General features: G+C 36.4%; 2 protein-coding genes across 5 annotated transcripts; one reads left to right on the forward strand and one right to left on the reverse strand.

Moving 5' to 3' along the window:
- Positions 1-3,692: 3,692 nt before the first annotated feature.
- Positions 3,693-9,772, reverse strand: LOC127851846 (uncharacterized). The gene is made up of 6 exons (XM_052385793.1): positions 9,572-9,772; positions 8,083-8,279; positions 6,532-6,676; positions 5,170-5,311; positions 4,455-4,606; positions 3,693-4,146 (listed from the first exon to the last, which is right to left on the reverse strand). Exons 2-6 carry the CDS (start codon positions 8,267-8,269, stop codon positions 4,101-4,103), a joined length of 672 nt encoding a protein of 223 aa, XP_052241753.1. The 5' UTR covers positions 8,270-8,279; positions 9,572-9,772; the 3' UTR covers positions 3,693-4,100.
- A 5,554-nt stretch (positions 9,773-15,326) lies between these two features.
- Positions 15,327-58,295, forward strand: LOC127851830 (feline leukemia virus subgroup C receptor-related protein 2-like). 4 transcript variants are annotated; one of them, XM_052385761.1, is made up of 11 exons: positions 15,327-15,837; positions 38,024-38,625; positions 39,158-39,299; positions 41,623-41,760; positions 44,534-44,601; positions 44,974-45,077; positions 45,999-46,109; positions 51,803-51,908; positions 53,426-53,537; positions 54,087-54,130; positions 55,377-58,295. In XM_052385761.1, the coding sequence occupies exons 1-11, from the start codon at positions 15,834-15,836 to the stop codon at positions 55,446-55,448; spliced, it is 1,503 nt and encodes a 500-aa protein (XP_052241721.1). In that variant the 5' UTR covers positions 15,327-15,833; the 3' UTR covers positions 55,449-58,295. The 4 variants fall into 4 exon arrangements, with proteins under 4 accessions (XP_052241721.1, XP_052241720.1, XP_052241722.1 ...); XM_052385760.1 differs by lacking the exon at positions 15,327-15,837 and adding an exon at positions 21,434-21,920; XM_052385762.1 differs by lacking the exon at positions 15,327-15,837 and adding an exon at positions 31,004-31,208.
- Positions 58,296-72,089: the final 13,794 nt, after the last annotated feature.

The raw sequence follows: 72,089 nt of genomic DNA on the forward strand, positions 1-72,089 counted from the left end.
AGGCGCTACAGATGACCCTTCTAATTATAGAGGTATATGTATATCACTAATTAATGTAATGTATAAAATATTCTCCAATATCGTATACAACAGACTATGCAAATGGGCAGATTTAAACAATAAAATAGCAGAATCACAAGCCGGTTTTCGCAAGGGATATTCAACCATTGATAATTTATTTACTCTTCAAAGCATGGTTAAAAAATATACGTGCAAACCTGGTTGTAGGTTGTATGTGCTTTACGTCGATTTTTAAAAAGCATTTGATAGTTTGATTATTCATAGACTATTTACAACTATGTGTAAAAATGGTGTTAGAGGGAAGCTTTTTCAAGTATTAAAGTCCATGTATTCAAACTACGCGGATGTGTACGGATAAATGATAAAAAATGTCACGCAAAACTTCAATTGTAACATCGGTACTAGGCAAGGGGACGTAGCCAGTACAATAATTTTTAATTTATACATGAACGAGTTGTCTACCCTTCTTAAATATAAAGGTCATAGGGGTATTTTTATCACCGAAGACATTTCCGATATAATTTGCATTTTTTGCCGATGACTTTGCGAGCTGCGCTGATACCGCGATCGAGCTACAATCACAATTAAACTCTATATCGGAATTTTGTGAAAATACTGGTATGACAATTAACCAACAAAAGACGGAAATCATTGTTTTTAGAAACGGAGGTCCGCTAAGATCATACGAACATTGGGTCTTTAAAAATAATCCCGTAAATGTCACATCTGTATATAAATACATGGGTATATGTCACATCTGTATATAAATGTTGGGTCTTCTTTTTACACCCAAAATATCATGGAGAAAAGCGAAAGAAAAACTTGCAGCTCAAGCCCGAAAATCTATTTTTGCTATTAAATCATACCAAAGAAACTTTGGATATTTTTCATACACTGAATATTTTAAATTGTTTGATTCAATGGTAAAACCTACACTTAAATATGGCTCTGAGATTTATGGAATAGAATTCTCAGACATTCTCGAACAAGTACAAATCGAGTATTGTAAATATTTTCTTGGTGTAAATAAATCTGTAAATGATAGCATTGTACTAGGAGAATGTGGTAGATTACCTCTGTGTATAGAGCATCATGTAAAATGCGTTAAATACTGGTGTAAATTGATGAGTATGACAGATGATCGATATCCTAGAAAGTGTTATAGTATGTTAAAGCGACATGACGAAATCGGAAGAACTAATTGGGTGTCATCTGTTAAAAATATTTTGTACCGATATGGATTTGGTTTTGTTTGGATTAGTCAAGAGATAGGAAACGTGGAATTATTCTTGATGTCATTTAAACAAAGATTGATTGATTGTAATTCACAGAACTGGATTAAAACTATAGGAAATTCATCAAGATGTGATACTTACAAACAATTCAAATCTATGCTCAACCCAGAAAAATATTTGTTTATCGACATACGATTTTATGTTCGAAAGTCAGTTGCTAGATTCCGTTGTTCAAGCCATAAATTAGCAATTGAAACTGGTCGGCATTTAGGAATTTCAAGAGAACACCGAATATGTACAAATTGTTCCGTCTATTTTAATAATGTATGTATTGAAGATGAGTTTCGTGTATTTTTTAAATGTCCCAGATTCAACCAAGAAAGGCAAATGTATATCTTTTCATGGTACAATTGTGAACAAAATTTCCTAAATTTTTGCAATCTTATGCAAATTTCTGATGAAAGTAAATTAAAAAGCATAGCCTTTTTTGTAACTGAAATAATGAAAAAAAAGATGTAGAACAAAATTGATGTTCAGACTTGATGTAATCACAACTCAAAAATAATAACATGTTGTTACTTATATATGCTGTATTTTGGGCCGGTTGCCTTTATTTACAAAATAAACTTTTGTCTTTGTCTTTGATACGCGGTGGGAGGAAAAACATTTGCCTGTCCGGCAATCAGTAACTAGATAGGTGCAGCTGTAACGTCGAAACTTAAGAAACATTGCATACATCAGTATAATGTTGTTTTTTGTTTATATTGGCAAATTTATTGTTCTTTTTGGCAATAATTAATATCTTTCAACTTGTGACAGTGTTATTAAAAATAAAATATATATAAATAAAAATGTGAACTTTTACGCATTTGTATGTTTATGCATTTATGTGCACATCTGGTTTCCAATTGAGCCGAATGAATGCCTTTTTGCTAAATAATGGCTTATTTATCCACCCGATTGGGTGGCATTTAGCAATCATTGTCCGGCATTACGTTTCCGGATGTTTCATTAACGCTTCGAGATATTGACCTGATTTTGGTATGTGAGTCTACCTGCATGAGTAACAGATCAAGTTTTAGACAATTATTTTTTTAGAAGGTTTGGGCCGTGGACTCCGCAATTTCCTTTACAATAACTATACCAGTTTTCTGGATTTTTTGCTAAACGCTTGACGATATTTACCGTATTGTTTGTGTGAGTCTATCATTTTGACTTGCAGATAAAGTTTGAGTTTCGTTCCGCTTCATTGATTTTGACGAAGTTATGGACCTTGTACCGGTCATTATGAATTTTCTTAAAGAGAATACTTTTCCGAATTGTTTGTCCAAATCGCTTTCATATATTGACCCTTTTTTTGTATGTGAGTCTACCTATATGTGTCTTGTTCTGAGAAAGCTGGTCATAATGCATGTGCGTAAAGTGTCGTCCCAGATTAGTCTGTGCAGTCCGCACAGGCTAATCAGGGACGACACTTTCCGCTTAAACTAGATTTTCGGTAAAAAGGGACTTCCTTTAAACGGAAAATACCATTTAAGCGGAAAGTGTCGTCCCTGATTAGCCTATGCGGACTGCACAGGCTAATCTGGGACGACACTTTACGCACATGCATTAAGCCCAATTTTCTCAAAACAAGACACATATGATCTACAAATCAAGTTCTTTTTTGTCCCGTCCATTGATTTTTGACGAAGTAGTATAAAAAGCTCTTTTAGATGTGTGCTTTCTAAACGCTGTAGATATTTACCAGATATTTGGGCGTGAGAGTCTACATTCATGACTTTCAGTTCAAGAATATTTTTTTCCTTTTGGAGTATTGAGACAAAATTGTAATGAGGGGGAATTTGTACCCTATGGACACATATCTATTTCACATGTGTCGCGTGCAACTTATAAGCTGAAATCGCGTTAAGAAACTTTGTAATCATTCTATGTAATAATTTTATTCTAATAATCATATGAACTTGTGTAATTTGGCAGTTTGCTGCAGTTATTTCCCGACATGCGCGGAGTAAAGGATTTTTTATGAGAGAAGTACTTCTTGGCATTGTATCGTACCTACCTCAACCAATATTAACCTTAACGTGATGAAACTAAATACTCCTATAAAGCAACATGTTAATTTGTGAACTTCGTTATGTCGAGTCATGTTTGAAATTAGCAGAGTTTTGAGTTATTTTCAAATTATGATGCATTAGTGCCAAACAGAGGACAAATATCTAGTTGCTATCATTTCCTCCAAAACATTTGAATAATTTTATGTTAACAACACACATTTTTTCAATTGTAATGATCATTTTGCTTATTTTCTTTTAATAAATATTACTATAACCAAGTTTGCGTCAAACGAGAGAACCAAACCTAATTCATACAGAAGATTGATGCTTTCATTAAATTACATTAATTCGGTTATGGATAAATTAATATTATAAATCATTTCTACGACATCCGTTTATTTCTAATAAGCAGGGCTCGTACATTTATAAACGCACTAAAATCAATTTCAGATATTGTACTATCAATGATAACTACGTGTTTTCATCCTTTAAAATCCTATCAGACATCAACACACATGATCAGATTGCAAAACAAAACAACGCAACTACGTGTTCACTTAATTAAAATACAAATGAGACTTTAACACCCATCATTTGAAGCAATACAATCCTAAAATAAAGTTATATTATACACTGGCTTTATGGGTGCAGTCAATACGAATAAATAAGTTCGTAACAAACGCTAACTTTGTGTACACACTCGAGTCGTTTCATTCACATTGTTTGTTTGTGTCTCTTAATAAGCATATTTACTTTATTGCAATGGTTATTTATGTTGCTGCTGTTTTTATTTTTGTTGTTGGGCGGGATTGACCTCCTCCCGTAGAACGTCTCTGAAACAGAAACGACAAAACGCAGTCAGGCAACACAGTTACTGCCTCAACGTAAATAAATGAACTTGTTTTTTATAGTTAATGTTATGAAGTATCTAGCGATGTGTCTCGGGGGTGGGGGGTCTTTAAGCGAGTATTCATTTGGATTCCAAGAGTACTCATTTGGATTCCTATCAACTCTGTTTTAAACCATGATCTACAGCTCGATCAGAATTAGCGATAGTTATCGGAATTGCAGAAAGTTAACCAAAAAAGCAAACTCGATGCCATTCTGGTGATGTATATTGTCCCGCATTGTCCATGCTTACCCGTATCGCCGTGCTATGTAAGTGATGGCGTCCGCTAGATTGCCTTTGTTGCGCGTAAACGGGTAGTACATAGGCATGGCGTCCATGTTAACCGTACGAACTACGTCATCTGTGAGCAGACGACGCGCGGTGGACTGTGTTGACGTGTACAACTGAAATGCAAATTGGATCCAAATGATGCTTGTTGGTGATTGACATATTCTCAGAGCTCCATTAGTAGATTTCGGCTAAGGCAATACTTTAAAGTAACCCATGTACTCTTTATGTATACTACAATGTACTCCGGGTACGGCTAATACGATTAGAGGAACCCTTCAATAGTCCGGGTACTGTTTTCTGTATCCCTGGTACTTTGTATTATACTTAAGAGAACATGTACCTCTGAGAACTTTTTTGAAGTACCAGACCAAAACGACCTTTTGGGCCATACCAGTTGCACGTGTGACTTTAACCTCGAGAACAAGGTCAATATAGTCTTCAAGCGTTTGTCCTGTTAAGCAAAACTTTAAGTTTAAAGAAATAACCAATTGTTAACCGAAAGTTGTATGAAAACATAACCAAATGAATTTCAAAATTTACATATGTATTACTAGTATATCATTGTTTTGCTGTGTGTATGTAATTTCGGATGGCGCAATATTTAAACAATTGGAGTACGTTAAATCAGTGTCTGTTTAGATGAATGCTTATCAATCGGTATACAAAAGGCGCTTACAACTCCGTCCTGCTGCGAGTAGAAGATGATGACCATTTCGTTGCACTGCGAGGAGTGCTTGCCCCACTTGAGTTGGTTACCAAGGTAATAGGAGAAGAATTGGGCCTCGTGGTAGCGCACATTAATCGTGTAGTTGGGGTTGCTACAACAAAATGTGATGGGAGATGATTATACGAACTTTTAACTACAATATATTGGAGTAAAGGGAATAATAATATGTAATGATATACCTCAATACAATTTTCTAGTTAAAAGAATAATTTAACATGAAATGACCTTCATGAAAATTGCACAAGATTACCTCTCAAGTAAACATTTCGTATGTTTTTAACATTCAGCTTCATTTAAATTTAAAACAATCACTTTATTAAATTTGCTAGTATTGGTCTGACTGATGTTTGAAAGCATGCCAGAAACTACGCATTTTTGTAGAACGAATTTCTAGTTAATTGATCAACATGTGTTATGCAAATGCGGATATCACTTTAAATTAATTCTTCGAAGTATTCGCAAACTGCTAGTATTATCATATCTGCATTGGTCGGATGATAAAGTTCGCTCTGTTAAAGGTGTATGACTCATGTATAACCTCATGTGAGTACTGTATGTTAAGTTATTTCATTGTTATTTATCTATGTACATAGCAGTAAAGTGATACTTGACAACCAAAATATGTCACTGTCCACTCTGTATATTACACATGTATCACTTGTTTACTGAGACGCATTAAATAGCAACTTTAAACCACTATCCATTTCAATGTGATTGCAGTGACATTTACAAATGTAAATGTTAATGTCACTGACCTTTAAAATCGTTACACTCTTATAAGATGTATATGTGATACGTAAACGCTGACTTATGTAAGGCAAATGATTGTTTAAGAATCTAAGTTAAGGTATTTACTGAATTCTAAAACAGACAAACGTGTTTTGATGCCAGGTTAAAGAATAAACAGACAACGGATGCACTTACTGTGCGATACATTACTTCACATAGGTAAAGCGAGTCAAACAACAGCTATCGTTTCGTTAGGACGTTATCTATTTATCTTCCATGGTTGTGATATAATAAACCATATACTTACACTTCACAGAAACTGATTTACTTTAAAGCTTACTAAAAAATGCATTAATTAATTCTCAGAAACCTATATTTCTGCTTGTTTCTGAGATTCAAATATATAATAACATGTAAAATATTGCACTGAAGTGTTTTTTGCGACGTTCCACCAGCTGAAATCCACTGACCAAACTAATCCCGTTCAATTAATAGTCTTGCTAAAATCAACAACCATAATGCTAACTTGAAAAAAAAAGACCAATTTCAAAGACTGCTACTAAGAGCAGACAAAGTTCCCACTTGACAGTATGCAGTCGGTCCATCTCCGGCACCATGGCGACCATCACGATGTAGCCCCTCCGGCGGGAGGCCCGCGGACCGGAGGAGTAGCAGGGTACTGTCGTCTCGTTGTATATTTTCTTGAGATCGTCATCAAGTAAGTTCGCTGCGAGGTCAAGGTGAAATACAGGTTTGAGAATACGCCTTTTTTAACCCATTTATGCCAAGCGTCTAGAAAAAAGGCCTTGGCAAACAGCGTAGACCCAGATGAGACGTCGCATGATGCGGCGTCTCATCTGAGTCTGCGCTGTTTGCTAAAAGGAATTTATGTAAGAAATATTCTAAATATAGAAATAAATATACTAGACATCCTTAATGTTGGAAATAAATTGATCCAATTTAAAAGGATGGGAGAGTCCACTCGGCACAAATGGGTTAAGGCAAGTATAATAATTATATCAAATTCATTATATTTTATTGCGTTGTTATACTACCTTTTTATGTGGTATACATCACTGATTTAGAGACCAGTTTAGAAGGACTGTGAAAACTGGACATAATCAATGTGCGTAAAGTGCCGCCGAAACTTAGCCTGTGAAGTTCGCACAGGCTAATCAGGGACGAAATTTTCCGCTTTTATGGAATTTTTCGTTTAAAGGAAATCACTTCTAAACGGAAATCCGGTCTAGGCAGGAAAGGGCGTCCCATATTAGCCTGGGCGCATATGCATTTAGTCTCGTTTTGCCAGAGCGCGAGTCAATTATATTAATTTCATTTATATTGATAACGCTGTTCTTATACTTATTTGGTGGTGTACATCACTGAGTTTGGGATCATTTTATGCTCTATTTTCCAAAATGACGGCAGTATTATCTTCTTCTGTTACCCACTCCATCTCACACTACTTACACTTTCGTGTTTTCATAAATTTACAGAATAAAAACCTATGTAGACTTTTAATGATCATGTATTTAATTAGGTTTATTCGGAAATCGAAAAGGACATGACATGATTTAAACAACTGTCGTTAGTATGCATAAGTGTAGATTGGTATAAATGAATCATTAAATTTAATTGTTGCATGAGTCATTATACGAACATTGCACGGGTACATTAATATTGTACATTATACATTTAAGGATGTTTTCCCTCCAAATACACATTATTTTTTTTATTTATGCAAATGAGAAAGGCCTATAACGCGAATCCTTGCATTCTATTTTTTAGATAATACACAACGACAATGTTTGAAACAAAGTAGATTATAACTTTTAAAGTGATATATACAATAAACTATGTAAAACACGCATACAAGTACGATATGCATACACATGTGATATGATTAAGTTCAAACCACTACAGAAGAAGGCGATTCTCATAAAACAATTTAAGTTTGTAAACGTATCATGTTTTACATACATGCACATTGTAAATGTATGTTTAAAAACTTCATTTTATTTTACGATGCAAATATACTTATAAACATATAAATATAAAGTTTTACGACTAAGAAACTGAACTAAATCATGTGAAATAATTTCTTTATGAATACGAATTCCATCATCCAAGTACCTGCCACTTCCGACAGGATGTTGGTGGGGTCGCAGACGAACGACGGAAAGGGCCTCCCGCAGGCCTGGTAGCGGTCTATTGGGTCCGGGAAGGTCTTCACGTTATACTTGGAACGACCCGGGAGCTGACCCCTAACCTCTGAGGTCGTCATGGCAACGCAGGCAATAAGCAGGAATACGGTCCACATTGTTCGTTGCCTGTTGACGCGAGAAATGATATATGAGCCCCGTTCTTGGAATACTGGTCTAAACGATAGTTCGTAAAGTGTCATCACAGATTGGCCATCGAAGCCAAATTTTATGGAATTATTTGTTTATAGAATGTAGCTTCTAAACGAAAATACAGTCTAGGTGGAAAGTGTTGTCCCTGATAAGCCTGTGAGGACTGCACAGGTGAATCTGGGATGACACTTTACGCACAAGCATTCAGTCCAGTTTTCCCAGAAAGTGGGACGTTTTGTTAATTTAAGCTCGACTGGTCATTGTCGGCTCGGGCACTACCTAAATGTACCCTGGGTACTCTTAAGTATACTGAAATGTACCCCGGGTACGAAAAATATACTTTAACGCACGCGGCAAATTTAGACTGTATCCGACTTTTTTTCTCGCCCCAAATCCGATGTCGTAAAACGCTCTGCGTAATACGAAACAAAATTTTCTTTGAACAAAACAACATAACTTTTTGAGTATGAGTTCCGATAATATAGAGGCCAGTTTTGAAATGAATGAGAACCTAGGTTCTCGCTTGAAGATTGCACATGGCTTCAAGAACCCAAGTTTTCAAATGAGAACCTAGGTTTGAAAACCTAGGTTCTCATTTGAAAACCTAGGTTCTCATGGGAACCTAGGTTCTCGCTTGAAGATTGCACATGGCTTCAATAACCCAATTTTTAAAATGAGAACCTAGGTTTTCATGAGAACCTATGTTCTCATTTGAAAACCTAGGTTCTCATGATAACCTAAGTTCTCAGAATGAGAACCTAGGTTCACATGAGAAACCTTAACCTAGTTTCTTGCGGTTCGACGGTTTGAAAACCAAGGTTCTCATGAGAAACCTAGTTTCTTGGGATTATGCGTCGAACCGCTTGCCATAATGCACCTATTCACACAACAGTTATTATAACGTATTATACGTTTGTGCTAACTTGATACGAGTTTCTGTCGATATTTCTGGCTAACTGCGGACAGAAAAAATAACTTATCGGACAGAAAAATATAACTTATGTAACACATACATGTAAATGAATGAATGCATAAAGAGTTGTTTTAATTTGTACTCCATCGAGTCTTACGATCATATGTTTTTTCCAAAACCAATTTGGCCTGCGATCATGGTTTTGTTGCTAAGACTAATAAGTCGAGGTTCATTGACTTGAAGGTTGTACGTGCGCCATTTTCTAATTGTCTACCAGTGCCAACAATGTGCGTAATTAATTACCTGTTACTGAAAACGAATACAAAGAACTCACAAAAGAAGCAGAGTTACTTACTGTTAATAATAAATCCCAAACACAAACGTTAACGCTGACGTATTTCCTAAATAAATAATAAGGCAAATTCCTCTTTAATAAACGATCTTGGCATCAACAAATGCGCTTACTGTTCACTGAGAGTAATTAGTCATTTCTACGTATGTTTTTACACGGCATAGCATTCACACTACATCACAACAGCGAGCTCCGCATATCTAAGCAACGAAAGCCGTTTTACCGATAAGCCTCTGTGCATTGGCTGATAAGACGCTATAATGATATGTATGGTGTGCCAAAAGTGGCATACAGTCTAATACCAGTATCTATGCCGTGCCATTTGGGTCAAAAGTACAAATATGCCAAGAGCTAAAATATAGATATCACAACGGTGACAAAATTGTTACAATTGTGTCACCGCTGTGATATTTTTTTAGCGGTTGGCGTATATGTTCTTTTGACCCAAAGGGAATGTCTTAAGTATCAATTCTTAGACTACTGGTTAAGCGTCCACGAAACATTGCGAGATTTTAAAAGCGGACATCGTAGCTTTCGAAATATCTGCGCTTTTGCGCAGACTGGGCTTGAGCTACGCACACCGCATACACCAAAAGATCCATTTTCGCATGACACGACTCTAAACGTGTGTTTTAATGTGCGAAAAAACAACAACAACTTAATTACATTTTAACATGAGATATATGTCGAATGCGACGAAATAAATTCATAACAAGCCGTGTGAGGACACACGATGTGATCTCACGTAGTATAATTTCTATCTGCCAACACTATTTTGTGGCCTACATGCAATTTATAATCAAAGCGCTGTAGGCACTGAAGGCCTGGGGCTAGATTAAGTGTGCTTGGGAAGAAGTCTTGTCCGAATTTCTCCCTGTGTCCGAATTTATACGGATTGACCCTAGCGGTTGAGTGCAGAAGCTTAGAGGCTCTTAGAAAAGTTAAAATATTTGTGTATATACTACAGTGTACATAGACGGTGGAGGACTACACGATACTGGTGATGGGAACGATAACGTTTGGTTCAACTCTACAGATCTGGTAGAGGTTCGTCTACATAGGCGGTGAAGATATACAACAACAACATGGCCGAAAAAAAACTGTTATTGTTTGCGTCAAATAAATCACTTTCAATAGCCTAAAATAGCTTTTTATTACATAGTTAACAGATCTGGAAAACACTCATACTTCCTTTGTAATGTGTAAACAAAAGAAAATCCACTTACCCTGATAAAGAACGGCGTACAGATTGTGTACTTTATCTCACGTAGAACTTTTCCCGCTCGATTTGCGCGCTTGATCTGCGCATTGAAATACCATATCCGGTTACTTCGTCTATTTCTGAGAATGATCGTAAATATTTGTTTGTTTGTTTTTTTAATTTTCCTTTTTTCTGGTATGTCTTGTTAACGCAAAATAAAATAACAATATTTTAAAATGTGTTTATATTTACCAAATATAAGGTCTTCAAAAAATGTCTCAGAAAAAAATTCTTCTTTCTGTCTCCGTAAACACTCTTATCTTTTCGGCCTAGACCGTCAAATGAGGAACTTATTCTCGCATGAATATGTAAACAATAAAAACTATGTCGTAGCAAATGCTTAGCAATTTTGCTTCAATAATATTTTTTACAATTTGTGTTACACTGTCATATTATATAGTGATGTTCTGTATTTATAAGGCGGGTTATTGAGATTTGCGATGAACTACTTTTAGTGCGCATGAATTAAGTGGTAAATCGGAGTTTTGGGAATTTGGATTTTTGCAGCAAGCCAATGCGGATAGGTTCAGAAATTTGTATCATTACTATGTCCTTGGTGCTACGCCCCAGGCCAAAAAACATTTAATGCGGTGGATACAAAGAAATAAAAAGAAACAACAATTAAACATTTGTTTTCAATTTAATAATTTTGACACGTAAATATTCTACCTTTATTTCAAGGTTAGGGTAAAACCCGAATATCTTTACAAAATATATTCCCTTTTATGATTGATTTATCTTCGTGTATAAGAGGTTTCTTTCCGAAACAGTTTATAAATGATAATAGGGTGGCTTATGTTGATATTTTCGAACACACATTACAAACAATACATCAAAATGATTCTTTGTATAAATATGCATGACTTATACCCCATTCTTGCAATATTTCTTATATTCATGCCTGAGGTATACCTGCAAGACGCTTTCGGTGTTTGACCATATTTCTTGACAAAAAAACATGTTCTAGAAGAATTAACCAGTTCTTATGCCTCAGTCACAAATAATCCGGTCGCCGGCCGATGTGTCCGATCTCCAGGCATCGGGAAGACTTGACACGTCGGAGCCGGTCGCCGTCCGATGAGTGACACGAACTCGGCCTTTTATGGGCGCCGGACGAGAATCGGCCGATGATCGAACGGCAATCGGACAGTTTGAGAAAAACTTTTGGGTTGAGCGTCAAATTGTAAATCGGACGACAACCGGCCGATGTTCGGACGGCTATCGTCGCAATATCGACGTAGCGCCGCAAGAAAGCCGGAAAGTTTTAATAAATCGGACGTCAATCTGGCGGGCTTCGGCCGGGCTCCTTGCGGGCATCGGACGGACTCCGCAAGGTAAGCGTGTCGCGCCGTCTGGAAAATGGTATATATATATAATGCGTGCAGTCCATAAACTTTCATTTGCAGGCTGTTTTATGGTCATGAACATAGATCAGCGAGTCACGAGGCTGAGCGAGAGGCACGCAATAGCCAGACACCGCCTCAACGTTGTAGTTGCTGCTATGGTAATAATTGAGGAGTTCGAAGAAACATAGCGACGTAAACGACGATGGTGGGTCAAGCCTTGGATTCCGAGACGATCCCTCTACGGGCAATACGAGACCCTTTTGCATGAATTGCGTCTCGAGAACCCGGCCGATTTCGAAGCTTATTTGCGTCTCAAGCCAGAGTTGTTTCAAGAAATATGTACAAGAGTCGGGCCTCGCATTCAAGAGTGAGTATAAATTGTCTGACATACTTATTGATGTACTTATATACTTATAGTAACACTAGAGACCGATCCCGACTGTCATTCGAATTTAAATTCGAAGAGCTTTCGGGATGATGTGAAATGCATTCGTTATAGTTCTAGGCATTCTGCGAGCATTTGTATCAATCTTGTACTTTTATCAATGACCTGTTATTTTTGTCAAAATAAGGTAATCTATCTAGGCACTACCAAATTAGGTTGACAAATACAGCGCCAAGTACCTAAACTGAAAAGATTTAATGCCGTGAAAATGCGGAATCACAAAGCGCGGATTTAAAGAGTGACTTTAAAAACATTTTAGAGATTATTTCAAACAAATAAAGCTGGCCATCACCTCGCGCTTGTTGGCCACAGGCAACTTTTACCATTCACTGGCGTTTGACTCTTTTTTTTGACTGGGCGATTGCTTCAGCTTGCTCAGGATTTATATGTGGCTGCGATGGCTCTTCTTTCTCCTGGTCATGCTGTCCATCATCGGGCTGACCTTCTGCTTGAGGAGGTGGCATTTGCCGTACTGCGACCTTTCTCTTCGGCATCTTGACTTTAAAATTGAGGTGTTTGGCGCTGAATCTACCCACGTGATCTGTCCACGTGCATTTACCGTAATCCTTCGGTCACCTAACGAGCTCCGTCCGGTGTCTGTCAGTCATCGTGCGGAGGCCCTCCGGCAATCGGACGGTCGCCGGACGATGTATATGTCCCTGTGAAATATCTTGATTTTTGCCGATACGCGTACGATGAATTCGATGTCGGGCGATCGCCGGGCGATAACCGTGCGTTGATCGTCCGATCTTTTTACGATCTCAATACGATTCCTTCCCGGGTCCGACGTCGGGTAAAATTTTAAGTGAGACTTTAAATTAATCCGGACGCCGCCCGATGCCACAAAATGACCCGATGCCCGTGCGATCATCGCCCGATCGCCCGCCCGATGAGCGGAAAAAGACGTCGGCCGCTGATCGGACGGCGATCGGTCTCTATTTGTGACTGAGGTATTAGTAACTAATTAACCTACATATTATATAAGTAATACCATGAAATACAACGACATTAACGATAGTTTGCTTAATAGCACTTAAATACTTAAATATGTTTTGAATACTTAAATAGGTTTAAAGTGACCCAACTGAAACTTTTTAAGATAAATTCCCTACCGGCGTTTTATCGGAAGGGACTGTCTGGCCGTCCGGTTTGTATTACCAACTATGCTATTATTGACAGACAGGTTATATTTCTATACTCTATATGTTGTACTTTGGCTCGATGGCCTTATATGACGAATAAAATTGAGTTCAATTCATGAATTTTATGTTCGCTGTAAAAGGATGTAAAGTGCTTTGTATCAGAAAGAATATTTTACGGAGATTAAAGCGCCCATTATAACCATCACGTCATTGGCAGTGATAAATGTACACTTGTGATTTGAGAGTGCATGTTTTGTTCTTCAGCGTATATGTCATTTGCTCTTTTCATTATATCTACATAATTATACACGCACACGCACTTCATCAAGATTAATGTTCAAGTGATAAACGGGCTATACTGTTTGATTAATAAATGTCGCCCCATATTCCGCAACATAGGGGTTTAATATCGTATATTGTTACTTGAGCAAAGTTATTCGAACAAGTGAATACAATGCAGTCCTTTGACTGCTGTTATTTTCAACTGTGGACTAATATTTCTAATGAATTCTGTATAAATATAATACCTCGCGAATAGTATGCCAATCAGAAAATGTTAGTATTTATTTCTAGTGAAGAAATCTGTAGGCACATATGCTTTGACTAACATACATGATGAAATCAGTAAGATAACAACGTTTCAAAAAGTGTCATTATTTACATATTTTATAATGCCTTTAGTGGGACTTATAATCACGCCTTACAAAAAAATCGTAATTTAACTACACTTCAGTCCATAATCGATATTAAGCATGCGTTCAGAAGTACTCCGTGTTCGTTTCAAGATTTAACTTCTACTACAGATGTTTTTTACGCCCGCTAAAAGTGTGACCGTGCTCAACTTTTTCAATTTATATTTATAAATAAAAATTGTTGAGCTTTAAAAGACAAGCGAACGTTTAAAGAAATTATGTCTCATAAGTTCTTAGCAATTATTTTATAACCACTTATGAGTAGAAGATATTCTTAGTTTTTACAATATTATACCATATTTACCGTCCAAATGCCCATATAAAAAGAAAAATGAATTTTAAATTTTAGTTTTATTCTATATGGTCATTCAAATTGTGTGTATTGTCGCTGGTTATTCTTCAGAAAGCCTGACGGGGAAAGAAGCATTCCGAGTTTGTTTTGTACATTTGAGAATGAAGTATTCCTCGAGAATCAATTAAAATAAATATCAGAGATTCAAAACAACTGTCCAAATTATAATTTAATTTAAAAAATGTTGTAGATCTATAATGTTAAATAAACTGTTCATTTAGCTTACAAGTTAAGACGTTTTTGTCAACAAATGAATATGCAGGGTTTAATAAACGGTTGAATTATCTAAGACAAATATTTTACTTCAAATATTGTCCGTTGTTTGTAAGCACAACATCAGAAAGACTAACATTATAAACATGTTGATACTTTGGTTTCTGTTGGATTTTTTTGTGTTTAAATAGCTAATATATTGAATAGTTGTTGGTTCTTTCTATAGATGTGAACTGATGTTGACCCTACCGACATGCTGCGGCTTTGTCCGTTGTGCTTAACGCAGAGTGGCTGAACTGGTGTATATCGACGCAGAACATAATCGATCACTCTATGATGTAGTGCAATCGTTCAAACTAAGTTAAAGTATTGTTCGCACGTATGACGTTACTAGCAGACAGTCCATTTGAATCGTATGAGCATGTACTGCAGACACGTGGGTATACTCGTGTAGATCTACTCACTTGGTTATAAGAGGTTGTGGAAACAGCGTTTCAGTAGTGCTTGTAAATACGTTTCGTGAACATGTTGTTCTAGTAAAGCGCGATACATATGGGATATTTACATTTATGTATAAGGCTTTACTTTTAGTATTTATTGGCTTACGTTAAAAGCTGAATGGGTAAATTATAGTTTTACGTTGCACTTGACACAAGAACAGTGATCGGAAGAGATCGTTTAAATATAAACTGATATTGCCAATAAGCGAATAGGCAGACATGCACGGACTAACTATACATGTGTTCGGATAGTGGGTGACCGGATTCTAATTAGCGACTGAATTATTGATTGAGACTTACACTCAACTGTCAATATGGGTAAGTGTGTTATATTTAGTTTTTTGTTAATTCTGCTTATAATGCAAATTCCTACGAATGGTTAAATTCAGTACTATCTGATTAGAGCTAGATAAGAAACATTGAAAATTTGACTCGTGCTACCGCTTTTTAGCTTGTAGTCGAATCAGATTAACGTTTAAGGAACACAACTGCGCTACTTTTATATTTTAGTGGGTTTAACTGCTATAAGGAAAGTATTTGTCCTTTGGATGAGTACTAGTAGATTTACTACAGTCGGCGATATGTTCCTGTTCAATGCAATATTGATTCGCGTGGATACATCATTACAGTTAATGACCTCAACAATAATCAATACTCAACACACATTGTATTGTAAGAGCTTCGGTGGCATTAGAAACATGAGCTACGCACACCGCATACACCAAAAGATCCATTTTCGCATGACACGACTCTAAACGTGTGTTTTAATGTGCGAAAAAACAACAACAACTTAATTACATTTTAACATGAGATATATGTCGAATGCGACGAAATAAATTCATAACAAGCCGTGTGAGGACACACGATGTGATCTCACGTAGTATAATTTCTATCTGCCAACACTATTTTGTGGCCTACATGCAATTTATAATCAAAGCGCTGTAGGCACTGAAGGCCTGGGGCTAGATTAAGTGTGCTTGGGAAGAAGTCTTGTCCGAATTTCTCCCTGTGTCCGAATTTATACGGATTGACCCTAGCGGTTGAGTGCAGAAGCTTAGAGGCTCTTAGAAAAGTTAAAATATTTGTGTATATACTACAGTGTACATAGACGGTGGAGGACTACACGATACTGGTGATGGGAACGATAACGTTTGGTTCAACTCTACAGATCTGGTAGAGGTTCGTCTACATAGGCGGTGAAGATATACAACAACAACATGGCCGAAAAAAAACTGTTATTGTTTGCGTCAAATAAATCACTTTCAATAGCCTAAAATAGCTTTTTATTACATAGTTAACAGATCTGGAAAACACTCATACTTCCTTTGTAATGTGTAAACAAAAGAAAATCCACTTACCCTGATAAAGAACGGCGTACAGATTGTGTACTTTATCTCACGTAGAACTTTTCCCGCTCGATTTGCGCGCTTGATCTGCGCATTGAAATACCATATCCGGTTACTTCGTCTATTTCTGAGAATGATCGTAAATATTTGTTTGTTTGTTTTTTTAATTTTCCTTTTTTCTGGTATGTCTTGTTAACGCAAAATAAAATAACAATATTTTAAAATGTGTTTATATTTACCAAATATAAGGTCTTCAAAAAATGTCTCAGAAAAAAATTCTTCTTTCTGTCTCCGTAAACACTCTTATCTTTTCGGCCTAGACCGTCAAATGAGGAACTTATTCTCGCATGAATATGTAAACAATAAAAACTATGTCGTAGCAAATGCTTAGCAATTTTGCTTCAATAATATTTTTTACAATTTGTGTTACACTGTCATATTATATAGTGATGTTCTGTATTTATAAGGCGGGTTATTGAGATTTGCGATGAACTACTTTTAGTGCGCATGAATTAAGTGGTAAATCGGAGTTTTGGGAATTTGGATTTTTGCAGCAAGCCAATGCGGATAGGTTCAGAAATTTGTATCATTACTATGTCCTTGGTGCTACGCCCCAGGCCAAAAAACATTTAATGCGGTGGATACAAAGAAATAAAAAGAAACAACAATTAAACATTTGTTTTCAATTTAATAATTTTGACACGTAAATATTCTACCTTTATTTCAAGGTTAGGGTAAAACCCGAATATCTTTACAAAATATATTCCCTTTTATGATTGATTTATCTTCGTGTATAAGAGGTTTCTTTCCGAAACAGTTTATAAATGATAATAGGGTGGCTTATGTTGATATTTTCGAACACACATTACAAACAATACATCAAAATGATTCTTTGTATAAATATGCATGACTTATACCCCATTCTTGCAATATTTCTTATATTCATGCCTGAGGTATACCTGCAAGACGCTTTCGGTGTTTGACCATATTTCTTGACAAAAAAACATGTTCTAGAAGAATTAACCAGTTCTTATGCCTCAGTCACAAATAATCCGGTCGCCGGCCGATGTGTCCGATCTCCAGGCATCGGGAAGACTTGACACGTCGGAGCCGGTCGCCGTCCGATGAGTGACACGAACTCGGCCTTTTATGGGCGCCGGACGAGAATCGGCCGATGATCGAACGGCAATCGGACAGTTTGAGAAAAACTTTTGGGTTGAGCGTCAAATTGTAAATCGGACGACAACCGGCCGATGTTCGGACGGCTATCGTCGCAATATCGACGTAGCGCCGCAAGAAAGCCGGAAAGTTTTAATAAATCGGACGTCAATCTGGCGGGCTTCGGCCGGGCTCCTTGCGGGCATCGGACGGACTCCGCAAGGTAAGCGTGTCGCGCCGTCTGGAAAATGGTATATATATATAATGCGTGCAGTCCATAAACTTTCATTTGCAGGCTGTTTTATGGTCATGAACATAGATCAGCGAGTCACGAGGCTGAGCGAGAGGCACGCAATAGCCAGACACCGCCTCAACGTTGTAGTTGCTGCTATGGTAATAATTGAGGAGTTCGAAGAAACATAGCGACGTAAACGACGATGGTGGGTCAAGCCTTGGATTCCGAGACGATCCCTCTACGGGCAATACGAGACCCTTTTGCATGAATTGCGTCTCGAGAACCCGGCCGATTTCGAAGCTTATTTGCGTCTCAAGCCAGAGTTGTTTCAAGAAATATGTACAAGAGTCGGGCCTCGCATTCAAGAGTGAGTATAAATTGTCTGACATACTTATTGATGTACTTATATACTTATAGTAACACTAGAGACCGATCCCGACTGTCATTCGAATTTAAATTCGAAGAGCTTTCGGGATGATGTGAAATGCATTCGTTATAGTTCTAGGCATTCTGCGAGCATTTGTATCAATCTTGTACTTTTATCAATGACCTGTTATTTTTGTCAAAATAAGGTAATCTATCTAGGCACTACCAAATTAGGTTGACAAATACAGCGCCAAGTACCTAAACTGAAAAGATTTAATGCCGTGAAAATGCGGAATCACAAAGCGCGGATTTAAAGAGTGACTTTAAAAACATTTTAGAGATTATTTCAAACAAATAAAGCTGGCCATCACCTCGCGCTTGTTGGCCACAGGCAACTTTTACCATTCACTGGCGTTTGACTCTTTTTTTTGACTGGGCGATTGCTTCAGCTTGCTCAGGATTTATATGTGGCTGCGATGGCTCTTCTTTCTCCTGGTCATGCTGTCCATCATCGGGCTGACCTTCTGCTTGAGGAGGTGGCATTTGCCGTACTGCGACCTTTCTCTTCGGCATCTTGACTTTAAAATTGAGGTGTTTGGCGCTGAATCTACCCACGTGATCTGTCCACGTGCATTTACCGTAATCCTTCGGTCACCTAACGAGCTCCGTCCGGTGTCTGTCAGTCATCGTGCGGAGGCCCTCCGGCAATCGGACGGTCGCCGGACGATGTATATGTCCCTGTGAAATATCTTGATTTTTGCCGATACGCGTACGATGAATTCGATGTCGGGCGATCGCCGGGCGATAACCGTGCGTTGATCGTCCGATCTTTTTACGATCTCAATACGATTCCTTCCCGGGTCCGACGTCGGGTAAAATTTTAAGTGAGACTTTAAATTAATCCGGACGCCGCCCGATGCCACAAAATGACCCGATGCCCGTGCGATCATCGCCCGATCGCCCGCCCGATGAGCGGAAAAAGACGTCGGCCGCTGATCGGACGGCGATCGGTCTCTATTTGTGACTGAGGTATTAGTAACTAATTAACCTACATATTATATAAGTAATACCATGAAATACAACGACATTAACGATAGTTTGCTTAATAGCACTTAAATACTTAAATATGTTTTGAATACTTAAATAGGTTTAAAGTGACCCAACTGAAACTTTTTAAAATAAATTCCCTACCGGCGTTTTATCGGAAGGGACTGTCTGGCCGTCCGGTTTGTATTACCAACTATGCTATTATTGACAGACAGGTTATATTTCTATACTCTATATGTTGTACTTTGGCTCGATGGCCTTATATGACGAATAAAATTGAGTTCAATTCATGAATTTTATGTTCGCTGTAAAAGGATGTAAAGTGCTTTGTATCAGAAAGAATATTTTACGGAGATTAAAGCGCCCATTATAACCATCACGTCATTGGCAGTGATAAATGTACACTTGTGATTTGAGAGTGCATGTTTTGTTCTTCAGCGTATATGTCATTTGCTCTTTTCATTATATCTACATAATTATACACGCACACGCACTTCATCAAGATTAATGTTCAAGTGATAAACGGGCTATACTGTTTGATTAATAAATGTCGCCCCATATTCCGCAACATAGGGGTTTAATATCGTATATTGTTACTTGAGCAAAGTTATTCGAACAAGTGAATACAATGCAGTCCTTTGACTGCTGTTATTTTCAACTGTGGACTAATATTTCTAATGAATTCTGTATAAATATAATACCTCGCGAATAGTATGCCAATCAGAAAATGTTAGTATTTATTTCTAGTGAAGAAATCTGTAGGCACATATGCTTTGACTAACATACATGATGAAATCAGTAAGATAACAACGTTTCAAAAAGTGTCATTATTTACATATTTTATAATGCCTTTAGTGGGACTTATAATCACGCCTTACAAAAAAATCGTAATTTAACTACACTTCAGTCCATAATCGATATTAAGCATGCGTTCAGAAGTACTCCGTGTTCGTTTCAAGATTTAACTTCTACTACAGATGTTTTTTACGCCCGCTAAAAGTGTGACCGTGCTCAACTTTTTCAATTTATATTTATAAATAAAAATTGTTGAGCTTTAAAAGACAAGCGAACGTTTAAAGAAATTATGTCTCATAAGTTCTTAGCAATTATTTTATAACCACTTATGAGTAGAAGATATTCTTAGTTTTTACAATATTATACCATATTTACCGTCCAAATGCCCATATAAAAAGAAAAATGAATTTTAAATTTTAGTTTTATTCTATATGGTCATTCAAATTGTGTGTATTGTCGCTGGTTATTCTTCAGAAAGCCTGACGGGGAAAGAAGCATTCCGAGTTTGTTTTGTACATTTGAGAATGAAGTATTCCTCGAGAATCAATTAAAATAAATATCAGAGATTCAAAACAACTGTCCAAATTATAATTTAATTTAAAAAATGTTGTAGATCTATAATGTTAAATAAACTGTTCATTTAGCTTACAAGTTAAGACGTTTTTGTCAACAAATGAATATGCAGGGTTTAATAAACGGTTGAATTATCTAAGACAAATATTTTACTTCAAATATTGTCCGTTGTTTGTAAGCACAACATCAGAAAGACTAACATTATAAACATGTTGATACTTTGGTTTCTGTTGGATTTTTTTGTGTTTAAATAGCTAATATATTGAATAGTTGTTGGTTCTTTCTATAGATGTGAACTGATGTTGACCCTACCGACATGCTGCGGCTTTGTCCGTTGTGCTTAACGCAGAGTGGCTGAACTGGTGTATATCGACGCAGAACATAATCGATCACTCTATGATGTAGTGCAATCGTTCAAACTAAGTTAAAGTATTGTTCGCACGTATGACGTTACTAGCAGACAGTCCATTTGAATCGTATGAGCATGTACTGCAGACACGTGGGTATACTCGTGTAGATCTACTCACTTGGTTATAAGAGGTTGTGGAAACAGCGTTTCAGTAGTGCTTGTAAATACGTTTCGTGAACATGTTGTTCTAGTAAAGCGCGATACATATGGGATATTTACATTTATGTATAAGGCTTTACTTTTAGTATTTATTGGCTTACGTTAAAAGCTGAATGGGTAAATTATAGTTTTACGTTGCACTTGACACAAGAACAGTGATCGGAAGAGATCGTTTAAATATAAACTGATATTGCCAATAAGCGAATAGGCAGACATGCACGGACTAACTATACATGTGTTCGGATAGTGGGTGACCGGATTCTAATTAGCGACTGAATTATTGATTGAGACTTACACTCAACTGTCAATATGGGTAAGTGTGTTATATTTAGTTTTTTGTTAATTCTGCTTATAATGCAAATTCCTACGAATGGTTAAATTCAGTACTATCTGATTAGAGCTAGATAAGAAACATTGAAAATTTGACTCGTGCTACCGCTTTTTAGCTTGTAGTCGAATCAGATTAACGTTTAAGGAACACAACTGCGCTACTTTTATATTTTAGTGGGTTTAACTGCTATAAGGAAAGTATTTGTCCTTTGGATGAGTACTAGTAGATTTACTACAGTCGGCGATATGTTCCTGTTCAATGCAATATTGATTCGCGTGGATACATCATTACAGTTAATGACCTCAACAATAATCAATACTCAACACACATTGTATTGTAAGAGCTTCGGTGGCATTAGAAACATGTATGTTTATCGGACGTATTTGTGTACATGTAGTGCACATTAACAGCGTGGGTTTACTGTCATTGCATTGTTTATTCGTCTCACACTTGTCAGTACACAAGGAAGGGAAGAGCTCTTTATAAAGACGTGCGCGTGAATAATTGCCACTTAAAGGGGCCTTTTCACAGATTTTGGAATGTATTTAAGTTTGTCATTTAATGCTTTAAATTGATAAATGTAACCATTCGATCTAAAAAGCTTCAGTATAAAATCAAGAATAAAATTAAAAAGCTAAAGAAAAAGTAACCCTCAACAGGGCTCGAACCACTGACCCCTGGACTAAAAAGTCTTCCACCTGGACCTTTCGGCCATCCGTGCTTATACAATAAATGATTATTTTATACTTTATATAAGCAATCCTCTTAGCTTCATAAAATATAACGACAACAACAGAACTCTCCAAATAATTGAATCGTTTCGCGTTGCAGCGCTTTATAATTCCCAGGTTTTTTAATCGTCAAAAGATGCATATAATTGCTATTTGAGAGCATGGTAAATGTATAGTATTACTTTTTTCTCACAAAAATCATAACTTAAACGAAAACTTGCGAATCTGAAACATTTTTTTTTAATTTTGTCAATTTACCAAAACGTGAAAAGGCCCCTTTAACTTGAAAATACCAATAAGACGCGCTTTAACCACGTGACTTGTAAATATAAATATGCGATTGTGTTGCGATCCTGTTTATATATTGAACCGTGATCTGTGAAAAAGGGGTTTAATGCATGTGCGTTAAGTGTCGCACCAGATTAGCCTGTGCAGTCCACACAGGCTACACATGGACGACATTATCCGCTTAAACTTGATTTTTGCTCATAAGAGACTACCTTTAAACAGAAAAGATCATACATGCGGAAAATGTCGTCCCTAATTAGTCTGTGCGGACTGCACAGGCTAATTTGGGATGACACTTTACGCACATGCATTCGACCCCCTTTTCACAGAGCACGACCCATATGTTTTCTTAATGCCTGTTACAACGCTTATAGGAATCCGTTTGAGATATATTTATATGAAAATTGTATTTGTGTGTGATAAACGTTTGTTAAGATTTAATTAAATAGGTGAAGTAATTAACACTACGCGTGGTATTTCAACTCAATAAATATGAACAAGTTCAAATCAATGTGCGGAGCGTTTGTAAGCGCGTAGATCATGAATACAATATGATGCAATATGTTGCTGAAAGTTTCAATAAATACTTTACTTATATATATATATCAAACGTAAAAATTATTAAGGAAAGCACTTTTAGGTAAATAAATGAAATACAATAATTTCATTGTCGACAGCATTTGAGTCGATTCCTTAGATAATTATCGTGTCAATATCATTATATAGCATCCACGCGTATGGGAAAGAAACGTAAAATTATTTTGTCAAACAATTATGGATTGTGAAATATTCAATCCTTATTTCCAAGATATTCCTTGTCATCAGTGGTTTTGTGCAAATATCAATCTTCGAACAGCTTCACTCGGTCGTTTTAGCAGTATAATGACGCTCTCCATAGATGGAAAATTGACCCGTCTACATCGCACATGACCCCGCACCGGTCTCATAGCATTACATTTAAATTTCGTCCTGTTTGTAGACGTAACAATCACGTTCTGCACGCCGATTATGTTGACTTAGAAACTATTGTTGAAACAGTTGAGCTCCAGCGAATCTGTATAGTCAATTCGGCATTTACTGTCATTTTTTCCCCCAAAATAACGGTTCTTTCATGGTTGATACTCAACGAAATAATTAAATTATAAAGCGTTTATGAAACATTCATCATTAACTTTTAAAATACATGGAATCGAATCATGATGGCGTTTAAAAAAACGCTTTTAACATCATATTGCTGAGTTGTCCAGTGTTACAGTAGCGCTTTAGGTTTTGCCCATAAAGGTCCCTTGCTCGAATACTGGTGAAAGCAAACTTTTATTCAGGTTTTTGTGTTGCTATTGTTGTTATTGTACATTATTGATATTCAAAATATTTCAGTCTGTAACTTTTGTTTATAAAAAGTTTTAAGAAATTTTACGAAAATGCCAAGATATGTGAACCAAGTCCCGCGTGTACAATATGATATCTTGCATTCATCATACCGTAATTAAATAAAATATCTATTTGTGTTTTTGTGCGATATATTTAAAGGGACCTTTTCACGTTTTGGAAAATTGACACAATAAAAACAAATGTTTCAGTTTCGCGAATATTCGTTGTTGTTATGATATTTGTGAGGAAACAGTTATACTGAACATTTTCCATGACCTTACATATCCATTATATGCATCTTTTGACGATTTAAAATAAAATAAAATTATAAAGCGTTGCAACGCGAAACGATTGAATAATTTGGAAAGTTTTCTTGTTGGCGTTATATTTTGTGACACTACGAGGATTTCTTATATAAAGAATAAAATATAGTATTAATTGAAAGAACACGGATGGTCGAGTGTTCTCAGCGTTAGACATTTACTCCAGGGGTCAGTGGCTTGAGCCCACTTGAGGGTTACTTTTTTCTTTCTTTAATTTTATTCTTGTTTTTACTGGAACTTTTTAGATCCAATGTTTACATCTATTAATTTAAAGAATTTAATGACAAACTTCAATGAATGCCAAAATATGTGAAAATGCCTCCTTAAACCAAAATAGTTCTTATTACTGGATACAAACTATTCAGGAGTTGCATTGCTCTTCGTAGAAAGATAAAGCTACAAGAGTAAGGCTTGAGAAAACACGATCTTCGTAAAGAAAGTAAAGGTTAATTTCTAGTGTACTTAATTTTCTTTTTTTCCTCTACTTTTGAACTACGTATATGAACTTTATAACAAAGTATTGTCAAAGAAAGTAGATAAAAGATTCATGATACACTGACTCTTGGAAGTTTAAAATTCATAAAACTGTCGTAATAATGTTGTTAATGCGAAAGTCTTTCAATCATTTAAATTATATATTCCTTGTTAGTTCATACACACTCCAACTTCAAGGAATTATTTATTAATTTCACCAGAACTGTGCAAAGTACAGTATAATTATAATTGAATTGCATAAACGATCTTACATTGTTTTTTACTGACAGTATATTGTGTACATGACGAGGCAGCAGGCTAATAGCAATGGAGACGTCGGTAATTGTGCGAAGTTTGAACCAATTAATATTTTCAAGTACGATTAGGGTTAACGCTCTTTTTTGCAAAACATGTAGTCATACTTTATACATTTGACAATGCTATCGGAAAAAACTGTTTGTTGGTAAACTATCTCGGAGGTATCGTCAACGTGGTTTCGGTAGATGCTTTTTATTATTATTTGTGTCGTGTTCTGAGAAAACTGGGCATAATGCATGTGCGTAAAGTGTCGTCCCATGTGTGCGGACTGCACAGGCTAATCAGGGACGACATTTTACGCACATGCATTGTGCCCAGTTTTCTCAGAACACGACTCATTTTTACAAGACTTCGTGTTATAACAACGTGGGTTCAGGCCTTTTCCGCCCTATGCCACGGGTCCGAATATCGGCGCCTTTCTCAATGCAAATCTGTTTTTTTCCCAACTGAAAAAAAATCCCAATTCCAAAAAAATTAATATTTTTTTTAAACCTTTTAATATATAAGTTAACCTGATCCAGTGTAGGAAATAGAAAAATGTTGCATAATTAAATTATCTGTTGCCTTGAATTTGTTTTAAAAACAGTAAAATATGTTAAATTGATTATTTAAGACTTTCCTTATTTTCCCCAAAATCCGGCGTTTCGCGCGATTTCTCCCCCCCCCCAAAAAAAAGGCCAGCCCCTTTCCCCAAAATCAGATTAAAAACCTGCACTTATGATTATTTTGATAACCTATAATTAAAATTTTACAAAATATTATGAACATGTGTGAACATGTGTGATATTTACCAGTTAACGGCTTCTTTGAAATATAAGAAACACTATTTACATGCGATTATTTTTCCCAAATGAGCCAGTTGTGCGATTATTTTTTCCCAAAATATAATTTTTCACGACGCGAAATTCCCAAAATTCCAGTGTGGCGTTTTCCCAAAATGGAGTGAAAAAGGCATGGGGTTTGAAATTAACACTACACATGCATACCATGTAAAAACTTACGCAAAATACCAGAGGCAACCTCAAACGATTTCGCATACATAATGAAGACTGCCACAGACATATATACATAGACAGAGGACAAGATCGACATAGGAAAACAGAAGGTGACATCGACAGAGACATAGGTAAAGTGAACATAGGCAGAGTCAGACAATGACCGCGGGAAACACAGAGGGAGAAGTTGACAGCGGGGGACACAAACAGAGTCGGACATACACAGAGGGACGTATATTCGGAGATCTACAGAGCCAGAGACATAGTAGGAGACGTAAACTGAGAAAGGCATAGACATATGGGACTAAGGGAAACAGTTGGAGATTCTACAAAAAGATAAGGCAGAGAAAACCTAGTCTGTGTGAGAAATAGACGAGATTGTGGTGAAGGTAGGGAGAGAGAGAGAGATAGCGAGAGGAGGAGGAGGAGAAGCAGGAGGAGGAGGAGGAGACGTGCACATAGGGAGGTATGGGAAGGGAGGGACATAGACAGAGTAAGACGTAGACCGATTGAGACAGATGTGACATCCTAGCACTGCCGGTTTCAAGTCCATGAATCGATTATCACTGCGCTGCGCTTTGCAAACATCCTGTAATCGATTGTAAGAAATGTCTATTTTTGCTATTCACCATATACTGAGATACAGGATATGTTCGTTATGTATGTATTGCTGTAATTCGCCTTTCAAGATATCCATTTTTAAACAAAATATAATTTTCGATGTTTATATTTGGACGTAAATTGTAAAGTATATTGAGCATGGTATTATTTTTACTTATTTGTATTATTGATTCACATTTGGTATGTACCCTGCAGGGCGGTTGTGATATAAAACACTGAAACTTGAGTCGAAAAGTGTCATCCCAGATAATCTGGGTGACACTTACCGTATGCATTAAGCCTATTTTTCTAAGAACAATTCTAATTTTTGTTGTATGTAACTTTTGCACGTAATATGTTCCTTATCTACCTATACCTTGCTCATTTGTTGAAAGTTGCTTTATATCAGTATAGTGAAATTTTCTATTTGACTCGTGTTTTCAAATATATGTGAAAGTTTCTCGACTCTATCGGCGTTTAAATAAAGCACAGATAATTATAAAAACTAAATCACTAAATATAATATTTTTTTTTCGATATACAATTCAAAATTAGTGTCTGTTGAAAGGTTATTGAGTTTTAACATTAAATAAACTGCCTCTAACTAAATGACGTAACATTATTGTTTTTATAGTTTCACATTTAAAGTGTTCATCTGGAATGTTTTGTTTTATATAAAAGATAGTAACAACGCATCATCTTTAATCAGACAACATTGTCGACGGCCGTTGTTTTAATCCTTGATATTTTGAAGTTAAGTATAGAATAAGCTCTTGGAAAACGGACTTAATATATGTGCGTTAAGTATCGTCCCAGATTAGCCTGTGCAGTCCACGGATGATAATCAGGGACAACACGTTCCACCTAGACTGGATTTTGGTGTAGAGTAGACTTCCTTCAAACGGAAAATGCGATAAAGCGGACAGTTTTGTCACTTAAAAGCCTGTGAAGAAAATCTAGGCTAATCTGGGACGTTACTTTACGAAAATGCATTAAGCTAAGCCCCGTCGCCCCAGTGCATTAAGCTAAGCCCCGTCGCCCCAGTGCATTAAGCTAAGCCCCGTCGCCCCAGTGCATTAAGCTAAGCCCCGTCGCCCCAGTGCATTAAGCTAAGCCCCGTCGCCCCAGAGCAAGGCTCATATCGTATTCCATCCATGTTGTATAATCTTTAATGCGGACATAAACTAGTGCAATCGTTCATAGTATAAGAGTCCATACGTTCGTGTGTACTTCGAACACATTCGATAAGTGTTAGCCAATGAGTCCATACTGTTGTACTTTGGACTGCACGTGCAGAGTAACTTCAAACCCTTTGCAACTTAGTGCGCACTTACTTCTCTCTTAACCCATTTATGCCTAGCGTCTAGAAAAAGCCTTGGCAAACAGCGTAGACCCAGATGGGACGCCGCATGATGCGGCGTCTCATCAGGGTCTGCGCTGTTTGCTTAAAGGAATTTCTGTAAGAAATATTCTAAACATAGAAATAAATATACTAGACATCCCTAATTTTGGAAATAAATTAATTCAATATAGAAGGATGGAAGAGTCCATTAGGCATAAATGGGTTAATCATTAAAGTACATTCTAAACCATAAAGGTTTAAACATTGAGCCGAGAGCATAGTCAATATTTGCACCACACGTGAATTGCGTGGTCGTTTGCTAGTCCTTTAAAAGTGTTATTATGGCATTTACTTAACTACTTTTTACGACGTAGCTTACGACATGCGGTTCTTACGTGTATGACACTTATGCCAAAAAGTCGTTTTTTCTATCATTGCAAAAAGGTTGTCTAGATAAGATGGCTAAACTTTTTTGTCGTTAACCTATTCCGAATAAATATGAATACATAATAACGAAGATAAATCTTCATATTATATATTGAATATTCTTTTTTTAGTTTATTCGAATCAATTAAATGCCAATTTATAGAATATGGTCGAATGTTTGTTTTTGTGAATTTAGCCAAATTGAACGAACATTCAAACTGGAATACTAAACATGTTTACTGTCGGCACAAACAAAATGGTCGGTCAGGTTAGAGGAAACCAACAAATTGTCTTACTCTTAATAGTGAAACAATAGTTTTTCTGAAAAGAAAACTTACAAGGATACTGCTTCGGCATAAAGTCTAGTTTGTGCAGGAAATCACTTAAGAAACAATCTGAAAAGTTCGTGTGCATAACGCTGCTCTCTTATTGCTTCATTTATGTCCACAATCGCGGAGTTATTATGTATCGATTTGTTCTTCAGATATTCGAATGGTATTTTTGAAAAAATAAACTTATATAATGTCCAAACGACTGCGATGTTTTCTCTTTTGCCTAATAATCGTTAACGTAACGTTTCGTTACCATTAGGCAGATTTTTTTAGATATCTGTATCTAAATCTGAAATGCATGTATGAACAATAGTCACTCTTCTGTTATTGTACGTCTTTTAAACGCGTGATTTTAATACAAATAAAATGCGCTAACTGCGAACTTAATTAAATCGACAATTATAAGTAAACTTAAAGGTGCCGGAGTAAATAGATTAGTTAGATACTCGACATTTTGACTTTTTGAAAACTAAGCCAGATGTCAAAAACACACGCAACCGAGATATTAAGGTATTATACTGGGTCAATGCCCTCTGCCTTGTTGATAAAGAAATGTTCTCTGCCCTGTTGATAAAGAAATGTTCAGTGGCGTATCATTAAATAACAAGACTCTCAAGTAAAACAATGCCCTTTCCAAGATTAAAAACAACAATAAACAGCATATATCCGTAAGTACATTCAACGGCCGGATTATTATTTTTTCACCGATTTTTGCATTTTAGAGAACGCTATTTCACGTTCGAATCAAGACAAACTTACAATATTAAAATTGCAAAAATCGTTCCGACTCATCTTACTGATTGCACATAAATACATAATTAGGATCGATTATTGTATGAAGATTTAGTAACTTCGAATAGTTAACACTTTAAAAAATGGACATCTTTATGTGGTGTATATACTATTTACATATTCCGCTAGCTATGCGTTTATAATGTACACGTCGAATTAGCGATAGTTTTTACCGAAATATTAAAAAAGTTATTTAATAATGCTAATGCTTACTTTTTTACACAATGCGTTAGATAATGTTCTATGTGCTATGTATTGATTTAAAACAGTCAAATACGATCATTATCAAAAAGTGTAGTACATACATAGCGACAAAAAAGTACAATTTGTTGAAATAGTTGCATCTACCAGGAATCAAAAATGGTGCTTTTTGTGAAAATGATACCGATTTAATCATATCGACCATTTCAATTTCTATTTCAACATAAACTTATCAAATAATGAAAGTGATTGCATTGTTGTCTACAATTTGAACGCGATCGTTTGGCGTTACAAACCTTATATATGAGTACCGTTTTATTTTAAATGATTATTACGCTCAAAAAACGGTATACAGTTTATTTGTGTAACCGGAATGTTATCTCGTCCTGAAATAATATCGTAGTATTTTTTATCCCTCGCCATAGGCGGAGGGATATTGTTTTGGCGTTGTCCGTCCGTCTTTCCGTCTATCCGTCCGTCCGTCCGTCCGGAGCCATATCTTGGAAGTGCTTGGGCGGATTTCATTGAAACTTGATATGAGTATATATATGGATAACAGGATGATGCACGCCAAATGGCATTGTACACCATCTGTTAATAACGGAGTTATGGCCCTTTGTATCTTAAAATATAACACTTTTGTGTCCAGAAGCATATTGGCGGGGGATATCAATTCAAAGAATTTGCTAGTTATATATATTTTTGGAACTTATGTCGCGTGACAAAAAGTAGGATAGTGTAGTTTTTAGTCATTATATGAGTATGTCTCTTTAATGTTGCACACAATACACGACCCGTGCGCCAAGTCGTGTGGCCAGGGATGACCTCTCGACAGATATGAAAGATATAATGTTGTCTCTTTGTCAAAGTCAGAATGTTGATCGCACTGATAGATAGCACCTTATCTGCGACCAAACGCACTGTTCACGTTGTCGGAAGGTTTTGGACAGACGCTGTGTGCTTTTGCAGTTGGTCACTTGCATCAATTTCCCACAAAATTGTTTGCAAAAAAGTGCATTTGTATTACATAATATACGTAGTTAAATTTGCAGTGTTTGGATACATTGAAAAATCAAGGTTGGTAATGATTCATTGCCCATTTATAATCACCACGTGTTTATATTGCATTTAATTTAACGTGTGTGTTTTGCTACTTGGATGGTCCAGGCATTGCAAAATGCATTTTGCGTAGATGCTAACTGATTGTACATTTAGTTCAGTGTCATAATCTTTTTATCGTCTAAAAGTAGCCCAATAGCACAAATGTCCACATTATATCAAGTATCATTAAAATTGAAACGATGGTAATCTTAAGTTAAATGAGCATACACATAATACCATGAACAAATACTGTACTTGTTAGACAGTCAGTAAATGTATGGAACATAGGAACGATCTAAGAATAGCTCAAATACTATCGAATGCATGACTGTCTATCTTTGGTTTATATAATTAACGCTATGTATTTGAGCTCGAATGCAAACAAAGCCTTATAATTATGCTCTTGCGATCGCTTCCTATGAACCTTGACAATTGGGCTTTTATGCATGCGAATTAGGTACGACACTTTCCACCTTAACGTTACATTTGCTAAGAAGAGAATTCCTTTGAACAATAAATACCATAAACGCTGGCAGTGTCGTCCTTGATTAGTATTTGCGGACACTTAACGCACATGCATTTAGCTCAGCATTCCCAGAACGAAGTTCCTATGTAGACTCAGCATATGTAATGTTTTTGAAAAGATCTCGAGAACGTCGCATTTGAGGTTCGAACCGGGTACCACCTGTCTCAAGGCGGGCACCATGCATATCCGTCCCACAGTGGCTTCTTAATGGATTGCAATTAACAATTGATGTAATATAATGCATAACAATACGTTACATTGAGGTAATTTAAGTAATTTTGATTGCGTTAATAAAACCATTTCTTGTGCACATTTTAATACTGTCTGATTGTTTATTTCAAAGAAAACGAGCATAATCGCGATGTGAAGCGAGTGCGTCGGAAAAAAATATTTGATTGTTTTGCAATTATTCACATAATGCATCACTGACACTGCGTAATTCCACGAAATCGACCACACTTGTGTGTGCAATCATGACGCGGTGGACTTGTAATTGATAATATTGAATATTGTTTATGAGCGTAAGTCTTAGTCCCTTAGGTCAAGAACACTTGCGTGTACATCTGTTAATATTAATCTTTAAACTGGTTTAAGGTACACACAAGTTTCGATACTGTTTATCGTATATCGTGATTTATCTGTCTTACATTCGGACGTGGTGCAAGTTATCACAGAGTACATAAGATATATATTACACGCTCTTACAAAAATGAAATTCTGAAATGTATGAATGGTTGTTTTGAAAAAAAGGATAACATTTGCACATTTAGCTGTCCGTTGATTAATGTGTTTAGTCACTGAATGAATTAGCAAAATACACATGATGAACCGTGTTTGTAACGCTTGTGTTATGTTTTCGACCGTAAAAACCACACCCGTCAAAAGATTTATGTTTATGGTAAATATGTTGTTAATATGACATACGGATTAATAACACACTCTAGTACATTCTTGAAGATTAAAAATTGGATAAACGTTATCAAACTTCAGCTCAGTCTAGAAAATAACTAGACCAGAAATCAAGAAACTGTAAAACGTAAACCCTAAAAATCAAAACTTATATTTTATCCGTCGATATATTATGTATTACCTCCGAAGAACGTGTGTAATATTTATGCCCCCCTTCGAAGAAGAGGGGGTATATTGTTGTGCACATGTCGGTTAGTCCGTCGGTCGGTCCGTCCACCAGATGGTTTCCGGATGATAACTCAAGAACGCTTTGGCCTAGGATAATGAAACTTAATAGGTGCATTGATCATGACCGGCAAATGACCCCTAATGATTTTCAGGTCACTAGGTCAAAGGTCAAGGTCACAGTGACTCGAAACAGTAAAATTGTTTCCGGATGATAACTCACGAATGCTTACGCCTAGGATCATGAAATTTCATAGGAACATTGATCATGACTGGCAGATGACCCCTATTGATTGTCAGATCAATAGGTCAAAGGTCAAGGTCACAGTGACTTGAAACAGTAAAATGGTTTCCGGATGATAACTCAAGAATGCTTACGCCTAGGATCATAAAACTTAATAGGTACATTGATAATGACTGGCAGATGACCCCTATTGATATTCAGGTCACAAGGTCAAAGGCCAAGGTCACAGTGACTCGAAATAGTAAAATGGTTTCCGGATGATAACTCAAGAATGCTTACGCCTAGGATCATGAAACTTAATAGGTACATTGATAATGATTGGCAGATGACCCCTATTGATTTTCAGGTCACTACGTCAAAGGTCAAGTTCACAGTGACTCGAAACAATAAAATGGTTTTCTGATGATAACTCAATAATAATTAGGCCTAGGATCATGAAACTTCATAGGTACATTGATCATGACTGGCAGATGACCCCTATTGATTTTCAGGTCACTAGGTCAAAGGTCAAGGTCACAGTGACACAAAACGTATTCACACAATGGCTGTCACTACAACTGACAGCCCATATGGGGGCATGCATGTTTTACAAACAGCCCTTGTTATGCTTGGATTGCCGATTTATGCGTACATCATCATTTTTTTGTTTGCTTTTAATATGAAACTATATGCAATGATTTTTTCGTAAGTATGAGAAGAGAAAGAGCCAAAGGGGACGTCACTTTCTACATGATATAACGTATATTTGTGAAAGTAATTCGTTATGAACATACATGATATATTAAAGAACGACCTCCTCTTTGTATATGCATCGATATATGATTCTTAATCGTTCAAGTGTAAGTATGCAAAATATTAAAAAAAAAGAAATAAACTGCAAAACTATGAGATCGTTATTTCACGACATTGATCCTTTAATTTGAGCTAGTATAGTGAGGTTAGTTTACAAAATTGTTGAAGTTTTTTGCGTAAAGCGTTTTGCGTATTGCCATATCGCCCCATACTTGTTTACTGGTTCGAGTCTTGTTGGTTTACTGGTACGAGTCTACTTTGAACATACATTCTAATATGTAAAATAAAAGTATACCTTCCGAAAGTACGATATTAATAAGTGCGCAAAGGTGAAATAATACACATTAATTTTACACATTCACACAATGTTGCATCTGTCGTTCCGGGTCCTAAAATGCCCCATGTTTTGCGAAGTTTTGATTTTTTGAATGCTTACTATCATAAATCATACCAAAGCATATTTGTAACATATGTTGTTTCTGCTCCAGACGGCATGTTGATGAAGTGATCATTTTGCATTAAATAACAATATCAAATATATATATTCCAATTTAAGAATACCTAATTTTACGCTAAATATTTCAAATACATGCACTTTTCAAACTACTTCTCTCTCAAATCAATATCCAGCAACAATTATAAAGAAAACAGGCGAAGCAACAGCTCGATTTTCTTTTAACTTGATATGTCTCTTTGATAACGTCAGTAAACTAGTCCAATAGAATGGAAGTTATAGAAATACGGCGCGGTAAAAAAAAATCGAATGATGATCGAAATGTGTTAATGTCAAAGAATAAATTTGTTGATAAATTGATCAAGACTGTAATTAGGTACTCCATGCAATTTATACAGGTATATCAAGCAGACATCCATTTGTAAGCTGTGATTTTTTTATGTCGAACATCAAACTCTTGACTCAAACATTCACTGTGTATTCGCTATTATACGTTGCATTTTTATCCCTTCAATACGTTTTTTTTTAAATCTCATAGGAAAATGAATAGGCAAAGTCCGTAAATATTAAAGAAATAGCTACTTTGCTATTTGTACTCTATATTTTGTAATAATAGAATATAATTAGTGTAACACATAATAGTGTTCGTAGACAAAATTTCACTATGTTTGATCACATCATTTGTGTTCTCACGTGGCTTATTATGAATGTATTTCTTTGTCATCGAAACCTGTTTTGCGCCTGCGCAGTCTGGTCGGGTGGTACGCTTTCCGTTATAAAATAGCACGCAATGTATTTTTGTATCTCCGGAGTATACTCCTCAGTTTGCATATCCTGACAAGACTACGTTGGCATCATATTGCATGAGTCCCATTTTCGCATGAAGCGGGTCTTTAAATTAAAATCTCACTGCTTCTTGTAAATGGAACATCAAACCAAGATACTTTCCGATAGAAAATTGAATTCACACTGTATTTTTTTTACAGCAAATTGGCAAATATCGGTACCTTTTTTGGCGTGCAGGAAAGATTTTCAGACAGAATGACCGCGTACGTCACTCACGTGTTGCTAGATGATTTAACAACTTTCCTTCTATCATGGATACTATACTATTTAGGTAGTTTTGTCTCACAATTCAAGACAAATGGCATTTACCGTTAGCTTTTCATTCATTTCTGTCTCTTAATTCGTGTAATTTAATATATTGCAAGCAATACTTTGTTATCACCATAAGGATTTTATTAATTGAACATTCCGTTTTCCCCTGATGATTTACTGACCAAGCACTGACCTTGAATGTTTTGGGGATGGAATTTACCGATGCGTTATAATAACTGGGCGGAAATGTACATGCAGAGTGTAGTCCGCATTTCCTTAAACTGATTTGTGTTACATCCTATACTACAAAGATGATGTTGCCAATGTTCCGGGGGATTATGCTCTAATCGTAATGAAAGGAATACATGGAGAGTATGGTCTTTTGGCGTTATGTAAAGGTCATTAAAAGCTGGTTTAAACAGCTACACCGAAAAAATGATTCGTAGCCAAAGCTTTGTAGCAATGCTCTCAAAAAAAGCCAATACAATCTTCGGAATTCTGGTTTCGGGTCTACTCACGGGAAATGTATCATTTTATTAAATGTAGATAAAGATCAATCAATGTAAAACATGCTAATACAGCTTCGCCGAAAACGAAATGTGCATATGGATTTTCAAAATTAATTCCCTTGAACATCCTTATTAAAATGGGAAATAACTAATGTATCGTAAGAATAAATTTAGTGAAGGAAAGTTTAGATCGACTTACCTACCACTCCCACTTTTTTGATGTGTGTGTGTGTGTGTGTGGGGGGGGGGGGGGGGGGTAGGGGTTGAAAGGTGTCAGTTCGGGGCCGTCCATAAAGTATGTCACGCTTTTTTTTACCATCTTTACCCCCTCTCTCTCCCCCCTGTCACAAACTGTCACAAAATCGTGGACCCCCCAAAGTACTTCACAAACTCACACTTTCGAACATATTTTTTTTTTAAACACAATTCACTATTAAACCGTATTAAAATTTCACTTAACAGAACTTTCACATTATTAAAAATCTGCGTGGAGGTTGTGCCTATTGAATAAGCCGGCCCAGCCAAGTTGACTATTAAAAATTCGAACAACACATTCAGGATATACGCACTTAGTCTTATTTTGACATTGTTTACCCCCCCCCCCCCTCCCTACCTGGAGCGTGACATACTTTATGTACGGCCCCTACTGGAATTTTTTGTATGCCCCCGGATCGAAAGATCGGGGGTATATTGTGTTTGGCCTTTCAGTCATTGTATGTGTGTGTGTGTGTGTGTGTGTGTGTGTGTGTTTGTGTCCCAAAACTTTAACCAAAACTTTAACCTTGGTCATAACTTTTGCAATATTCAAGACAGCAACTTGATATTTGGCATGCATGTGTATCTCATGGAGCTGCACATTTTGAGTGGTGAAAGGTCAAGGTTATCCTTCAAGGTCAAAGGTAAAAAAAACCAATTCAAAAATTTTAACCAAAACTTTAACCTTCTTCATAACTTTTGCAATATTGACGATAGCAACTTGATATTTGGCATGCATGTGTATCTCAGGGAGCTGCAAATTTTGAGTGGTGACAGGTCAAGGTCACGGTCATCCTTCAAGGTCAAATTTATGGCTTCAAAGCGGCGCAATATGGGGCATTGTGTTTCTGACAAACACATCTCTTGTTTTGGACAAACCTCATGATTAAGATATGTACTAATAATGCAGCAAAACTTCGATTTTCTTTTACGGAGAAACTAGGGGATTGCATATAATTATATAGATCTACTGTATTGTTATTTTTGAAAATTTATTTCAATAACTTGATATGTTTGCAAAAAAGTTCTTAACGGTGTGTTAACATCCTGTCCAGCCAGTGTATAAACCCATGAAAACACCGTTGATACTGCACATGTATATTAAACGAGTGTAAAGCAGCCCATCCACACACAATGTGATTGTAAATTTTATTGACTCAATAATATTGGCAGAACATTTTTTGCCGTCAAATATTTTGTTCATTTGACTTCGGTCATCATTCAAACAGGAAAGAAAATTGAGAATGCGTCAATAAATATTGAGATCTCTGATTTTCATCAATACATTGACGGTGTCTTCAATGTCATTCATTCACTTTCAATTTTATTGTCAATCTTCATTATTGACAAAAAAATTGACAATGATTTTGTGTGTGGATGGGCCGCTCAACCGCCTCGTCTCAAGTTAAAATGAATGACGTAGAAGTTATGACGTAAACAAACATTTTATTCTGGTTTAAATACCTCATTTCCGTGTGTCATACTGACAAAACAATTCGGATGTCAACTTTCGCTTTAAGGATATTAAAAGGTTAAGCATGTTATTTAAACACGACAGAGTGCTGCAGCTCCAGAATTTCATTTTGTAGATAAATATATTGTCAATGAGAAGTTGTTGTTTTTTGATTCGAAGTTCCAAAATGTAAAACAACATAGTTTTTCTAAAAGATAAACGAAGTGTTTCAGTTATGCCTCATTGATCAAAACGCAAATAATTATGTTGAACCGGATCAACTTTCTTCTTCCAGGCACCAACAATTTATTTTCTATGAATTGCAGGCGGGAAGGTATCGAAGAAACGCCCGGAGAGTTCGGCTGATAAGCTACTTCCGCCGGCCTCTCCCACGACACCGACGACACCAAAAGAAATTCCTCTACTCGAGAACCCCCCTGTGACCACAATGGAGGAAACGCTGGCCCCTAAGGTGTACAAACGACGGTGGGTTATGTTGTTGCTCTTCGTGGCTTATTCATTCAGTAACGCGTATCAATGGATTCATCTTAATATCATCGGTAACGTCATCATAGAATTCTACAACGAAAGTCTTCCAACAGATTCCTTCCAACAGGCGACAGCGATAGACTGGTTGTCAATGATTTACATGTTGTGTTACATCCCTTTGATATTTCCCGCCACGTGGCTCCTAGACAAGAAAGGCCTTCGAATAAGTTTAATATGTGGCGCATTCCTGAATGCTTTAGGCGCTTGGATAAAGTGTGCGTGCCTTGCGTCAGGACGATTTCCGGTGCTTATGTTTGCACAGACGATATGCGCGATTGCGCAGATTTTTATACTTGGAATTCCAGCGCAACTTGCGGCTACGTGGTTCGGACCGGACCAAGTTTCGACTGCGACATCTATTGGCGTGTTCGGAAATCAGGTTAGACAGTCTTATTTAAAAATTAAACACTTAAGCGGCGTTCGCATAAATCCTATATAGATCTACTCGTCGACGACATAATTTCACACTCTTCAGATTTGGGGCCGGCTAACTCAGTTGCTAGAGCGCTGGTCTACAAATACGACGATCGCGGGCTCCATCCCGGCCCGACCACGTAACTTGTGTGATGTTGGGCATTAAATTGTTTCTGCGGCCATATTGGAACATGAGATCTCAAGCTGAGACAGACGTTTCTGAATATTTTCCTCCGATAAACGATGTTAATAGACAATATATTAACAACCCAGAGTAGTGATATGACCCACTATATTGCAGCGCGTTTAAGTTTTTCGAGACGCATAAAGAGGCCAAATTTAATTTATGCGTTGAAAAGTTCATATTACGCTTACGGACACTTATATGAGTAGACGCGCGTATGCCACTCCAAAATGCACACGCTTTTATTCTTCAACTGCCACGCATTGTTATTTCTTGTATTTTCTTAATGACGTCACTTTCTGTTTCCGGTTAGGTCGGATGTGCAGCCGGGTTTCTCATTCCGCCATTGCTAGTTCCCAATAGCGATGACCGTGACGTCATCGGGAGTGACCTTGGAAAGATGTTCTACATTTGGGCCGGGTTAACAACTGCACTATTTATCGCCATCATCGTAGGTAATCAGAGCACAGATAAAACAAAGGGTTTATAGAGATTTAACAAAATGTGGATTGTACTGTAAACATGGAGTGATACAAAGCAAAATCACCATAGCAATGTTTGAATATACAAACCACAGTTATGCGCTTCGAAATATTTTTTATACCCCCACAAACGAAGTTTAGGGGGTATATAGGAGTGAACTTGTCTGTCGGTCGGTCGGCCTGTCGGTATGTCAGTCGGTCCGAATTAAGTGTCCGCTCTCTCATTCAAGTAGTTTTCATCCGATCTTCACCAAACTTGGTCAGAAGTTGTATCTACATGATGTCTAGGTCAAGTTCGAACATGGACCTTGCCGGGTCAAAAACTAGGTCACGGGGTCACTTAGTGCGTTTTAAACATTCAGCATGTTGTCCGCTCTCTAATTCAAGTAGTTTTCATCCGATCTTCACCAAACTTGGTCAGAAGTTGTATCTGGATGATCTTAAGGCCAAGTTCGAACATGTGCCTTGCCGGGTCAAAAACTAGGTCACGGGGTCACTTAGTGCGTTTTTTTCAGCATGGTGTCCTCTCTCTTATTCAAGTAGTTTTCATCCGATCTTCACCAAACTTGGTCAGAAGTTTTATCTAGATGATCTGAAGGCCAAGTTCGAACATGGGCCATGCCAGATCAAAAACTAGGTCCCAGGGTCACTTAGTACGTTTTACACATTGAGCATGGTGTCCGCTCTCTATTTCAAGTAGTTTAAATCCGATCTCCACCACACTTGGTCAGAAGTTGTAACTAGATGATGTGTAGGTCAAGTTCGAACATGGGCCATGCCGGGTCAAAAAGTAGGTCACGGGGTCACTTAGTGTGTTTTTAACCTCACCATGTTGTCCGCTCTCTAATTCAAGTAGTTTTTATCCAATCTTCACCAAAATTGGTCAGAAGTTGTTTCTTGATAATGTCTAGGGCAAGTTTGAATATGGGTCATGCCGGGTCAAAAACAAGGTCACGGGGTCACTTAGTGCGTTTTAAACATCACAATGTTGTCCGCTCTCTAATTCAAGTAGTTTTCATCCAATCTTCACCAAACTTGGTCAGGAGTTGTATCTAGATGATGTCTAGTTCAAGTTTGAATATGGGTCATGCCGGGTCAAAAACTAGATCGCGAGGTATCTTAGTGCGTTTTAAACCTCACCATGTTGTCCGCTCTCTAATTCAAGTAGTTTTCATCCAATCCTCACAAAACTGGTCACAAGTTTTATCTAAATGATCTCTAGGACAAGTTTGAACATGGGCCATTCCGGGCCTAAAACTAGGTCACGGGGTCACTTAGTGCGTTTTTTAACATTCAGCATGGTGTCCGCTCTCTTATTCAAGTAGTTAACATCCGATCTTCACCAAACTTAGTCAGAAGTTTTATGGAGATGATATTAAGGCCAAGTTAGAACATGGGCCTTTCTTGGTCAAAAACTAGGTCAAGGGGTCACCTAGTGCGTTTTAAAAATTGAGCATGGTGTCCGCTGTTTTTTGGGAAGACGACATGCAAAATATTATGTGTCAATGCGGCATGATGTGGGGGTATTCGTCACGTCTGTGACAATGCTCTAGTTAAAAGCTCTAGCTCTTTGTTCTAACGGTTCCTTTCGCTGTAATTATTGCTATGGCTGTCATATTTGCGAATAATTTGTATGACATATGCCTACCATTATCATATGTACATTTGTGGTTTTAGCAATGTGTTTGTCGACAGTTAACATATTTTATTTATTAATGATATGGTGCTGTTGATTGCTTGACATGTGTGCCGATTAATTCAATTAGGTTCACATTAATTGTTCATTTTCTTCAATGGTGTGATTTTCGTTCTCGGCAATCTAACTTTCTCAGACTTTTGCCTGTGTTCTTGTTTTCCCATATTTCCTAGTTTTTATTGTATATTGTTTGCGTAATAATTTCACCAAGTCAACGTTCACATAGTCTCCGTATCATCAGGTGTTTATTCCATCTGTCTCCCAGTTTTCATACTGCACCCCCCATTTCACATCGTTTTACCAATGTTCTTATTTTTTTCCCACGTTTTCCAAGGCAGTGTTGATATTTTCACAACTATTGCAGTTTTACGCATTTTTACATAATTTTCCCCAACAATCATACTTTCAACACCTTTTCTTACAGTTCACCGACTACTCTTTGTATATTTTTTTGCATCTTCACTCATGTGTTCAAACTTTGTCCACCATATCAAAAGTGTTCATGCTTTTTCACATTTTTACCAGTGTGAATACTTGTCAAATCTTAATTCTTGTGTTCACACTTTTCCCCGTGTTCATACTTTTCACACATTTCCGCAGTGTTCAAGGAGAAGCCTCCTCGGCCGCCGAGCAAGGCCCAGATGTTGGCGGCGGCCAGCGGCACACAGGCAAACTACTTCGACTCCCTCAAGAACCTCTTCCGCAACCGAGGATTTATACTTCTCACGATAACGTATGGTGGGTACCCTAATCTACTGCTTTCAGACGTCGAAATATGTTATTTTAGCTCACCTGAGCACAACGTGCTCATGGGGAGCTTTTGTGATCGCTTTTTGTCCGTCGTGCGTCGTCCGTCGTGCGTCGTCCGTCGAGCGTCGTCCGTCGTGCGTCGTCAACATTTTGCCTTTTGAACACTCTAGAGGCCACATTTATTTCTGATCTTCATGAAAATTGGTCAGAACATTTGTCCCATTGATATCTCGACTGAGTTCGAAACTGGGCCATGCTGGGTCAAAAACTTGGTCACTAGGTAAAAAAAAAGGAAAAACCTTGTGAACACTGTAGAAGTCACATTTGATGCCGAATCTTCATGTAACTTTATCAAATTGTTCGTCTTAATGATATGTTGGTTGAGTTAAAAAATGGTTCCGGTCCGTTAAAAAACATTGCCGCCAGGGGGCGGGACAGTATTCCTTATATGGCTATAGAGAAACCTTGTGAACACTCTAGAAGTCACAATTTTTGCCCAATCATCACAGAACTGGGTCAAAAGATTGGTTTCATTTATATCTCGGACGAGTTCGAAAATGGTCCAGATCGATGAAAAAACATGGCCGCCAGGGGGCAGGGCAGTTTTTCTTATATGGCTTTAGTAAAACTTTGTTAACACTCTAGAGGCCACATTTATTGTCCAATCTTCATGAAATTTGGTCGGAAGATTGGTCTCAATGATATCTTGGATGAGTTCGAAAATGGTTACGTTTGCTTGAAAAACATGGCTGCCAAGGGGCGGGGCATTTTTCCTTATATGGCTATATATGGCTATAGTAAAACCTTGTGAACACTCTAGAGGCCACATTTATTGTCCAATCTTCATGAAATTTGGTCAGAAGATTGGTTTCAATGATATCTTGGATGAGTTCGAAAATGGTTACGTTTGCTTGAAAAACATGACTGCCAAGGGGCGGGGCATATTTCCTTATATGGCTATATATGGCTTTAGTAAAATCTTGTTAACACTCTAGAGGCCACATTTATTGTCCGATCTTCATGAAACTCGATCAGAAGATTAACCTTAATAATATCTTGGACGAGTTAAAATATGATGCTGGTTGATTGAAAAACATGGCTGCCAGGGGGCGGGCATTTTTCTTATATGGCTATTGTAAAACCTTGTTAACACTCTAGAGGCCACATTTATTTACCGATCTTCATGAAACTTGGTCAGATGATTTGTCCTAATGATATCTTGGATGAGATTGAAAATGGTTTCGGTTGCTTAAAAAACATGGCCACCAGGGGGCGGGGCATTTTTCCTAATATGGCTATATATCATGCTTTAGTAAAACCTTGTTAACACTCTAGAGGCCACATTTATTGTCCGATCATCATGAAACTTAGTCAGATGATTTGTCCCAATGATTTCTTGTATAAGTTTGAAAATGGTTCCGGTTGGTGAAAAAACGTGGCTGCCAAGGGGGCGTGGCATTTTTTTCTTATATAGCTATACTTAAACCTTGTTAACACTATAGAAGCCATATTTATTGTACGATCATCATGAAACTTTGTCAGAAGACTTGTCCCAATGATATTTTGGACACGTTCGAAAGTGGTTCCAGTTGCTTGAAAAACATGGCCACCCGTGGGCGGGGCATTTTTCCTTATATGGACTTATGAATTCTCATGAAACTTTGTAAGTATATTTGTTTAAATGATATCTTGGATGTGTATAAAAATGGTTCTGGTCTGTTGAAAAACGTGGCTGCCAGGATGTGCACTAGTCATGAAAGTTGGTAAGAACATATTGTTCTAATGACATCTTGGGCTGCACAGAACAGGTCAGTTCCTTTGAATCTCAGGTGAGCGACTTTGGGCCTTTCAGGCCCTCTTGTATTATAATTACAAGCGTATAATATCGTGCCACTATGATACTACTGCGGCAATATGTGAGTCTAATATCGCGATACTCAAATACCATTTAAACGTAAAGTAATTCGTGTTTTTAATGTCGCGATACTCTGATGCTATATTACAACATATAACACTATGCGGTTCTGATATTGTGATACTCTGATACTATTGCAACTTATACTTAAAGTAAGATGTCTGTCTGATTTCGCGATACACTGATACTTTTTATACTTATAGCTTATAGCTATATGTGTTTCTAAAATCGCGATACTCTGATAATATTGCAACATAAAGCGATGTGTATTTTTAATAACGCGATACTCTGACAATATTGCAACGTAAAGCAATGTGTATTTCTAGTAACGCAATACTCAAACAACATTACTAAAATCACAACACTTTGATACTATTTAAAAAATAATTATAGCGATATGTGTTTATGCTATCGCCAGACTCTGATGCTATTGCAATAGAAAGGCGCAGACATATGTGTTCTAATATCGCCACCCTCAGATATGTCGCAACGTAGCGCATTATGTGTTCGCAATTATGTTTCATACATTTACCATAAGGACAACACAATATACTAGCAGCAGGAGTCAACACAGAGTTTCCAAAATTATAAACAAAACAATATGTATTGCACATGTAAATACACAATTCAAACTTGGTATATGCTTATTAAAATCGACAATCAGAATGCTGTTTACATATTAAAACTCATTTAATGAGCAGTTTTGTTGTACACACATTTTAAACACAATATTAAAAACGTTGCATAGTTCTTTATAATGAACTTACTCATACTAAGGTTATTATTTGTGTTTTTTTTTCTGTTGGATCTATTCCAGCTTATTCCGTTTGATCCGCTTGTTTGCAGGTATTAACACCGGGTGTTACTATGGTATCGGTACCCTGCTCAATCCAATCATTCTGCACTACTTTCCGGTGAGTAATCATCATAATTATGGAGCGCACAGACTCGTGTATTGCTTACTTGGTTGAGGTTATGCACAATGGGTGACAGCGTCCCATTTGTTCAAGAAATAAATGTATTTGAAACGATGTGAGCATCATATTTTTCATTAACAATTTTCCGGTAAAGAATTTCGTTTTCAGTTTATGCTTTTTAGTTTGTAGCTTTCGGCAAATAGTACGATGTCACTACATCTGCATTTAAGTCACGTTTACAGACATTTATTGTGGATGAGAAAGATTTTTGACCCAATCTTAACACATAAACCTTAAGTTATTTTAAATATGGGATTTAAAAACAACAACATGTTCAATATTGTCACAGTATATATGTGACTATTTCAGGGCCAGGAGCAGAGTGCCGGTCAGATCGGCCTCGTTCTGGTGTTAGCCGGAGTCGTTGGGTCAGTTGTGGGCGGAATTTTGCTCGACCGGACCAAGGCTTTTAAGTATGTGTACTTAATTGAGATGGGCGATACAAAAAAGGAAACACATATTTATATATCAGAGACCGATTATTGCTTTTTATGCCCCCGGATCGAAAGATCGGGGGTATATTGTTTTTGGCCTGTCTGTCATTGTATGTGTGTGTGTCCCAAAACTTTAACCAAAACTTTAACCTTGGTCATAACTTTAGCAATATTGAAGATAGCAACTTGATATTTGGCATGCATGTGTATCTCATGGAGCTGCAAATTTTGAGTGTTGAAAGGTCAAGGTCATCCGTCAAGGTCAAAGGTCAAATTTATGGCTTCAAAGCGGCGCAATAGGGGGCATTGTGTTTCTGACAAACACATCTCTTGTTTTGCTAGCATTTGAAAAATTGGAAAAGGCAAGTAGGTGTTTGTGGTGTTTAAAATCCAGCCATCCGTTTGTTGATGTCGATTTATAATTCCAACATCCTACACTTTGTACACATGACGTGCGGTAAATTCCACATGAGCACGTGTTTATTGACTTAGTTTGCGTACACACACGTATATCCCTTTAACACAAAGGTGATGGCATAGACTAACCATAATCCTCTTGTTCAATTATTATAATACATGTGGTGAAGTTATCAACCCTACCTTTATCGTGACTAGCCTGTGATCTGTGAATGAATAATATATGATAAAGTTACAAAATAAATCAATAATGGTTGACCGTATTGTTTCACGGTACGCTTTTTACATTTTCGCGTGTTTAACAATCGTTTACTGCAGTAATGTTTCACCGTTCGACGAGTAAAATCAGAATATCACTTGTTTCCATTTTTTATTCTAGACTAATAAGTTTAAAATCTTCATAATAAAATCGTGTATCCCAATTACGATATGTTTCCCATAATTATGTTTATTATGTGCTACCATGGTATCACTTATTTCCAGGGCCACGACCGTGGGAATCTACCTGCTGTCCATGGCGGGAATGGTAGCCTTCACATTTACATTAGGTCTTAACCTCATCTGGGTGGTATTCCTTACCGCGGGAATTCTCGGGTAAGTCACGTTGTCACCTTGGTATATCAATTGGTATAATGGGTGTATCACGTGGAAAAATGGGTATGTATAATGGTTGAATTGGTATATCATGTGGTAGAATGTGATTGTCACACGAATGTAGAGTCGCAGAATATCCAAGTGATACAATCATAATATATGTGGAAATTGGAAGAATTATTTTTTGTCGCGAAAAATACAGTTTGTCAAATGGCATATAGGTTGGGTGAAGCGGAAGATTAGTAAGTCACGTGGAAGAATTGATTGCTGTGTCAAGTGATAATACGAGTATGTCATGTTGCAGAAGAGGTATGTCACATGGTACTTCAGGTGGTAGAATGGGTATGTCACGCCGTATAATGGGTATGACATATTATAGAGTGGGTAAGTATTGTCGGTGGTAGAATGGGTATGTCACGCAGTAGAATGGGTATGTCACGCAGTAGAATTGGTATGACATTATATAGAGTGGGTAAGTATTGTCGGTGATAGAATTGGTATGTCACGCAGTAGAATGGGAATGTCACGCAGTATAATGGGTATGTCACGCAGTAGAATGGGTATTTCACGGAGTAGAATGTGTATTTCACGCAGTAGAATGAGTATGCCACGCAGTAGAATGGGTATGTCACGCAGTAGAATGGGTATGACATATTATAGAGTGGAAAAGTATTGTCGGCAGTAGAATGGGTATGTCACGCAGTAGAATGGTTTGTCACGCATTAGAATGGGTATGTCGCCTAGTAGAATGGGTATGTCACGCAGTAGAATGGGTATTTCACGCAGTAGAATGGGTATGTCACGCAGTAGAATGGGTATGTCACGCAGTAGAATGGGTATGACATATTATAGAGTGGGTAAGTATTGTCGGTGGTAGAATGGGTATGTCACGCAGTAGAATGGGTATGGCATATTATAGAGTGGGTAAGTATTGTCGGTAGTAGAATGGGTTTGTCACGCAGTAGAATGGTTATGTCACGCAGTAGAATGTGTATGTCACGAAGTAGAATGTGTATGTCACGCAATAGAATGGGTATTTCACCCAGTAAAATGGGTATGTCACGCAGTAGAATGTGTATGTCACGCAGTAGAATGGGTATGACATATTATAGAGTGGGTAAGTATTGTCGGTAGTAGAATGGGTATGTCACGCAGTAGAATGGGTATGTCACGCTGTAGAATGGGTATGACATAATATAGAGTGGGTAAGTATAATGTCGGTGGTAGAATGGGTATGTCATGCAGTAGAATGGGTATGACATATAATAGAGTGGGTAAGTATTGTCGGTGGTGGGATGAGTATGTCACGCAGAAGAATGGGTATGTCACGCAGTAGAATGGGTATGATATATTATAGAGTGGGTAAGTATTGTCGGTAGTAGAATTTGTATGTCACGCAGTAGAATGGGTATGTCACGCAGTAGAATGGGTATGACATAATATAGAGTGGGTAAGTATTGTCGGTGGTAGAATGGGTATGTCACGCAGTAGAATGGGTATGACATATTAAAGAGTGGGTAAGTATTGTCGGTGGTAGAATGGGTATGTCACGCAGTAGAATGGGTATGTCACGCAGTAGAATGGGTATGTCACGCAGTAGAATGGGTATGTCACGCAGTAGAATGGGTATGGCATATTATAGAGTGGGTAAGTATTGTCGGTGGAAAAATGGGTATGTCACGCAGTAGAATAGGTATGTCACGCAGTAGAATGGGTATGACATAATATAGAGTTGGAAAGTATTGTCGGTGGTAGAATGGGTATGTCACGCAGTAGAATGGGTATGTCACGCAGTAGAATGGGTATACCACGCAGTAGAATGGGTATTTCACGCAGTAGAATGTGTATATCACGCAGTAGAATGGGTATGTCACGCAGTAGAATTTGTATGTCCCGCAGTAGAATGGGTATGTCACGCAGTAGAATGGGTATGACATATTATAGAGTGGGTAAGTATTGTCGGTAGTAGAATGGGTATGTCACGCAGTAGAATGGGTATGTCACGCAGTAGAATGGGTATGTCACGCAGTAGAATGGGTATGTCACGCAGTAGAATGGGTATGTCACGCAGTAGAATGGGTATTTAACATTGTACAACAAGTAGATTACGGGGGGGGGGGAAGGCATATTTCGTTGGAAAAAAGTTGTAACATGAATATGTGCCATTTTCGAATGGGTACTTTCGAACAATATATAAGGTTGGCCGACATCAATTGGTATTCTAGGTAAATATTAAATTGTGTTTCGTTAGTTTACTGTGTTCGCAAAACAGTGATAGTATTTGTTATGTAAAAGCATTATAAACAACTCTGAAATTGTGAGTGTACACGGCTCACGTGTATGGGGAACGAAAAAATTTATACTAATTTAAATTCTACGAAATGAATGGGATCTTCAGAACGTTGCACTCTGTCGTCTAATCAATCTAACCGTCTTGCAGATTCAATAGTTTCGCCTGACATCAAATCGTTAACATACTTGCATTGTACAATCTGAAAGCCTGTTAATGCTCGTTCGTATTGATCCGAGTAAATACAAATGTACAAATTAATCACACAACATGTTCCGAGACATTGCAGCATCCAGACAGGGTTATTACTATCTATTTCTGATATATCAATGTAGTGATTTACGTCACAATAACACCCACATGCTAGTCAACGCATCGCCAATAGCAATAAGTCATGTCGCCTCCACTGACGGCCTTCGGTAAAAAGACAGCACAACGTATGTTTTGATTTTGGAAACGACGGCTAGCACAAATCACCGCTCCTGCCTACCTTTCATAATGCATTGTTCATTCCATTACAAGCGTTCGATTTTTCTTATAAGATAGTCCAACATGACTAATGCAGGAAAAGAAACAATACTACAACAACAACTGCTACTACTACTACTACTACTACTACTACTACTACTACTACTACTACTACTACTACTACTACTACTACTACTACTACTGCTACTACGTCTATTGCTACTGCTGCTGATGCTGCTGCTGCTACTACCACCACCACTACTTCTACTACTAATAATAATAACAATTAATAATGATAAAAAAAAACTTTTACTAGTAATAACTTTATTTCATGAAGAATTCACGTAAGGAAAACATATTTATGTACAATGTTGTCTTCAATAACATAAATAGGATAAGTATTGCTTACTAGTACTTAACACAAATAAACGACACAACTAAATAATAATTATAACAACAGCAGTAATAATTATTACTAGTAAATAATAATAATAATAATAATAATTGTTTTACTAGTCATGGTAATATGACTATCATTTTATTATAATTACTCTAATGATAATAACAACTGTACTCTAATAATAATAACAACTGTAACTATAACAAGTATGATAATGACAGAAATATACACAATAGCAAGAACCTAAATTGTATACGAACTATACTCGTTTGAGAATCACCGTTCAGTTGTTTCGCGTTGAACCGCTTTATGGCTGTGAACATGATGCTGATGAGAGTACACCGGTTGTAGTCAAAAGGTAACCAAACTAGTTCCGTTAATAAAGACGCTGATAGATTCGTAAATGTTTTTTCTTTATTTTTTTGTCGCCCATTTTTGAATCTAAGGGAGTTTATTAGCGTCGTTAAGCAATATAATTCGCAACCAAGGTCAATAATGTAAATATATAATCATTATAAAATGATGTCGACGTTTGAAGATAATGAAGCTATTCAATCGTATGTATCGTGTGCAAGTTTAGAATTGAATTTACGACGTACGTTATTTGTGATTTGTATGTGTTTGCCAAGGAACAATTGTGTATATAATTACTCCAATAAAATTGACATTCTTTATTTGTTCAAGAGCAAAGCTTTTAATTTTAAGTGTAACATTGTTGTGTCAATTATAAGCTTTTGATAATAGCATGCATTTAGTGTTTTTTTTTTAGATGTAGTCGTATAATTGAAATCGATTCAGGTAGATATGATGCCTCAATCGCTTTGCAATTAAATGTGAATAGTTAGAGTGTTATAGTCCAACACTTTATGAATGTATTGGCACTTTGTTGAAGAACTTGTATTATATTACACACACACATAATAGAACACACTGACAAAAATTCGAACAGGATTGAATTCTTTCAACTTACAGCACATTATATTAAATATTTTGACCATACAACGTACACATCTTAAAAAAATCAAAGTTGGTACGTTGATCGTTAACGTTCTTGAGTTGAAATCTGCGAAGGATACTTAGAGATCTTCTTTATGCTCCATAAATGCAATAACTATTCATAATTTCAGCTGTGTAGCCCCGTAAAGCACAATTATCCAATTTAAAGGAAATTGTTTTCTATAAATAAAACTGTTCTCAGAACTATACCGATTATAAGGATCAATTATCTGCACGGTTGTTTGACATTAATGTTCGTATAATTAGGCGGTTCGATTGTTTTCTATTTATGCCAGCAAGCACATCGGAAATGTACTGGAAAGTTTTGTTTTCGCAATTACAAAACCAGAAAATGGTATTATGACTACAATTAAATGGGTGAGAATCGCATTAATAGGGCTTACCTCTCAAACATTCAAACATTCTAACCGGCTGGGAATGGAAATAATAATTACACAACGTTGGATGTCTAGTACTTACTCGATTCCGATGACGCACATCTATATTTTTTTCGGCGAAACGCAGATGTTTCCAGTTTACGTAATAGTGCCAATGATTTGCTCGATAGTTAATTGATATCATATTCGCTTTGTTTTTATAAACGGCTTTCTATGCCTCCGATGTGCTTATTAATTCTCCTCCGCGAGGCGGGGGGGGGGGGGGGGCGGGAAGCTGTAGCAATTCGCTTTTGTCCGTTAGTCTGTTCGTCCCGGCTTACGAAACCATATTTTGGTGGCCATTTTTACGGATAGAGAATCCGGCTGAAGTATCTAAGGATAAGTTTTTGATGTGGCTAAACATTCGCTTTAAGTGACTTTTTAAAGCACTTTAAGTCGCACGACTGTGTCTATTACCTAAAATCAGTCACCAAAGAATGCAATCGCGAGTATGTCCGTTGTGTCTGCTCCGTATCCAATGAGCCTGTCAAACCTAGATTATTGAGACGATGTGAGAAAGTATGATTCAGATACTCCAGCTCAAGGTCAAGGTAAAAACGCTTGATCACATTGACCCTTTGATGGATTTTATTGAAATATGTTTTTAATTTGTTCTCACTGCGATATGAAAGCACACGTTTGTCTGTAATGCAAAATCGAGGTCAAAGTCAGTACTAGAATGTCAACGTTTAGCGGCTTGCTTGTTACAAGTGACAGACACGATGGGCATGCGTTTAAGGGAGATAATGCTTTTTCGACAAACTTAAAATGTACAAAAGAATTGATGCCATGAAGTCTGGTTTCATGATTGGAAACATACAATTCTTTATTGAAATGACATAATAGTACCTGCTAAAAAGGAAGAATTAAAAAAGCTTTAGACACAAAGAAAGAAAGTTTCGTAAGAGAACATGATAAGGCGAAATATATTATTTCATAAAAAGTACACGCAAAAATGTATTTGTGTTTATTTGTATTCACTGCTATTTGACTTAAAACATGTCAAACCTGTGAGATGTATATATTATTGTATACGTGTTTGTGTGTTGCCAAGTGTTGTTCGTTAATATGACTGTTTGATATCTCCGATGGAATGTTGTAGGTTTTTCATGACCGGTTATCTCCCTGTGGGGTTCGAATTCGCGGCTGAAATCACATATCCGGAACCAGAAGGGACATCTTCCGGTCTGCTGAACGCGGCTGCCCAGGTCAGCATTGAAGTTTGGTACCAAAATTATACTTAATTGATTATTACTACTGGACACTACTTAATGTACAGTATTAAACTTTTAAATGAGCTATACGGGTTTAATTCTAACATTATGATATATTCGATCTCAATAAATAACACAACTGTTTGATAAGTCGGAAAAGAAAACACACATTAATATCGAAATGTGAACACAAGAAATGATTCAAATTCTCATCGCACTGGTATACTCACCATTGACTCGTTTGACATATTCACGGTGCCTATACCACGTGACTTTTTCGGATCTGTGTTGGGATAATAAAGCGCGACCCAGTTAACATTTTTAATGATGTTGTAGTTGTATATTTTATTAAAGTGACGCATAGCACATAAATAGTCAATGGTATTTACAGCAATAATACGATAAATAGTATTATTAGCAAATATATATACAAAACAATGTACTACCCAGCCATATAAATGGCTTACGTGTAACTAAGGTGACATGTTATCGGTGTAGTCATAAAATCACATCAAAATAGTGCATGAAGGATCATGGTAATAAAAAGAGTTAAACTGTTTAAAGTATAAACATTGATAGTTTAGATCAATAACTTGTGCCATTTATTAACAAGTGGACTTACAATCATAGTATTGCAAGTTCATGTAGAAATAACTAATATTATTTACACAGGTAATATAATTTGCATAATGGTTTGTTTTAATTTAAGTCGGATACATATACTGCTTCCGATCGTTTCATATAGCAATCTTGAATGAATAATGCAGATTTATGAATAAGTCTCTTATCAGTCAGCATACATGTCAGCCTCTCGTTATATGGAATGTTAGTTATGTTTGGTTTAATATTTGATAGACAGTTATTAAATGATAATCTTAAACAAAGGTAGAATCACATTCAAATAAGGAATGGTATTCTGTTTCGACCTGATTGGGTTCTTTACACAGAAGGCATAGTCTTTCTTCGATCTTTAAGTTTCTAAACCGCCCGGTTTCAATCCGCAGCGGCAAGGTACCTGTTCTTATTTTAGCAATGTAAGATCTCCAGTGCTTTGGTATTTGCATAGACACATAATTTTCACATCCAAGTTAGTGTTTAATTTGCCGGTAAGTCCTGAGCTAAACAAATAAGTATTTTTTTCAGTAAAGTGCAACCGCGCCCTTGAGCGGTTAGAAAAATGTCGGATCAGTGTGGGGACTTAATATTACAACCGCGCGGTTGCACTTTACTGAAAAAAATACTTATTTGTTAAAATAGATCATGATTCCTATAGATTACTCTCTTGAATGAGCGGGCTCTCCACTTTATCCCATTAAAAAATGTGAAATATTTAAAAGACATCATTAAAAATGTTAACTGGGTCGCGCTTTATTCTCCCAAAACAGATCTTAAAAAGTCACGTGGTAAAGGTACCGTGTATTTAGGATCGGTTAAGCTGCTGATCTTATGGTAAGAAGCCGCGTACATTTTTAGGTATAATGTTATTGTTGGTTGTTGTTTTTGTTGTGTAGGTATTCGGAATCCTTCTGACGATCGGTATGCGCGCGCTAGTTGAACGAGTCAGCGTCCAGTCTGCCAACATCACCGTGTCCGTCATGCTCCTCGTGGGCACCATAGTAACAGGTGAGGCTGCTCTGTAAATGCCCGTATGGTCGTTGGCGAAGCAATGCATAAATATATAGGTTAATATAGAAAAGTGGCACTCATATATTTGGACCGTGCTCTTTGAAAATGGCGTTTAATGCATTTGCGTGAAGTGTCGTCCCATATTAGCTTGTGCAGTCCACACAGGCTAATCATGGACGACTTTTTGGCTTTTGTTGTTTTTTTTGTTTAAAGATAGTCTCTTCTAAGCAATACTCGATTTAAGGCGGAAAGTGTCGTCCCTGCTTGGCCTGTGCGGACTGCACAGGCTAATTTGGGACGACACTCTACGCACATGCATTAAACCCCCCTTTTCACCGAGCACAGCCCATTTCTTTGAACTATATGCGAGGCGGTTCATAGAAATGTTGAGGTTAGCATTACTTAAGATCATCGCTTTTAAAGCGATACTGTGTGCTTTACGTATATTTTTATAATCATAGTTTATTATTTCATTTCCATTTATGCGCAAACGCTCAGTAATTTTGGTTTATGTTTTTTGTCAAGTACAGCTTTCTTACGTTTCAGGTTTCATTTCTGCTGACTATAGACGACAGGAAGCTGGCAAACGAGTAAGTAAATGTTTATTACTACCTAAATTATAAATGTTCAAGAAAGTTTGCAAATCTCGTATCAAACGGACTTGTGCACAGATTGTCGAAATGAACATGTTTCAACTTTTGTTACAGAATAAAAAATAATAGCACACTGTACACCAGTGAACGAAATAAATATAATGGAAAACTTTTAGTGTATGAGTTTACATAAAATGAAATTGATAAAATTACAAAGCGTTGCAAAATCCAAACGATTAAATAATTGTGGAGTGTTCGTGTTGGTTTCTTTATAGTTTGTGACAATCAGTGTTTTGTTAATATAAAGTATAAAACTTCATGTGGTTACGTAACATCCCAAATGGACGAATATTTAAGGCGAACCTGTTTTTATCCATCGGTTAGAGGTTCAAGTCCAGATTCGATAAAATTATGTGCTTTTTCTCCAAAATTGTATTACGAACTTCAAAATATTCCTTTTTTTAACAAGCCCCTTTAACTTGTACCAATATCCTTCAGCCGCTTTGTAAGTTGGGTTACAGAGGATTTTTACATTAAAATCAGAAGCGATTCATGTTTTGGTCAGTTTCTATACCAATATTGTATACATATATTCGTAAGACTAATTGCGCAATAATAATAAGCATACTTGTAAAACGACCAGTTGCGATACCTGTTTCACATTAGGGGACTATATGTTTATCACTAATCCGCCAGTCTGTCCGTCCGAAAGAAACAATCTAGATCTAGCAATAGCTTTTAAGTACAACCGATAGATTGATGAACTTTTGTATGTGGATAGAGGACCATGTGGGGTATATACACGTTATTTTAGTGTTTGTGTCAGGACAGAAATGTGGTTGCTATGGGATACAGAAATTATTGATAAACTATAATCTAGAGCCTACAATAAGTCAAAAAGTTATCAACCAATGTATGCATAGCGTCTAGTATAAAGGCCTTGATAAACAGCGTAGACCCAGATGAGAAGCCGCATGATGCGGCGTGTCATCAGAGTCTGCGCTGTTTGCTAAAAGAATTTCTGTAAGAAACATTCTAAATATAGAATAAATATACTAGACATCCATAATTGTGGAATTGTCAGGCAAAAATCGTGGTTTCTATGGTTTAGGAAGTAATTGAGATCAAGTGATAACGCATAATAATAAGTATTTAGTAAATTCTGGAACCTGCAATATCTCAAAAAGTATTAAAGCTATGTTTGGTGAAACTATTTAATATATCCATTTTTTTGTTCCCGCAGGCAATCAGCTACCTGGACGATGTAAGATTTGACATCAACACCGAGGACAAGGACACTGACAAGGTTGTTTGACCTTGAACCAACATCCATTGCTACATCTTCATCCTCTATTGCGCATGCGTGTCACGTCTACAACATCTAGTGCGCCTGCTCACTTAATCCTAGTTGGCCAGTGCGCCTGCAAGATATTTTTTAATCCAAACCAATTTATAACGCCCTAAGACAATACCGTCTTGTGAGTCCGCGTTTTAAATCAGAACTGTTTTACAAATGATGGAGGGGTACTCAACTTTGACCGCATGACTTAAGATTGTGTATTATTATGCTGAGGTATTTTTTGCAGATCACTTTTTATGCCCCAAATGCTTTGGGGTAGGGGTATAAAGATTTGCCCTTGTCCGTCCCACCGTTCGTCCCACTTTTTTTATGTCGCATGAAACTAAAAGGTGCTAAAGGCATGAAACTTTGCAAACATATTAACAAGCATTTGAAGTTAAGCACCTCAATATAAGAGCGCATTTTCGACACAGCTAGAGTTATGGCCCCTTTTTATTCAAAACAAATATTTTTTTCCACTTGTGTCGATATAACTCAAAACGTATAGCTGATAGATGGCGGAAGCTTTATAACTATATTAACTAGCAAGTCAACGTGCTCACCTCAACATTTTTTTAGTATATATTCCAATAATCGCCTCTTTCTCTATCAGAACAATATCCTCTAAATTATTTCGTGCGTTACTCAAAAAGAATCGCTTCCCGAGGAATGAAACTATAAACAATTAACCAGCGTGTAAATGTGTGCTTCTCCATTTTTTCTGTTACGTTTATTTTTTTCCCCGAATTTAAACAAAAGCGGATTGTGTTGTTATACGTGTCTTACGGATACCTTTTTGTTTTTAATTTTGTGAATGAATAATTCCTTAATTCACTAGATTCTATCACCGCCTTGTACTGCTACGTTTAAAAAAAACACAAGGATAAACTGTTGACTAGTCTCTAATCTATGAATGTATGTTTGCTTAGTAATCACAATTATTTGATGATCATCTTTATTGAACGTTTCTCTGATAAACACCTTTTTTATTACTATTCTAGTGAAAGTAAATGATTCAATTATTTTATTGAACTTCATTTCTATTTCTCGTACGTATGTATTATTGTATGCAATTAAAAGATGACGTGACACAATAATAAAAAATATGAAAACAATTGTCAGTACCTTTTAAAACAGAACTTGCCAAACTGCTTTTACTGCATCGCTAAATTTTGTGTGTGAATTGTTTAAATTAAACACAACTATCTGTTCCTTATCTTCTCTGTTTCTTTTGCAGTTTCTCGGCAATTGGAACATGTTTTAAATTTAAACAAGTTCACACATTTTAGGCCTCACATTCCAAAACACAATTTCACTTGTAGGACTGTATATTGAAATTAATGTAGCATATACTTGATAGGGATATACTCCTCCGCGTACACAATATATCAATATATCTTGGTATACATACGGCAATACATTTTCTTGTCATGGGTAGGTTGAACGTTAATTTTGTATCGGTATACATTGTGTTCTAATTCCTCAAGAAGTTATCTGTTAAGGCCTTTTAATTTTGTTTCATACTAAACAATACTAGAAACATATCATAAGGAATCTTTTAAATTATTTATCATTCCGTTCATAGATTTGATTGTCGACACGTATCTATATACATGTATGGTTTATCTTGATTATAACAATATTTTTCAGATGGACAGAATATTCTAAAATCACTTAATATGTAATAATAATATATGAAACAGTCGGCATTTAACACATAATGAAATCTGTTTTAACGAGAATATGTTGTATATGTTTATAGTTTATTTTTGTGCGTCAAACGCACGTAAAACAGTATTACGCAGATAATAGTATTCTTGCAAGAACTATTTTACTTTTAAACATATTTCTGGAAAGATATCTCAATAGCATCACAATTAAGATTTATGTGTAATGAAGTATTTTTAAAACGTCTGCGACAATTTTTTTTAATGTTTTTAGCGTTATGTTATTTTAGGTCACTGTACTATGTGTGACAACGTTTTTTTTGTTAGTTTGATTGTGGTTAGGTTTGTTTTATTATTTGTTCTTGTTTTTTTTTAACATGAGAAAGTCGATACGCATATGGCATTATTTACAAAACATTGTAGATCTCTTTTTACAAGAAATTTTAAGAAAAAGTTTGTCTGGTCAAAGAGCATCATTAGACATTTTTAATTTTATGCTGTATTGAAGGTTATTTATGTTATATGTCATTTTGAACGACGTTAAATAAAGCTGTTTGAAATTGTGGCAAAATGAATGCATACTCGTTTTGAATAGTGCAAATTCGTAACAGTTAAAATGTATTTAGGCGAATTGTGTGTATGTTTCAAATTCGGTAACACTTCTATTTTTGTACCATAGAATCTTGTGTGGAGTACTTTAACTCGAATACATGACATCATCTACCTAACAAAGATTCACACTACCTAAAGAAAACGCGTTGACATACTAACCACTGGTCGATATATAGCCCTTCTATCATATTGTACTGCATGCTATTTGTGATAATCTCAATATTGCTGCTGGAATCGCTGTAATCATATAAACCAGTCAACCTTGCACTTGTTTTACACTGATAACGGTCACTTATATTATTTTAAATAAGGTTGTTATATCATACGGTTGCAATCTATTGAATGTGTTTGTGTTAGGACTTAAAGGAATTGTATGAAAACACGCATACATTTTAGGTCGATTGATTCAGTTATTTGTTCTATATTGCTTTAATATATTTTGTCAATTTACCTCCTATAAACACGTATCAATAAGCCGCCTTTTATTAATGTATATTTGTAAATATGTCATGCATTTGCTTTGAATAAATTTATCACCATGCGATTTTAGATGTTTTGCCTTATTTCAGCGCCACCATGTAGCTCGGAATGGATGCCAGTATGATAGTGGGCCTCATTAGCCAATTGGTTGTAACATTCGTTGTCGGCCTCTTGATTATGTGAGAAATAGAATATTGTCCTCTATTCAAACTAAACTGGATCATGAATTCAAGAATACGTGCTCCATGAACGATATAGTTTCCGCGTCCATATGCTAGGATTCTATGGAAAATGTGGACCGTACATATCGCAAAACAACTCCGTTGTTTGATCTTGAATGGGAGCAATTATTATAATATAAATACATGTAATACCTTTTCATATCAATATGCCAACATTATGTTGGTGATTGACATTCTAAATTTCATGCTGAAGATTAAAAAAACACCCGGAGATAACGTATGGCCGTCTTTGGCGGGAGTGGCTTCTATTTTAATAGCGCATGAAGTCCCCGTATCTGGTTGTCAATGGCCTCAATTAAGTCAGTTAAAAAGCACTTCAGTAAATTCATGAGATTGCCCATGGTAAAGCGGTTACACTCTGGCGCCAGCACTTAGGGGTTGCATGTTCGATCACCCGTTCATCCCCTTACCTACTAACGTGTATTTCAATTGTCATCAAGACATGAAACCGAGGTGTAGTAGGCTAGGTACTTCGCAATCGGCATACACAAGAACAAAAAGTCGTGGCGATGTCGTTCCAACAAGTTATAACGTCGTTTACACGACATACTACGTCGTTCTCGAGATTTACTTACTCGTTCGTGTCAACGATTACTATATCGTGGGAATTAGTAATGATTTCGTGGGAAGGAGTCAGTCATTTGGAAAAGCGACTCGGTAACTCGTGCCTTAAACGACATATATTTTGATTTGATTTGATCCTAATATCGCTGCCACGAGTTTAGCATCTCGTTGAAACGTATTACTTATTCGTTCCCACAAGTTGCCTTTGTCTATGACCTTCACACAAGTTCCTAAGTCGTCCTCATGAATAACTTCATTGACTAAATCCCAAAACTATCTATCTCTTCCACGCGACTTACTGATTCGTGTTCACACGTTACTAAGTCGTGTGAACGAGCTTCTAAGTCGAGTGAATCACATATGTGTCAGCGTCTGTTTTCCACCGATGCTTTCGCGACACGATTTGAAAAGGCTAGCCAATGATATCTAAACATAATCCTCTCCAGTTTTATGTTTGTACAATATCCACTAACATCATTATCTAATGGGGCGAACGCTCGGACATCATTTGTTAATTTTTCTACTATTTATAATATTTATTATCAGCCGTTTTGATTTATGTTGCTTATTAAATAGCTTACTACTGAAGCGATTGATTTGGTGTATAAAATAATGGTAATGTTCGCAAAACATGCCAATGTAAAAGCGGCAATATGCAACCAGCACTTGGTAAACGATAATTTGGGTCGTCTACTACTGTTGTTCTGTTACTTGGTCAGAGATGAAGTCTTCTAAGCTATGAAATGAACTATGACCATGGCGAATCAGCTCGTCTCTGGCCTTCTCGTAAATGGAAGAGAAGTCCCAAGTTTGGTGTAAATGATGATTCAAATTTAAGTCGACGTGGATTTTATAGATTTTCGCCATGTACCGGTATTTGCACCATTCTCGGAATACACTGACTTACATTCGTTTGCTGTGTGTATTCTCCTTAATTTTGGAATGAAAACTATTCTTAAAACGATAAACAAGATACTTTTACTTAACTTTTTTTAACAACTGAACAGAGTACCTTCCCTTTCGTGAACTTGCTTCCCGTCCAAGTTTCGTTGGCAAACATTTCGCCCCGTACCCGCTGATTTCTTTACACGCAAATCCGATTGTGTTTATGGTACCAATTGGAACCCTGCTATAGAACATCATGAGTTTCGTTTTCGGCAGTGCGTCGCTGAGCCAAATTAGTAATGCAAATTGGTAGAGCCGTTTTTTATATAAAAAAAACTCTACTTTTATATGTGCTGAAATGTGTATAACACATTTAAGCAAGAAAGTTATTCGATTAACAGTAGTTTACTAAGACTAAAGTCGGCGGGGTAGTTAACCTTTGGTTTTAACAGCTGCGAGCTTTTATTAGCTATTTTTAAAACAAACCTTTGTACTTAACATTTGCACACAACCTGCAGTTGGGTGGAAAAAGTATATCAATCCCATCAACTTCTATGGGTCGTTTATAGTGAATACGAAGGGCCAACACGTTGCATAAGAGGGTGTATTATGCATTTGCACAGATGAATATGTGCATGTCGAGGCTTTAATCACCAGTGCATAATAATATTGTCAATTCAAGTATCCACAGCAAGATAAATGTGACACATTTCATACACTCCGTGATGTGGGGTTTAGAGTTCAGTGGTCAGTAGAAAAAGCCGAATAAAAGGCGTTAAACTTTACTCTTGATGCGTAGTTCAGTCCAAAGGCATTCAACATCGTCAGTTTTAAGGGTAAAAACAAATTATTGGACTCAATGTATATGAGTATACAGCCATGAAAATCAGTTCATTAATCTTCAAAATTGTGTATTTGATCATGAGAATAATAGTTAAGAGAAATACGTGTTTGGACATTTTTAGGTAAAAGCTGAATTATCAAAGCCATTACTGTCAGCAATTAAGGCCTTTTTGACAACGGTTTAATTGTTATAGTGCACATAATTCATATTGTTTTCAAATGAAAATCGGTTTAATTGTTATATACTGTAGTGCACTATAATTCATATCGTTTTCAAATGAAAACGACTTTTGAAAATGAAAGCATATCTCACTCAGTTAGGAAATCTTGAGTACATATGTTCAAACCAAGTTTGATGAATTTTCGGTAATAAATGTAAATTGTTGACTCAAGAGTGTTCAAAAGCTTTTACTTTAATTAGAAATAGTGAACTAGTTTTCTACACCACACTTCGCATTTAATAAATCGGTCGAATTATCTTTGGGACAAAGGTCTGTTACTAGTTTCTTGAAGGTTTGGACAATAAATGTGGTCTCTAGAGTAGATAAATAGATATTTTATTTCAGACTTGTACATAGTACAATCGTCTATAACACAAGAACTAGTTCACAAATAGACAACGATAGTTATGACACACTAACAACATTTCATTTAAACAAAGGTGTATAATAAATACATTACAGCAATGGTTATTTAATATAACATACAGTTTATAAACAGAAAGAACGAAGTGAGTATTATCCATGTAACAATAGTTAATTAGAGTCGGTATATTAATGACTGCCAAAAGGCAGTGGAGATGAACAATTAAACAATATTGTTATAAAAGGCAGAACGTACACATAATGCTTCTTTTATAAATGAAGATAATTTGATAAGTTCAGTTCTATTTACACTTTTCAATAACTGTATATATTTAAACACTGATGGTCGTATACGATATTTCTTATTTATATACAAAAGTGGTATTCGTCTTCTACATCAAATGTGTTGTTATTTAAACAGTACACGCAATATCTTTCATTTCTAGGTTTATTAATGTGTCTCCCTAGTCTGGATTAGAAAAGAATTGGCAGACATTCTCAATCTATAAAAATAATATCTTACGCTTCTAGGGACTTCGTTTATATATGTTTCATATTGTAAGGTAGATTTGAACTGCCTATACATATCGAGCACAGAGCTACGTTTAAGGGAACGAGATCATTAACTATTACCCTATATTTAAAGGTACATACACATAAATTTACATCTCAATACTGTGCATTATCAAATAAGAAAGTTAGTCCGTATTCGTTAAGCATATTTCTTACATTGTTTACCCAATTTCGGTTACCATCGTCACAATCGGCTACAGCCTGGGGATAGATACCCTTCAAGATAATATTATCAGTCGAAATAATCTTGAGCCTATAATTGAAAATGCGAACGTAGCTGTTTATAAACAGAAGGGTATCTACCCAGTTCTCCATAGACTGCGGAAGTGCATGTATTTGTGGGGATATTAAGTAAACCCTTACAGAACTTTAAGTGTATCCTTTCAATTTCTTTACTTTTCGTGTAACCCCATATCTCTGACCTATAACTTATAACAGAGCAAACGAATGCGTCAAATAATTGACATAGAACGTTTGGTTTTAGGCCATAAATTTAACATTTGTGTAGTAAAAGGTTCTTCGCTTTAAGGGCCTTTTAGGCTAGAGGCTCTTGATTTAGATTACAGTTTCCTGTATACTTAAATACCAGCTCAAGGTAATTGAAGTTATCTACAGCTTCTATTGGTATGCCGTTATATATCCATTTTTCGGAGCGCAACCGTCCACCTCTCTTAAGAAAAACCATGATCTTTGTTTTGTCTGTGTTTACCATCAAGTTTTGCTATACTCGTATAAATTATCCAATTGAGTCTGAATTTCACTTGGTGATTTACCATTAATAGCCATGTCATCGGCAAAAAGTATAAGTATAAGCACAATATCATCGATTTGTATGCCAGATTCTATGTCATGTTGTAGAAACAACTCTAGGTCCTCCACAAATATAGAAAATAACAGAGGTGACATTACCTCCCCTTGACGAAGCCCTACTGCATATGAAAAGAAATCAGAATATGAGGAACAATGTTTTACGCATGATTTTATTTTACTATACATATCGCGTACAATTCTTATAATTTTACCGGAAATTCCGGAATTTGTGCAATTTGAACCACAGGCCGTTTCTATAAATAGAATCGAAGCATTTCATCATATCGACGAAAATAACATACAAGCGCTTGTTTTTATACAAACAAGCAAATTCGTTGAATTGATATCCCCCGCCAATATACTTCTGGACACATAAAGATGTCTGGACGGATGGACAACGCCAACGTGCATCATCCTCTAATCCATATATATACGCCTACCAAGATTCAATGAACTCCGTCAAAGCACTTCCAAGATATGGCTCCGGACACTTAAAAGCATTTTTTCAAGATACAAAGGACCATAACTCCGTTATTATCCGATGGAGTACAATGTCATTTGGCGTGAATCATCCTCTTATCCATATATATACTCATACCAAGTTTCAATGAAATCCGCAAAAGCACTTTCAAGATATGGCTCCGGACACAAAAAAGCATTGTTTTAAGATGCAAAGGGACCATAACTCCGTTATAAACAGATGGCGTACAATGCCATTTGGCGTGCATAATCCTCTTATCCATTTATATACTCATACCAAGTTTCAATGAAATCTGCCAAAGCACTTCCAAGATATGGCTCCGGATACAAAAGTGCCGGACGGACGAACGGAAAGACGAACGGACGGAAAGACGGACGGACGGACAACGCCAAAACAATATCCCTCCGCCTATGGCGGGGGATAATAATGTTGAATTAAAGACATGAGTATAAACGCCGCATCAATAGTGCATCGCCCTTTCTGAAATCCGAATTGTGCGACCGAAATAATGTTATTGTCATTACAGACTTTCTCGATACGCTTATTTAATATTGTTGTAAATATTTTGGATAAACAACTTACTAGAGTAATGCCTTGATAGTTATTGACGTCCTTTATAGACTTTTTTATGAATTGGTATAATTATTCCTTCTGTCCACGCATCTAGAAAGGTACCTGAATTAAGAATTGCGTTGAACATGTCAAACATATGAGCCGATAAAATATCAATACTTTCCAGAAAATATTCTTTTAACAAAGTGTCTTTGTTACATGATTTACTGCGTTTCAAAATTTTAACGGAATTCACAATTTCGTCAATGTTGATCTCTCTGTCAAGTTCTGGATATACATCATTAGGCAAATTGAAATCATTATAACCATTAAAAGCTTCAGATTCCTCATTGCTAGTGTTGAACATGTCAGTACACATATTTTCGAAATATTTGAGGAAATCATCCAAAGAAATATCTCTAGACGTGTTACATGGTTGTGTTTAAATGTTTCCAAAAAATCTTAGGTCTTCATTGTTTCATCTGCTCAAGTTCATGCATTTTATTTATGTAGTATATACGCTTTTTTGGTAGCACTATTTTAATTCTCATCTTTTCGTTTACAAAAATTAATTCTACAATCATCCATCCTTTGCATTCGCTATCAAACCACTTATTTTCCTCATGTTTATTTGCATTAAAACTAACGTAATTTTTAAAATAGCCGGTTTTACAAAATAGTGGATCGGCTACACTTCGTATAGGATTAGAAAAATCAATAATCATATTATTAACAGATTCTCTATTTTCGCAGTAAACATTATTTACTATGGAATTGAACTTCGTCAGTTTACCAATAATACCTGACCGAAATTGATCCCTAAAATTGCTTTCCATTTCCATTTATTTTTATGCTTCCCCCAATTTTTTTTTTTTTGGGGGGGGGGGGGTAGCATATAGTCGCCGCTACGTCCGTCCATGTGTCCGTGGTTCCGTGTGTCCGTCCGTCCGTGCACAATTTTTGTCCGGGCTATTCCTCAGCAACTAATGACCGGAATTCAAAGAAACTTTATGTGAAGCTTCACTACCAAGAGGAGATTGGCATATTATCAGCCGGTTCTGGTCGGATGATTTTTCACAGAGTTATGGCCCTATGAAATTTTCCATTAACTGTACATATAGTGCAATTCTTGTCCGGGCTATTTCTCAGCAACTAATGTGTGGAATTCAATGAAACTTTATGGGAAGCTTTACTACCAAAAGGAGATGTGCATATTATGAGCCGGTTCTCGTTGAATGATTTTTCATAGAGTTATGACCCTTTGAAATTTTCCATTGTACATATAGTGCAATTCTTGTCCGAGCTATTTCTCAGCAACTTATTACGGGAATTCAATGAAACTTTATGGGAAGCTTCACTACCAACAGGAGATGTGCATATTATCAGCCATTTATGGTCAGATGATTTTTCACAGAGTTATGACCCTTTGAAATTTTCTATAAGCTGTACATGTAGTGCAATTCTTGTCTGGGCTATTTCTCCCCAACTACTGACTGGAATTCAATGAAGCTTTATGGGAAGCTTAACTACCTTGAGGAGATGCGCATGTTATTTGTGGGTTCTGATAAGATGATTTATTTAGAGAGTTATGGCCCTTTGAAATTTTTAAGTTGCTAAACCATCCATCGTATTATTTTGTCCAAAGTCATGCCCCTCAAGACGTTTCCTTTTATCTGAATATATAGTGCAATATTGTGACAAAAAAACCTTTGGGGAGCATCACCCGTCTCCGACGGTTTCTTATCTTTATGACTAGTGTTAACAAGCGTATTATGACTGCAGCTTAATGTAAATATTATTGGGGCATGATCGCTCCATTCATTAAAATCACCAACAAAAAAGCATGAAACTTGTGAAAAATTATTATCAACGGTCAGCAAATAGTCGATAACTGAGCAACCGTTGTTGGACAAAAATGTATACTGATTTGAATTTTCAAGCCGGCCAAAACGCAAACCGGTTGCTTTACAGAGATCTAGCAACTTAATTCCATGATTGTTATGTCTTTGATCAAATGAGGCCCTGCTCAAAGTGAGGTCAGGACTGTAATCAATATCACCAAATACATACATTATAACAATCATGTAAAATAAAAACACTTCTTTGGCCAACACGGCTATTGAAATCCCCACATATATAAATGGCTCCTTTACTTTCATAATCCGATATATCTTTTTCTAATATTTGAAACAAATCTACATTTAACAAAATATACACTGGCGAACTCTCGCACCAAATATGAACTCCGCATAACAATAGGTCTTGCTCAATGTTAAAAAATTCATGATCTAATCTTATCCAAACTATAGCATCATGATGATTTCTAATAATATCAACACCATCTTCTAAATAATCTCTGTATATTAATAACAAACCACCACTATTTCGTTTGGATTTTTTGTTCTGGTATTGTCTTGAAAAATTATGTACAACGTAACCTTTTAGTTCTACATCAGAGTCTGATTTACACAATGATTCATATAAAAAGCAAATATCATATTAAGTCAACGTCTTAACAAAGTCCTCACTCTCCATTTTAGCCTGCTTCAAACCTTGAATGTTCCACAATAGCACAGACAGATCATCTCCCGCGAACCCCTACTGCAGCACCGGATGCCCATCAATAAACAGCGTGTCGTACGCCACCCAAGCGAGTTTGCGCTCCCGCTTTGCTTCTTTCATTTTTGGAATGAGGCGACGACGCTTTTCCTGGACTTCCGGAGGAAACTGTTCAAAAACATTGAAACTCGTGCCCTTAAGCTCGGGACACTGACGCCTAAGTAGCTCGCGGTCTTTGAAGAACGCAAACTTTGCAACAACAGATCGAACCTTACCGCTAACTGGTTGTGAGGGGGTACGGTGTACACGCTCAAATCGCAGTCCTTCCACCGTTTCATTCGGAATCTTGAGCTTTTCTGATAGGTGGTCCTTTAACTTACGGTCGGTTACGACCTGAGACTCATTACCCTGTGAGTTATCCTCCTCGATCCCGTTAAAATCAGATTGTTTCTCTTAGACTGCATTTTCAGGCAGGCAACCTCGTCACTTAGCTGTTCCCGCTTCAGTTCCATGTCCGTCACTCGGGAGTCCAATAGCCCAATCGACTGCTTCTACCATATCCTCGAAGCGAGTTACCTTTTCTTCTGTGCGTTTGGCACGTTCATCAAGAGCTAACCAGACCTTTTTGAGTTCCCGCTAAAATTATGTGACCTTCCGTTCAAGGACTTCTATGGTGCATAACCGCTTCTGATTTTTTTGAGAGTCGCTTATTGAAACTTTCAGAAATACCCTTCGTGCAGTCCATGAGATCTTTAAGAGTTGGCTCATTTCCGCTCTCCGCCATCTGCCTCTTACCGTGCTTTATCACAGAATCGCGAAAATCACCAGTCTTTAAAACGATAGCGTCCTCAAGCTAACTCCTACTGCTCTCGTAAAGAACAGAATTCACGTCGCCTAAAATATCGCTAACACTCACACTATTACTGTCCTCGGACGGGCCTCGGTGTTTTGGAATTTTGCACTTATTTGTAGCGTCCGAAATTTCCGAAATGTCCGACTTACTCCCACTACTATTTCTGTTCTTTCTCTTATCTTTTCTGTTTTTTTTTTGTCATTATGCACAACACAATCGATTTCTCTAAGCATTAATTCGTAAATAATACACCACTTGTCCAGCCAATTTCACAACTATACAATTAAAAATCTAAATTGCCTTTCTCGCTTTAAAACTGCGACAAGATCACGTGCACTCTAGAGTTTTTACATGGTATTTAGATTTTGATCTGATCTTTTGACGTAGTTCATTACCCGCACAGTAACCGGGTTTTAACTCAGTTGAGATATAATTGGGAAACACCTTATGAAGAAGTGTCAATTTTAATTTTGATATAATGTTTGATTCCGCGTGATCGAGTTTTGACCTAAACCAAATATACTTGGGACACTCGTTGTACGAATAATGGGCAATACATCGACTTTTTTTCACAAAACGTGACCCAGTTCCAAACTCATTCAGAATATACTGCTGCAAACAGGCACAAATAAGTCGCTTATCTAGGGGAGTAACTGGCCACTGATCATAAACAAAGAGTTTTATATACAGAAATGTTCGTCTGGGTATGTAGATTATGGTATGAGATTTCATTTGTTCGAAAAGTGCTGGAGGGCTTCAAAATCCAAGATTGCGTCCAAGATGGCCGCCAAAAGTGTCCTACTCACTGTATACATTACAACTTTTATTTTATGTTGGGGGAAATTGCTATCCTCCTTCTAAATCAATATAAAATGAAAGGGGTGTGTATCTTAAACGCTTTATTTACCTATTACCATGTAATGGAATGCATTTTTGTGCATATTTTACTGAAAATCAGCAAAAAATGCTCCAATTTTGGGGACAAAGTCTAATATCTTTATGTATAACTATCAAGTATTTGATTAAAATGTACTTAAAATCAGGTAAAATTAATAAGTGTATTAATATCCTTTAAAACAAATGAAAAAGAAAACTTTATGGTCAAGAATACGATCCAGATATCATTAAATAATATTTTAATTGATGAAGTTATTTGTAACTGTACTTTCATTTGATACATTGTGTTAATTCATAGCTTAAAACTTAAATTATGATTTTATACCAGTAATATGTTATCCATTTAAATGAAATTATATACAATTCAATGAACTGAGTCAACTTTAAACTCTGAAAGCTATGACAACTATAATAATATAAAGAATTATTTGATTTTAGATACTAAACATTTGTTGAGTTACTCCCCTTTGATAAAAATTTACCATATACATAAAAGTTAGCAGACACCAATGTCAAACTTGTTTTGTCATTTTCACAGTTTTCATTTCCATGTACATCTAATATGGTAAGTATTTAACATGTTTAGTCATTGTTCGTTTCATAACTACATGCTATGTTTATAGATTTTAATTGATAAAACATTTTCTCAAACATCACAAGGAAATTTGTCTGCAATGTCATTGATGTTTTTCATCACATATATTTACTAAAATCCGTTTGAATACATGCAAAAGTAGTGTGCGTGAAAATTTGAAACCCTAACATGAAACCTACACTGTCTTTTGTATTTAATAAGATGTGCTAATATTTGTTTATCCAAAACTTGAGTAGTACTCGGATATGTACTAGTAAGCGGACATTGTTTTCACTTATTTTATTATCTTGTTAATTAACTTATTTGAGTTTTTTGATATTTTTTTTCTGTTGATGAATTATTGTGTATGCCTAATATATGTTAATTTCTGCCTATTCTAAACTATTGTTTGGAATATATAAAAAGGTTCGAATGAAGAACTTCATCAGCCAATAAAATGTCACAGTCTTCGGGGAAGAAAACATGGCTACATCTGGAGAGAGCTTAAAGATCTACTATGACTGCAAAGTAAGAAAGTATGTATTGTTAATTGTAATTCTGTTGATCCATTATTACAGTCATTTATTAAAGAGGTTTGTGTATACTAAATAGTTAGATATAAATGTACTTACAATGAGAACACAGGCAAGTTATAATTATTATTAAATCAAAGATGATTTTTGTTTGCTTCAAAAAATGAAGCAGAGGAGTGTAATGAAGACATATATGACAACCATGTGGTGATCCTGGTCTGGTATGACAATGATAATGATATTCATAAATATTATAGTTTGATTTCTCTCAAACATGATCATTGAGAGTAGAACATTAATGTCATTTCAAATTCTCTATTTTTCTGCAAAGGATTTCATATGTATTTCTGTTTTTCAGGCCCAGATGGTCCTATGATGACTCAACAATGGATGACAAGGAAAACACAAGAACACATTTTAAGACGAGGTCCACTTTTGAGAACTTTGACTGAAAATCATAGTGCTTCATTTGTGGCAAAAAGTGCAGCCGTCATAGAGACAATACATCAAGAGGTTTTAGCAGAAGTTGGTCCCTAGGGCCAAACAAAAAAATGTATGTTTCGGGAAACGGCTGAAAAAAAAATAGGTAGGGTAGGTATTTTTTTCTGGTCTTTGCGATGGCTCACATGCTTTTGCAATGGGAATATCCGGAAAAAAAAACATCGTACCGAAGTATGCGCGTCCTAGAAATTTGACCATATTCCGTTTCTTGTTGAATTCTCAAATGCGCATAATTAAATTTGTAATCCGAAACACTCTTCCCTATTTAATTTTTACTCGACGTTATCACATTCTTCAAACACACTGTAAATGTACAGTGTGTTTTAATCATCTTTTCTCTCGAGAAAAGCGCGCGCAAATTATTCCCTACATGAACAACGTCACGCCAAACGCATGGAAAGCGTGCATTAAATTTCCGTTTAATGTTCCGTGGTGAATTTTAACAGAATGATATAGCGAATGATTTGGAATTTGACATTTCCTCAAAATTATTTGCAAATCAAACACACTGTATATTTATCGTTACGGACGTTTACATAAGTCACTATTGAAACAGTTATTGTACTGTATACTGGTGCAACAGAAAATCCAGACGAAACTGCATTAAGTGTTGGGTGTTGTCAAAACGAATCCCGGAATAAAGCCCCTTCGGAAGAAACACCCTTCCCTAAAAACAGCAAAGCGGAAGAAACCCCCTTTCACATTTTGCATAAACGGAAGAAACACCCTTCCATAGCGGAACAAACTCCCCTCCAGTTTTCAGACAAGCGGAATAAACCCCCTTCATAACTGTTATTCAAACTGTTCGAAAAACATTGACACGTAATTCGATTCACAATTTTCCTGTTTGAAGCAATAATAAACATTTTGTACATTACATGCTCACATTAGAATCGCTACATTATATATACATGTATATATATATATATATATATATATATATATATATATATATATATATTAGATACAAAATATAAACTGTGCAGTGACAATCTTGTGTCAAGCTCGTATGTACCAATAGGGGTCGTCGTCAACCGGGTTTCATGTTTTAGTTGTATACGTATACCAGGCCACTTTTATTTACTGAAAAGCATTTAGAAAAACAAAATTATGAAAAAAATAGTGGTTGATGTATAACAACAAAAACACAACTAACACTATTAAAAAGTCTTAGGAGCGGTACGTTGACCATATCTTGTGTCAATTTCATAGATCTATACGTGGGCTTTTAATTGCTTATTATATAAAAAAAAACAACAGATTGGCATAATTATACACCGAAGTTTGACAGGGAGTTATGTAGGAGTCACGCTGTTGGGCGGTCGGTCGATTGGTTGGTCGGTTGATTGGTTTGTTTGTTTGTCCGAATCAAATGTTTAAAGTTTGTTGAGCGACTTCATTTGTCAAGCTATTGAATCGAAACTTAGAATATGTAATCCCCTTTAAAGTGAAGATGTGCAAGACACTTTTTTCATGAGCAGTGATCCACATGTTCTTGAGTTTTTTTGCCTTGATAGTAAACCTATTATGGCAAACGTTTACAATTTTCTCCGTTTGTGAAGTGATCTTTTTCCATATTTCTCAAGCGATAGAATTGAAACTTGAAATATGGCAATAACATGAAGTGTATGATGTTAAAGACACAATTTTGTTTGCTGTTTCAAAGTTTAATGGGCAGATATATTGACTTTAATTTAACATAAATGAAATAATGCATATTGCCACTTTTAACCTGAACGTGTTTTTAAATAAACTTTGTAAAATTCTACTTGCAAATTATCTGACCTGTGTACTTATTATATTATGCTTGCAAAAACTGTGCAAATTTGTTTTAAATGAGACACTCCATACATATATATCAGCACATGTAATTTAATCATGAATAAGGCACAATTCTAATATTGGGAGATCAATCTCCAAGTGTAAACATGCTTGACATTGATGTCAATAGATGCTACAAAGTGGTTCATTTCTGCAAGATTCTACACATCCATGTTCTCAACAAGATACTGTTCCCAAACAGTCGATACTTACAGATAATTCTTACTCACTTTAAGATCAAAACCGTCGGTGGATACCGTAATCCTGACAAGTAAACAAAGATGAGAAGCTATTTATCATTTGTGATATGGAGAGTCCTCAGCTAATTTGCACTAATCGGAGCAAATTATCAGCTACATTTGTTCGAGTGGACAGAAACCAACGCGTTTATCTTGTAATCTAAAAGTGCTCAGTTTAAAAATTATTATAGGGCGGTTAACTGCATTGCTTGTAAAACTTGGTTGACAAATTGAATTGTAGAAAATTTTGCCCAGATCTTCGACTTCAATCTGAAAAAGCCATATATACATGAACATAATAATCTGCAATTCTGTCCTGTGTGTTTCTTTCCCCATAGTAATACTGT

The sequence above is a fragment of the Dreissena polymorpha genome, chromosome 11 (assembly GCF_020536995.1).
Source record: "Dreissena polymorpha isolate Duluth1 chromosome 11, UMN_Dpol_1.0, whole genome shotgun sequence".
Classification (NCBI taxonomy): Eukaryota; Metazoa; Mollusca; class Bivalvia; order Myida; family Dreissenidae; genus Dreissena; species Dreissena polymorpha.

Coding starts and splice junctions, on each gene's coding strand:
- LOC127851846 (XM_052385793.1), bottom strand. CDS start 8,269: ATGTGGACCGTATTCCTGCTTATTGCCTGCGTTGCCATGACGACCTCA. Junction 6,677..8,082: donor CATCCTGTCGGAAGTGGCAG/GTACTTGGATGA, acceptor TTGACCTCGCAG/CGAACTTACTTGATGACGAT. Junction 5,312..6,531: donor GACCGACTGCATACTGTCAA/GTGGGAACTTTG, acceptor ATTTTGTTGTAG/CAACCCCAACTACACGATTA.
- LOC127851830 (XM_052385759.1), top strand. CDS start 37,745: ATGTCAACTTTCGCTTTAAGGATATTAAAAG. Junction 39,300..41,622: donor ATTTATCGCCATCATCGTAG/GTAATCAGAGCA, acceptor ACATTTCCGCAG/TGTTCAAGGAGAAGCCTCCT. Junction 46,110..51,802: donor CTTACCGCGGGAATTCTCGG/GTAAGTCACGTT, acceptor GGAATGTTGTAG/GTTTTTCATGACCGGTTATC.